Consider the following 72,089-nt stretch of genomic DNA (forward strand, 5'->3'; position numbering starts at 1 on the left):
ATCTGATCACCCACCCACACCAATAGTTCGCCCGCAGATCCGACGTCAGATCACCTACCAAGTGCAGTGTTTATATCTGTTCTCTACCCTAAACACCCACTAATTACCCATCAATTACCCCCTGTCACTGCTACCTATCAGATTAGACCCCTATCTGCCCCTAGGGCACTCAATCACCCGCCCACACCCTCAGAATGCCCTCAGGCCCCAGCCCTGATCACCTCGCCAGTGCATTGCTTGCATCTATTTCCCCCTCTAATCACACCTTGAGACACCCATCAATCACCTCCTGTCACCCCCTAGCACACTTACCCATCAGATCAGGCCCTAATTTGCCCCGTGTGGGCTCCTGATCACTCGCCAAACCCTCAGATCCCCCTCAGACCCCCTTCCGATCACCTCCCCAGTGCATTGATTGCATCTATTTTCCCCTCTAACCACCCCCTGAGACACCCATCAATCACCTCCTGTCACCCCCCTAGCACTCCTATCCATCAGATCAGGCCCAATACAACCTGTCATCTAAAAGGCCACCCTGCATATGACCGGTTCCACAAAATTCGCCCCCTCATAGACCACCTGTCATCAAAATTTGCAGATGCTTATACCCCTGAACAGTCATTTTGAGACATTTGGTTTCCAGACTACTCACGGTTTTGGGCCCGTAAAATGCCAGGGCGGTATAGGAACCCCACAAGCTGACCCCATTTTAGAAAAAAGACACCCCAATGTATTCTGTTAGGTGTATGACGAGTTCATAGAAGATTTTATTTTTTGTCACAAGTTAGCGGAAATTGATTTTTTTTTTTTTCACAAAGTGTCATTTTTCACTAACTTGTGACAAAAAATAAAATCTTCTATGAACTCGCCATACACCTAACAGAATACCTTGGGGTGTCTTCTTTCTAAAATGGGGTCACTTGTGGGGTTCCTATACTGCCCTGGCATTTTAGGGGCCCTAAACCGTGAGCAGTAGTCTAGAAAACAAATGCCTCAAAATGACTTGTGATTAGGACGTTGGGCCCCTTAGCGCACCTAGGCTGCAAAAAAGTGTCACACATGTGGTATCGCCGTACTCAGGAAAAGTAGTATAATGTGTTTTGGGGTGTATTTTTACACATACCCATGCTGGGTGGGAGAAATCTCTCTGTAAATGGACAATTGTGTGTGAAAAAAATCAAACAATTGTCATTTACAGAGATATTTCTCCCACCCAGCATGGGTATGTGTAAAAATACACCCCAAAACACATTATTCTACTTCTCCAGAGTACGGCGGTACCACATATGTGGCACTTTTTTACACCCTAAGTACGCTAAGGGGCCCAAAGTACAATGAGTACCTTTAGGATTTCACAGGTCATTTTGCGACATTTGGTTTCAAGACTACTCCTCACGGTTTAGGGCCCCTAAAATGCCAGGGCAGTATAGGAACCCCACAAATGACCCCATTCTAGAAAGAAGACACCCAAACGTATTCCGTTAGGAGTATGGTGAGTTCATAGAAGATTTTATTTTTTGTCACAAGTTAGCGGAAAATGACACTTTGTGAAAAAAAAACAATTAAAATCAATTTCCGCTAACTTGTGACAAAAAAATAGTAACATCTATGAACTCACCATACTCCTAACGGAATACCTTGGGGTGTCTTCTTTCTAAAATGGGGTCATTAGTGGGGTTTCTATACTGCCCTGGCATTTTAGGGGCCCTAAACCGTGAGGAGTATTCTTGAAACAAAAATGACCTGTGAAATCCTAAAGGTACTCATTGGACTTTGGGCCCCTTAGCGCAGTTTGGCTGCAAAAAAGTGCCACACATGTGGTATCGCCGTACTCGGGAGAAGTAGTACAATGTGTTTTGGGGTGTATTTTTACACATACCCATGCTGGGTGGGAGAAATACCTCTGTAAATGACAATCTTTTGATTTTTTTTACACACAATTGTCCATTTACAGAGTTATTTCTCCCACCCAGCATGGGTATGTGTAAAAATACACCCCAAAACACATTGTACTACTTCTCCCGAGTACGGCGATACCATATGTGTGGCACTTTTTTGCACCCTAACTGCGCTAAGGGGCCCAAAGTCCAATGAGTCCCTTTAGGATTTCACAGGTCATTTTGAGAAATTTTGTTTCAAGACTACTCCTCACGGTTTAGGGCCCCTAAAATGCTAGGACAGTATAGGAACCCCACAAATGACTCCATTTTAGAAAGAAGACACCCCCAGGTATTCTGTTAGTAGTATGGTGAGTTCATAGAAGATTTTATTTTTTGTCACAAGTTAGTGGAAATTGATTTTTATTGTTTTTTTTTCACAAAGTGTCATTTTCCGCTAACTTGTGACAAAAAATAAAATCTTCTATGAACTCACCGTACTACTAACGGAATACCTTGGGGTGTCTTCTTTCTAAAATGGGGTCATTTGTGGGGTTCCTATACTGTCCTGTGTGTAAAAAAAATTAAAAAATTGTCATTTACAGAGATATTTCTCCCACCCAGCATTGGTATGTGTAAAAATACACCCCAAAACACATTATACTACTTCTCCTGAGTACGGCAATACCACATGTGTGGCACTTTTTTGCAGCCTAACTGCGCTAAGGGGCCCAAAGTCCAATGAGCACCTTTAGGCTTTACAGGGGTGCTTACAAATTAGCACCCCCAAAATGCGAGGACAGTAAACACACCCCACAAATGACCCCATTTTGGAAAGTAGACACTTCAAGGTATTCAGAGAGGGGCATGGTGAGTTCGCGGCAGATTTCATTTTTTTTTTGTCGCAAGTTAGAAGAAATGGAAACTTTTTTTTTTTTTTTGTCACAAAGTGTCATTTTCCGCTTACTTGTGACAAAAATTAATATCTTCTATGAACTCACTATGCCTCTCAGTGAATACTTTGGGATGTCTTCTTTCCAAAATGGGGTCATTTGGGGGGTATTTATACTATCCTGGAATTCTAACCCCTCATGAAACATGTCAGGTGGTCAGAAAAGTCACAGATGCTTGAAAATGGGAAAATTCACTTTATGCACCATAATTTGTAAACGCTATAACTTTTACCCAAACCAATAAATATACACTGAATGGTTTTTTTTTTAATCAAAAACATGTTTGTCCACATTTTTCGCGCTGCATGTATACAGAAATTTTACTTTATTTGAAAAATGTCAGCACAGAAAGTTAAAAAAATCATTTTTTGCCAAAATTCATGTCTTTTTTGATGAATATAATAAAAAGTAAAAATCGCAGGAGCAATCAAATAGCACCAAAAGAAAGCTTTATTAGTGACAAGAAAAGGAGCCAAAATTCATTTAGGTGGTAGGTTGTATGAGCGAGCAATAAACCGTGAAAGCTGCAGTGGTCTGAATGGAAAAAAAGTGGCCGGTCCTTAAGGGGGGTGAAGCCCACGGTCCTCAAGTGGTGAAGTTCCTCCGCATGCATGCGATGACCTGGCACCCAAGATCTCTCTTCAGGTCCATACCCCTTCCAGTGAACAAGGTATTGTATGGAATTCCGCACTACCCGAGAGTCCAAAATCTGTTCAATCTCATACTCAGGTTCCCCATCAATGACCACGGGGGGGGGGGGGGGGGGGGGGGAAGGAATCCACATGCACAGCGGGTTTCAGCAGGGACACATGGAAAGACTTAACACCTCTCATACTGGACGGAAGTGAAATGACATAAGTGACGTCGTCATTAATCTTTTTGGACACGGGGTACGGACCTACAAACCTGGGGCCCAATTTGCAGAAGGCTGTTTCTAAGCCAAATGCCGCATAGACACCCACACCATGTCACCTGGTGCAAAATCCCACTCCACAGACAGTCTTTTATCTGCCTGCTTTTTCTGGGTCTGAAAGACCCTTTCTAGGTTCCTTTTGACCACAATCCAGATTTCCCTCAACATTCCCTGCCATTCTTCCAGAGCAGGGAAAGGAGACGACACCACGGGCAGTGGAGAGAATTTTGGTGATCTCCCCGTTACTCCCTGAAATGGGGAGAAACCCGAGGAGGTACACTTCAAATTATTATGTGCAAATTCTGCAAATGGTAGAAATTTCACTCAATTCAACTGAGCGTCTGCCACATAACATCTTAAGAACTGCTCAAGGGACTGGTTAACCCTTTCAGTCTGCCCATTAGTCTGTGGATGGTAGCTGGAGGAAAATGACAGGTTCATACCCAGATGATGACAGAAGGCCCTCCAAAACTTGGATACAAACTGGTCTCCCCTGTCTGACACCACATTCTCCGGAATACCATGCAACCGGAAAATGTGGTGAATGAAGAGTTCTGCCAGTTCTTGTGCAGAGGGGAGTCCGTCCAGGGGAATGAAATGGGCCATCTTACTGAACCTATCGACTACCACCCATATGACCGTCTTCCCATCAGACCTGGGTAGTTCACCCACAAAGTCCATGGACAAGTGAGTGACAAGCAACTCCTGCGTTCTGGCAACCCCTGGGTGACCTGCATTTTTATGAGAATGAAATACATGGAGAACCTTTAATCGGAACTGAAGTGGCACAAACAGAACCCCATCTGGTTTCCCTTCTGGAACCTCCTGCTGATACGGGCCCAAGATAGATGCCCAGTCCTCCCAAGTCCCAGTAGCAGCAAGGACCACTCTCTCGAGGAAGGTGTCTACAGGGGTAGAGGTCTGCACTGTCTCAGACTCAAAACATCTAGCTAAAGCATCTGCCTTAGAGTTTCTACTACCTGATGTGGAGGTAATAGTATGTTCAGCCCCCTCAAGCCACTGTCGCCATTCCTCAAATGCAAGTCTGATGGCCAGTAGTTCTCGACTCCTGCTATCACAACTTCTCTCAGTGGAGGAAAATTTCCGAGAGAAATATGCACAGGGATGCAATCTGCCCCGCAGACCAGAGTGCTGAGACAGCACGGCCCCCACCCCAAACTCTGAAGCACCCACCTCAATAACAAAAGGGAGAGAAACATTCACCTGTCTAAAAATGGGGGTGGAGCAAAGCAATTGTCTCAGTGAATGAAAATGCAGACTGTGCTTCTGATGACCAATTGTAGTTATCTGCCCCCTTTTTGGTGAGCTCAATTAGAGGTGACACCATAGAGGAAAAACCTTTGATCAACTTTCTGTAGCAGTATGCAAAGCCAAGGAATCGCTGGAGTGCCTTCACCCCCAAAGGTCGTGGCCACTCCAGGACCGCAGTAGACTTAGGATACTGCGTAGGTACTTTCTCCATATGAACCTTGGTAGCACATCTTTTGACTTTCTCCATACAATGATGATGGCAATATGAGGACCAGCTTAACAATTGCCTGGAACTCCAGTCAATCTGGGGGGAGTGTTTTTTAAGCCACGGCATACCAAGGATCACATTGGAGATAGTCATCTTGAGTACAAAGAACTGTATTTGTTCCTTTTGCAGGGCCCCCACTTGACATAACAATACAGGAGTCTGAGAAAGAGGTTGATTCCCCTGCAGTGGTGAATCATCCACTGCAGTAAGAACAATTCCATGTCTCAAAGAAATGATAGGAAAACCAAATTTAATTGCAACATCGTAATCCATCAAATTAGCAGCAGAACCCGAGTCTATACAGGCCTGGGTAGACTGGACTTGATCTTCCCAGGTAATAGAACACTGGAGAAGTAAGCGATTGTTCCCTGGAGGTAAGACAGGATCGCCTAGGGTAGTACCCCCAACTACATCTAGGCGATAGAGTTTTCCGTCTTCTTAGGAGAATTTTGTACCATATGCCCCTTCTCTGCACAGTATAGACAGAGTCTCTCAGAACGTCTCCTGTTTTTCTCAACCTCAGAGAGCCTGACTTGTCCGATTTGCATCGGCTCATCCTGAGAAGGAGGAGCAGGAGTAGAAAAAGTAATAGTAGGCAGCCTCCCTGGGACTCTACCCCGAGTCTGCCTTTGATACCGGACTCGCCGATCAATTTTAATTGCTAAAGAGATCGCCTCATCCATAGACTTAGGTTCTGGATGACTTAGCATCAAATCAGCAACAGCATCGGATAATCCTGATAAAAAACAGAGCATACTGCCCCCATCTGGCTGACACTGCCCACCTTCTAAACTCAGCTGCGTAAGTTTCCACAGTGTTATGCCCCTGTCTGAGGGTTTTGAGTTTCCTCTCTGATGTCATTGCTAAATCAGGATCATCATATATGACTGCAATAGCTTTAAAAAATTCCTGAACAGATGCTAGTGCCTCATGACCATCAGGGAGACTGTAGGCCCAAGACTGCGAGTCACCAGATAATAAAGTTTTTATAAAGATGACTCTCTGACGCTCAGTACCTGACGATATCGGGCGTAACTCAAAATAAGATAAGCAACGATGCTTAAAATTCCGGAAATCAGAACGGTGCCCTGAAAACACTTGTGCATTAGGGTCTTTAACCACTTGCCGACCGCACACTCATAACGTGCGTCGGCAAAGTGGCAGCTGCAGGACCAGCGACGCAGTACTGCGTCGCCAGCTGCAGCCTAATTAATCAGGAAGCAGCCGCTCGTACGAGCGGCTGCTTCCTGTCAAATCACGGCGGGGGGCTCCGTGAATAGCCTGCGGGCCGCCGATGGCGGCTCGCAGGCTAGATGTAAACACAAGCGGAAATAATCCGCTTTGTTTACATTTGTACGGCGCTGCTGCGCAGCAGCGCCGTAAGGCAGATCGGCGATCCCCGGCCAATCAGCGGCCGGGGATCGCCGCCATGTGACAGGAGACAGCCTGTCACTGGCTGCACAGGACGGATAGCGTCCTGTGCAGCCCGGCTTACCAAAGGGGGCCAGGTAGGAGAGGGAGGGGGAGCATTTTGCCGCGGAGGGGGGCTTTGAGGTGCCCCCCCCGCCAGCCACTCGCAGGCAGCAGAGATCAGACCCCCCCAGCACATCATCCCCATAGGGGGGAAAAAAGGGGGGCAATCTGATCTCCCTGCCTGCACCCTGATCTGTGCTGGGGGCTGCAGAGCCCACCCAGCACAGATCAATCAAACTAGCGCTGGTCCTTAAGGGGGGGTAAAGGGTGGGTCCTCAAGTGGTTAAGACGGTTAACTGTCTCAGACAGTTGTTCAATTTGCGTCTGTTGTGTGTTAACCGTTCTGATGAGATCGTTAACGGTCGTGGTCAGAAGTTCGACCCGATTGCACAGTGTCTCCATAGACATTTTTGGTCTGCTGTTCTGTAACGATCAGTGTAGCAACACAGACGTCTGGATTATTGGTGATACTGCAGATCACCACATAATCAGGTATAGTGTCTGGATCATTGGTGATACTGCAGATCACGCAATAACCAGACACTATACCTGATTATGTGGTGATCTGCAGAATCACCAATAATACAAGTATAGCCAACAGGTAACAGAAGTGTATAGTGCTTGGTGCAACTGGATAACTGATCGGTTTAACTAGACCTCACTAGAGAAGCTGGTGGGTACTATCAGTAGAACCTCACCAGTGACAAGGGCTCACTGGTGAGTGGAGTGGTCGGACAGGCTAGAGAATAGAGATAATTCAGGCAGAGTCAGCAACAGAATCAGATGGGCAGAAGTACAGAATCGATAAGCAAGAGCAAAGTCAGAAGTGAGCCAGAGTCGTACACAGAATATCAAGTAATAACAATAATATAACAATCCTTGTGTGAAATCCCCGGTTTTCTCCCGGATCAAAGCACACTGGATACTGACTAAGGTCTTAACGCTAACACTAAGTATTCACGAAAGCAGACAGTTTGCAAGTGAACACCGAGGGCTTAAGAAGCAGAGGAGACCCTACAGCCGCTCCCACTCCCATCAACCAATCAGAAGTGCCGTGAGTATCCCCTGACGTCAGCCGATCCCCTGACGTCAGCCGACCGGCAGGTCAGCTGACGCGCCTCCTCCCAGCATAAAGGTCCTGTCTATGCGCGCGCGCGTGATACAGCAAACCTATGAGCCACTGACAAGCCCGTCCTCGGTGTGCTACATGCCGGAGGAACGGACGAACTGCCCGACAAGGCAACCGAAGCAGCTGCGGGGGCACTCTGACTGCCTGCAGCTGCATCTTCAGAGAACATTACACACGACTGAGGGCTGAAGTGGTTAAAGAATGCAAATAACCTGGCTGTCCTGTTGATCCTCTGCCTCTTATACTTTTAGCTGTAGACCCTGAACAAGCATGCAGCAGATCAGCTTTTCTTACAATTGTCAAATCTAACTAGATTAGCTGTATTTTTGTTTTAGGTGCAATTCAGACACTACTGCAGCCTAATTGACCAGCAGGGCTGCCAGGCAACTGGAATTGCTTGAAAGGAAATAAATATGGCAGCCTCCATTTACCTCTCAGTTCAGTTGTCTTTTATAGGACACATGCAAGCTCTATGAAAATAAACCTGGGGCTTCCTCTAGCCCCGGCCAGCCGTCCCGTGCCCTCGCCCAAGCTCCGCTCACTAATGGTGGCCTGGGGTCCCCTCTGGCGCAGGATGTCTACTGCGCCTGCACGAACAGTCACACTGACATCATGCGGACTGTACTGTGCAGACGCAGTACAGTCCGTTCCTTGGATCCCAATCTCTCCTGCCGCCGCTCGTCGGGACCCTCCTTAGCATCGGGGCCACGCTCCTCTTCTGGCATGCATGGTTGTACTTACACAGGCGTAGTACGGCCACACTTGTGCAGAAGAGAAGTGAGGCCCCAATACTCATTCCAACAAGCCCTTGTCAGTAAACTTAAAGTGAACCTAAACTGAGAAGGATATGGATTTTTCCTGTTAAATAATACTAGTTGCCTGACTCTCCTACTAATCCTGTGTCTCTAATACTTTAGCCACAGCCTCCCAACAAGCATGCAGATCAGGTGCTCTGACTGAAGTCAGAAGACAGGATTGGCTGCATGCTTGTTTCAGGTGTGTGATTCAGCCACTACTGTAGCCAAATAACTCAGCAGGACTGCCAAGCAACTGGTGTTGTTTAAAAGGAACAATCCATATCCCTCTCAGTTTAGGCGCACTTTACGGAAGGGGGGGGGGGGCAACAGGAGACCCGAGGAAGGTGTGGGAAGGCTCTATAGGATCCAGACTTCCTTCTTCCCTCTGTCTTTTTGTACCAGAGGTTTGCCTTGGGTAAACTTTATTAACCACTTCTCCCACAAGGTTTTTATCCTGAAGGACCAGAGCAATTTTCACCTGTCAGTGCTCCTACCTTTCATTCGGCTATAACTTTATCACTACTTGGCACAACAAAATGATCTATATCTTGAATTTTTTGCCACCAAGCTTTCTTTGGGTGACATATTATAGTAAGAATTATTTTATTCCAAATGCATTTTAACAGGAATAATTAGAAAAAATGGAAAAAAAAATATTATTTCTCAGTTTTCAGCCATTATAGTTTTAAAATAAAACGTGCGACTGTGAATAAAACCCACGTATTTTATTTGCCCAATTGTCCCAGTTATTACAACATTTAAATTATGTCCCTAGTACAATGTATGGTGACAATATTTTATTTGGAAATAAAGGTGCATTTTTTTCAGTTTTGTATATATATATATTTTTTTTAATCTGGTTTTTAATCCAATTTTATTCACACTGGGTCGCCTATTTACCCAAATTGTGCTATACATACCCCCAACATACCTTGTCACTTTTACCAAGGAGAGCGACCACACTCATGTCCAGGTGGACCACCCCGAGTGGAGTCGGGTTTGTTGTCTCCATCTGTTTCCTGTGGTCGGTTGCCCCTCTGCAACCAGCCTTTGTGAGTAGTACAATTACCTTATCTGTTGATATCACATTTATGAAAACATTGCGCTATTGGGCTCCTGTTTTTTGTCTCCTGTGTCTTTTTCTCTAGGGTGCTGAGACACCCCTACTACTCTACGATCAAGATGCCTGTAAGGCAAAGATCATGGCTTCAACGAGAAGCCAATGAGCCTTGCTGTAACAGCACTGTCTCTGTGCTCGTTCATTTCTAACCACCTGCTATTTCCAGCTCAAAAATATATTCCGTATCCGTCCCTTCCTCACACAAGAGGCCACCAAGATGCTTGTACATGCCTTAATCATCTCCCGCCTAGACTACTGCAACACCCTGCTCTGTGGGCTACCACAAAAAAGGCTAGCACCTCTCCAATCCCTTCTAAATTCAGCGGCCCGCCTCATTCACCTCTCCACACGCTCTTCCGATGCAGCCCCACTATGCCGTGCTCTCCACTGGTTACCTATTACCCAGAGGATCCAGTTCAAACTCCTGACTCTAACATACAAAGCCCTCCATGAGTTGTGCCCTCCATACATCTCATCACTAATCTCAAGATATTGTCCCTCCCGCAACCTCCGCTCCTCCCAAGAAATTCTCCTGGCCTCTAAGCTGATCACCTCCTCTCATGCTCGTATCCAAGACTTTACACGAGCATCATCTCTTATCTGGAACTCTCTTCCACAGCCTGTACGTCCTGCTCCAAACCTGGACATCTTCAAACGCACTCTTAAAACACACCTTTTCAGACAAGCTTAGAACATTCTATAGCCCTTATTTACTTATTTGACACAATGTAATCAGAGGCAAAGGGTCACTGCCTCATCCATCTGTCACCTAATGTGTCCCCCACTACCCACTAGATTGTAAGCTCACGAAGGGCAGGGTCCTCCTACTAATGTTTACTGTTTTTGTCACAATATTTGTGCTGCTTGGAACTCTGTTTTACAATTTGTTGGTATATCTATGTTCTCCTTGTCGTCTTATTGTGCTTTGTAAAGCGCTGCGGAATATGTTGGCGCTATAGAAATAAAAAATAATAATAATAATAATTTCTAAGCATAGAGACAGTGAGTGTGAGGACATCTAGTGGTAAAAAAATAAAAAGTAAAAATACATGTTTTATTTACACTACATTTTACACATTGTAAATTAAATAAAAATTAAGTACCTCCTCCCCCCCCCCAATAGTTACCAAAGTAAACCCCTTGTAAAAAATATATATATATATAGTTACATTAGGTAATATGTATATAGTGGCTTAACTCAATGACAGATTTTTGTATAGACAAAGATCTCGTCATTGAGGTAAGCCACCTCATTTTTTTTTCATTTTTTTTAATCCAATTTTATCCACACTGGGGTGCCTCTTTACCCATATTGAGCACTTTGGTTTAGGGAAGACTTCTTCCCTTTCAGTTGCGGCTCTGCAGGTTCCGACTGGTACCCGCAGTGGGGGTTGTGCGCTCGTGGACGGTAGTGGCAGTGGGGAGGACTTTTAAAACCTTCTGTGGTCGATTAAGAGGGACCAATAGGACGTTTTCAAACATAGGGCGGGCAGTAGTGGTTAAAGTTCAATGAAAGCAAGTGAAAATATTCTTCAGACTGTATGTCAAAAAGTGTGGTTGAAATAATACATTCCAAGTACCGGTATATATAATACATGACTTGACTAACAAAAGTTACATACAAGCATTCTTCCAGGGCACAAGCTCTAAGCAGGGGATTGCCTGTGCTAGAGCTTCACTTTAAACATTACCAACAGTCACCAAAATGGGATAGTACAGCATTCAAGTTACTCTTGCTCACATCTAAAGGCCCATACTCACGGGGGACGGCCGTCGCCGCAACCGCGTGGCACGCGCGTGTTGCGGCGACAGTTCCCCCGTGTGTATGATGCGCGCGCCCCGAACCGTCGCCCGTCGGAGCTGTCGCCAGGCGATTGACATGTTCAATCGCCGGCTACAGCCGTCGCCGCAACCTCGCCGGAACTGTCGCTAGCCCCGCATGTGTATGTGGGCTAGCGACAGCTACCCACACACACCACACGGAGCTTCCGGCGGGGGGGAGGAAACTCGGCGACAGCTTCCGCCGCATCGCTAATCCCTCTGCTGCCGTGTGGATGCAGAGGGATTTGGCGACGAACTGTCGCCGAACTGCCGCCGAACTGTCGCGCACACGCTCCCGTGTGCGGCGACAGCTACAATTGTACCCCCGTGGGTACTTAGCTTAACAGCCGGTTACAAGCTGTCCTCATTGACGTGCATCTGCGGACCAAAATACAGACGTGATTTCTTCGCATGTGGCCAGGCTTGAAACCAATAGCCTGTTAGACAGTGTTCATAATGTGCTGAAATGTAATACACTCATACAGGAATTTGTAAATCACATTTCAGGATAATGAAAACATCTGATAGGTTGTTGGTTTTCAGGTTGGCCTCATGCGATGCCGTGTCCTATTTCTGTGTTAAGCCCATATGGTAATTTCAGTATTTCCTATCACAGAAACACATTACTGGTTTTCAAGCTGGTTACATGCACAGCAACAGTCAATATATAGTTTCTATTGTATCTTGACATACACAAGTCACTTGAGTGTTATCACTCCTCTTGTGTGACCTTGTGTCCCAACAACCGTCTGTAAACTATTTCAGCTTTTCTGGCATGGAAACAAAAAAGTATTGTGAATACGACTTTGTAGACAGTAATGGACACTTGGAGAAAGCTGTTCAGGACATCATAAATCTCAACAGAACTGAAACTGAGAATTTCGAGCAACAGAAATAGTTATGTAGATGTACAATTTACAGTGTATGGGAGGAGCCTATATGGATATTGATGTCTGAGCATCAGTACAAGTTGTACAAAATCCTAACTAATGAAACCAGGAGGTAAGAAGAGCTCCAAAGTAAATGACTTAAATGAGTGGCGTTTGTAAAAAAAAAAAAAAAAAGCTTAGGGTCCGTTTCCATTACACGCGGTGTGATGCGGCTACATAGATGTGTTGCACTGCGGCCGAACTAAAACCAATGCACAGCAATAGAACAGTTTCCATTGCGTGCTGATTATGCAGAGCAATCAGAGAATCTGCAGCATGCTGCAGATTCTCACACAGCCGCATCCAGTTTCCTCCTATTCACTTCCGCCTCAGGCGATGCGTGACACGAGTGGGAGTGGAAGTAATACATAGCTGCATCACATACCTTCAGCTCCCATTAGCTAGTGGAAATTGGCCCTTACCTGAAGGCCGTAAACCATTAAAATTAATAATTCAATGTTATTTATTAGCACTGGAAACAATGCATTTCATGGGTCGCTGCCCACTTCTCTGTAAACAAAGTAATCAATCTGTAGGAGCGCCTGGCTGTAGAAGACAGCAGGTAGTAGGGGTGATGCACCAAGTATATAATTCAGCCCCTCATAGTCTTAAAAGTTCCTCCATTGTGCTGCTGTCCGCTCCAGGAAAGTCCCCTGCATCCGTAGCTGGCAGCGTTCTGTGCATGTGCAGTTACAAGACTTGACAAACTTCACAGAATGCTCCTGGGAACTCAATCAAGCAGGTGTGCTGCTGGGTCAGCACTTGCACCATAGAAATTGTACAACCACCACTTAAGGTATCTTTCCAGTGGTGCACCTCTTACCTCCCCTGTTAATCCCACACCCCAAGTGCACTTGGGGGGGTGGGGGGTAGTCAAGTGTGACGGAACTGCTTGCTTGACCTTGACCTAGGCCACTCCGTCAAGTCAACGCTTCCAGAACCTCAGGAACCAACACAGCTGCAGGTTGGTACTGCATTGGGCAGAACCAATGTCATTAAACAAGACACCCATGCTAACATAGAAATATTATATATATATATATATATATATATATATATATATATATATATATATATATATATATATATATATATATATATTTATTTATTTATAATATCATATTCTAGGCAGTGGCCATCTTGCCAAGCTAATGCTGACATATCCTCCCTGACTTGTTTTCCCCCCTCCCTTCTCTTCTCTTGCTCATTGTGTATTCATTAGCTGCCCTCCTGGACCGATAATCTTTTGAAGGCACACGGTCTCTCAAGCTGGTATACATCTCCAGCCAGGTCAGCCCCCTTAGATTAGGACCAGGTGTTAAACTCGTTACCTTGTAACCCTGTGTGCGTGTCATTGCAACAGACACACACACCAAGGGTTAAATATGCATTAACTTTTTGTGGGGAGTGCTGCTATAAGGGGAATCTGCAGGTGCCGCCAGGGGGAGCCCATGAGCAGGAAAGAGGAGAGAGAAGCTGGGCATGTGCAGGGTGGAAGTAACAGGTTTTGGCAGTTGAAGGCTAGGGAGGGGGAGGAGTCAAGTAGCCATGGAGACTGAGCTGATGAGGCAGCAAGAAATAAGCTCGATTTGTGAGGAGATAGAGGAAAGACACAAGAAGAGACCAGCTATTGGTGAAACAGTCTGAGCAAGGCAGAGCCACAGACAAGTGGGAGCTAGTCTACTTTGGGGGACCCACCGCAAATCCCCATAGACAATTTCAGCTGGGCTGCAATACGGAACAAATGTCTTCCGTTTGCTTGTTTAAACCTCCACAAGCCTTATATCCTCTGGTAGCTAAGCATGCCCTCTAACGAATTTTGCGGGTTTCGGCCCAAAAAAAGTTGTAACTGACTGTACAGGAGCCGCCGAACGGCCGCAATTTCGGGTCCGTCAGCCATCTTGGTTATGCTCTGCAGGTCATTTCTTTCTCCTCATTGGAGGGATTGTTCGGTGGGGGCGTGCCAGCTTCTGTCAGCAGCTAACAAACTCTCCAATGAGGAGGAAGAAAGGACCTGCACAGCAGAATGAAGATGGCCCACGGAACTGAGATTGAGGCCGTTCTGCAGCTCCTACACAGCCAATTCCAACTTTTTTTTTTGACTGAAAACCTCATAATTCGTTAGAGGATATGCTTACCTATCCATGGGTATAAGGCTTGTGGGGGTTTAAACAAGGTGAAAGCGGACATTTGTTCCGTTTCTGCAGCCCAGCTGAAAGTGTCTATGGGGATTTGCGGTGGGTCTCCTTAAGTAGACTAGCTCCGTGAGCACTACTGAAAGCTAAAATAAGGAAGAGAGAGCTGCAGACATTACATAGAGGAGAGAGATCACTCACAACTACAGGCCAGTAAAGAGCAACAATACTGGAGAGATAAGCCAGAAGAGAAACAGTAAGCAATAAGAATGTATAAAAACAAAACCTAGAATGTGCGCTCCTCAACCGGTTAATAGACAATACAAATTAGTTCTCTCACTCCTTGTCCTGGATCGCTTCCTGAATAAAGTGTGTGTGTCACTTTCTAAAACAAAAAATTAACATAAACAGGGCGCTCAACAGGATATATGTATAGCCTTCTAAAACTTTTCATAAAGTGCAATCCATACAGTCCAGATCATACAAATAGCAATGGTCTAATAATGTCCCTTTATAGGCAATTTAAAGTCCTCACTGATCTTCATATAAACTTCTCAACGGCATTCCGCACTCTCCTGGAATATATTATTAAAATGCTCGCTCACCAGAACAGAAAGCTGCCCTTCTCAGGATCAGCCAACAGCGCTTCTGGCCCAGCCAGTATCTCCTCGATGGGAAATGTAGTTCAGGTGGGTTGCTAATATCGGATGCGAAGATGAGGAGCTTGGGTAATGTAGGCAAATTATACCCAATCACAGAGTTTCCTTTGCATTACACGGACAATGTGGGTGCTATCAGCCAATGGAGGCGATTTAAAAGGCGGCGAATGAACTATGCAGAAACCCCCGTGATAATGTTGATCATGTGATGCGGAGAAAGGAGGATATAGCGTCCCCTCACTCCTATTGGCCCTAGCCCCTGATGAGTCATAGGACGAAACTAGTTGGGCGTGGCCTGAGGAGCGAGGGACGCTGAATGAGCTCATAAGGAATTCTGATATGCGCATTTTAACCTGCTAAATGTGAGTGCACTACTTTTTAAATATTTTAATAAAAGAAGGTTTTGCACTATGTCTGGCTCTGTCTGAGTCCTAGGAGAACTACCATTAATGAAACAAGGCTGAATCCATCTATAGAGCGATTACTGCTAGTCTGTGCTGGGTCAGCCATGCTGTTTGGTGAGAGGCTTTATTGACCATTAGGTGGTGGAGCACTGGGTGCTGACTAATAACTGGGAGCACGGGTGCAGTAGAAATCACCTTAGATATACAGTATTACACTATTGGAGTGTCTTGTTTTGTCTCTTATGATCAGAACAACTGGGGAGAGGAAGATACACTGCAATATCGAGGAGATACTGGCTGGGCCAGAAGCGCTGTTGGCTGATCCTGAGAAGGGCAGCTTTCTGTTCTGGTGAGCAAGCATTTTAATAATATATTCCAGGAGAGTGCGGAGTGCCGTTGAGAAGTTTATAAGAAGATCAGCGAGGACTTTAAATTGCCTATAAAGGGACATTATTAGACCATTGCTATTTGTATGATCTGGACTGTATGGATTGCACTTTATGAAAAGTTATAGAAGGCTTTACATATATCCTGGTGAGCGCCCTGTTTATGTTAAGCAATAAGAATGAAAGACAAGGATATTAAAATGTACCTGTAACAGAGAGAAATAACAGAAACCAGCAGAGACATAACAGTGACACGGGCATGGCCGGATTTCTGGCAAGGCGACATAGGCCATGGCCTAGTGCACCAGATAAACAAGGGGCGGCCTGCAGACAGTGGGCATTATTTGCAGGGCATTATTTGCAAGTGTCCAAACAAATGAAAGGGGTCAGGATAACTGCACTATTAGTACCAGCTGGCATCTGCCTGTGCAGTGCTACAGGCAGCTGCAGTCCGTTAATTAAATGTTTGTGAAGAGTGTGTGACTAGCAAAAAGCCAGACCTTGTCCAATGACATAGCAGCAGCTGCAGGCAGTTACAGAAGGCCGGGTCTCACGCACTTGGCGTGGGGGATGAAAGGACCAGGGGCAGCACTAGCAAATAGTACAGAATACAGAAGGCAGCCTCTCACAGTACCCTTAATTATTGATTGGCCAGCACTGTTACCCTGAAAACAGCAGTGGGTACAGGACTCACTTTTACGTGTTGCTGAACCCACCCAATGTCCAATTGTGAGCCACTTTTGACTATGTGTGTGTGGTGGACGGCTCCCACCACGCCCATCACCTGTAGATCGCTTGACTGACCAGTTCCCCCGTGTGACGTGATTGATTCACTTCACGTTGCCATGGAGACCTCGGCACTAGCCACAATAGTGGACACCAGCGGCCCAAAATTTTTCGGGTGTGTGTGGAGAGAGGTGGTAGGATACGGTTTCGGTTGGGGCGGCTGGTAATAGTCGGCCTTGGGCGGTAAGAAGTAAAAATCCGGCCCTGGACACGGGGACAGCAAAGCATACAAGAGTAAGACAGAGAAACAAGTGACAGGATTAAAGAAAAGGAGGGAAGACTGCAGTGCAGTGTCTGAAGAGATTGTGTGATAACAGCTGGCAGACAAAATACAGAGGAGAGAGCGGTGCTTCTTATATGTTATGTGATCATTCACAATCAATTTCACATATTCTGTCCTATCCTGGATGTTGCTAGGTAACCGCCAGACATTTCTCTGCGTTTCCTTTTGTCCTGTGCAAGAATTCAGGTCCACTTTAAAAGGACAGTGGTGACGAAGTGTCAGATAGATAGCGGAGCGCGGTGTGAGGAAAATTCTGGCAAGTTAATGCAAATAAACTGTATCACATATAGGTTTCCTGAACTAGCCCTGATCCTAGCAGGCGGATGTATACAGAGGCCTACCTATACGCATCTGCTAAGAAGAAGTTTATGAATGTGTTGTCACTAAAGTGCTTTTTAAGAAATATTTGTATTAAATTATATGGATAAAAGAGTTAATTGGTGTCTGGAGGATTTCTTTGCGGTTCAAGCATTTTAGAGGTGTTACAACCTCACCTTCCAAGTGCCTGTGACATCACAGGGCTAAGTAAGTCTGAGACAGCCTGGAGCCAGTGTGAGGACACAGACTTCTACATTAGACTATTATAGACTTTCTTTCCAACCCATGCATGCTTTTCCAACGCATGAGCTGGCCAGTGCATCAGAGGAATGCTGTATACTTTGGGAACCCCCAATCCATTTGGTCACGGCTCACGTGACATCAAGTTAGAGTCCAAAGGACTAACTATACATTATTCAGGGAAGCAATCCAATGGTTGACAGAAGACAGACAAGTGAAGACAGGAATTCCTCACCTGCTTGATAGGGCAGTTGCTGGTTTTACAACATACCTTTGTGAGTAATATTGCTCATAATATTCACTTTTTGTTTTGATATACTACAGCATTAAGCTCCTGTGTTCTTGTGTTTTTATTTCTGGACGGCTATAACCAGATGCCCATCACCGTCTTGATGAAACTGTTCAGACACATTTATCCAACACTTGGACTTTGCCTGGTTTAATATTGGAGGCCATTTAAACTTATATAATACTACACCATATAAGATCTACACCTTGCGGTGTTCTAGACTATATAAGCCATCAATGAACATAACCTGTGCAAACACTTTTTCTACCGAGCATGTGCCAACCTTCACATCCACCCAATCCAGAAGCAGTTGTCTCTGGCCGGGATGGAGGCCAGAAGAAAATCTATTCAACTTTAGTCAAATGTTTCTAGAGCAGGCATGGGCAAACTTGGCCCTCCAGCTGTTAAAGGAACTACAAGTCCCACAATGCATTGCAGGAGTCTGACAGCCACAGTCATGACTCAAAGGCAAATGTATTGTTGTTCCATAACAGCTGGAGAGCCGAGTTTGCCCATGCCTGGTCTAGAGGGACCATATGCTGGAATGGTGACTTATAATAGCATCTAATGTACTTCTAGACACCTAGAAATCAGAGGGGTAGGGGAGTTGGCTCTACTTATCTGGGGCTTCTTCCAGTTCCCATAGTCTTGAAGGTCCTGCAATGTCCTCCCAGTCCTCTCCATTGATCTGCTGGTAGCCTCAGTAAAAGTATGCAACCTGGCTAGGTTGTGCACTATGGAGCAGGCACTGAGCTGCCAGCACACCTGCTTGACCACATTCCCAGGAGCATTCTGTGCAGTTTGTCAAGACTCGTAACTGCACATGCACAGAATGGTCCCAGCTATGAGCGCAGAAACCCCCCCCCCATCTGTTGCTTCAAGCGTGTCGCCTGTGCCATCTCCATTACCCTTTGCTTCACTGTATTTGTCTGCATGTACAGTGTACTACCTCAGTGAATGTATGGAGGCAGTCATGGTTAAGGCTACAGTGGGGCACTGCCCTGTGCCCCCAGTAATCAATGTGCCCCTCTAAGTGTGTCTCTACTCTAACACTATTAATTGCTTCCAGCAGTGAACAGGATAGGGTGTGTAAAGAAAAAAATCCAAATGCCATGTCAGCCTGAGTCTATATAGGCATTAAAGAGAACCTGAAATGAAAATTAAAAGTCAAAAACAAAGTCCCAGCTGCTTACCGGTAGCCGTGTTTCGGCGAGTCCTCCAGGACGGCTGCTGCGGAGACATACAATGTCTCAGCAGCAGCCGTCCTGGAGGACGATGGGAGAAACATGTCATACGTACTTCCTGTGTAGTCTACTTATCAATCTCTCTTCTCCGGTGTCTTGTTTGTCCACTGATCAATGGAATTCTCAGTCCTCCATTTTGAAAATGGCCATTACTTAAAGGGATACTGTAGGGGGGGGGGGCTGCGGGAAAATGAGTTTAACTTACCCATGGTTTCTAATGGTCCCCCACAGACATCCTGTCCCCGCACAGCCACTCACTGATGCTCCGACCCCACCTCTGGGTCACTTCTGGAATTTCAGACTTTAAAGTCGGAAAACCACTGCACCTGCGTTGCCGTGTCCTCGCTCCTGCTAATGTCACCAGGAGCATACTGCTCAGTCACAGACCATACTGGGCCTGTGCAGTATGCTCCTGGTGACATCAGCGGGAGCGAGGACACGGCAACGCAGGTGCAGTCTTTTTCAGACTTTAAAGTCTGAAATTCCAGAAGTGAACTGGAGGCGGGGCCGGAGCATCGATGAGTGGCTGCGCGGGCACAGGATGTCTGCAGGGGACCATTAGAAGCCCCAGGTAAGTTCAAATCATTTCCCCCCCCCCCCCCACAGTGTCCCTTTAACAGCTTCCTGGTCAGCACACTGTTAAAAACTGTAAAATTCCCCACTTGAGCCATAGGAAAACATGGACATTACCTTGCACAGTTGTAACTGACAGCTGCTGATATATAACTGACAACAGCATATTTCAGTTCTGACAAGATATTGTCAGAGCTGGATGGGTTCACTGTAAAAAGAAAATTGAGCCTCTGAGTGTAACTGATGGGGAGGTTAGTATGCAATATTCATTTGCAGCTACATCATGTGTTTATTTTAAATAATTTTACTCAGTTCAGGTTCCCTTGAAGTAAACCAAGGGTCTTATTCATTTACCATAATTTTCTCACTACCCTCAAAATCCCTTGTGATTAAAGGGACCGAGGTCAGATAGAGGCTGCCTTTTTTTTTAAATACCAGATGCCTGGCAATCCTCCTGATCCTGTAATATAGCCATAGACCCAGAACAAGGATATGTAGATTTGGTGCTCTGACTCAAGCTTTAGTGGATTAGCCATGCTTGTTCCAGGGTTTTGACTAAATGTATGCCAGAACAGGAGTGCCAGGCAACTAGGTCTACAAAGAAATATGGCAGCCTCCATATCACACTAACCTCAGGTTCCCTATCTAGATTAGCAAACAAATCCTGATTGTATGGTCTAACATTGACAGTCAACAGGAATAGTCTGAAGAAGGTTTAGGCAATAAACTTAAAGGGGAACTTCAGCCTAAACAAACACTGTTATTAAGTTACATTAGTTATGTTAATTAGAATAGATAGGTAATATATTTTACCCACCCTGTTTTAAAAGAACAGGCAAATGTTTGTGATTCATGGGGCTGCCATCTTTGTCATGGGGCAGCCATCTTTTTGGTTGAAAGGAGGTGACAGGGAGCATGAGACAGTTCCAACTGTCCTGTGTCCTGATAACCCCTCCCAGCTGCACACACTAGGCTTCAAATGTCAAATTCAAAATGTAAGAAAAAATAATAATTTTGCACCAAAACAGCAGAACGAGAACATCAGAAATCCCATCATGCTTTGCACAGCATAAGGGGAAAACTGCCCGGGCAGTTTTCTTCTGTGCAGCTAAAAATGAGGCTTGTATAAGAGAAACGAAGTTCTGATGCTGTGAAACTGTTAAAGAAACACCAGGCCTTTTCAGTGCTGCTGAGTCGATTTTTAGTCTGGAGGTTCACTTTAAGCTTGAATGTATACATCCTTTCTGGAAAATAAACACAGCTCCATCAATGCTTAGCTACTGAGATACAAAATTACACAGTGTTGGCTCTCCCTCCCCTTGCATGTAGAGTCACTCAAGCTAGAATGATTTGTCCATGATCTATCCACACAAGAGCAGCTTGCTAGCAAGTATTAGAGCATGCCAGCCAAGTACATCTGTAAGCAACTTTTCTTCAATAATCGTACCATCATTTATACACTCTGCTTAAAAGCCTCCAAGTTCTGTGTGAGGTTTACATTTGGTTCCCACCATTGCTTAACCAGTTAGCCTTAATTTTAATGTTGGGGGGGGGGGGGGGGGGGGGGGGGGAATTAAAGAAAAAAAATAATCTAAAGCTCGCCATACAAACCTTGATTTTGGTCACCCAAATGGGCCGCACTAGCTGGCCCTCCCCAAATTTGAAAGTTGAGCTGCCACTGGAGGCAGTTACTGGTTATAAACTATACCCCTACTTGCTGTAGGGGTATTTTTATATATTTTATAAATATTATATAATTTATAAATTGCTTTTCTCAGTTATGGTATGCGATTTATTAATTCAAAGTTTTGATGCATCTAGACCTCATTAGGATCCAGAGACTTCCCCTTTCAAGGAAGTACTTTCAGAAGCACTTTTCATTACAGGTACATTTTAAGAGCTGGGAGTTCATGCTCACTCATGGGGAGGTTAAACTTTATCTAATGTAGCATTAAAAATTGACTGCAAGAAAGAAATGTTGCATTTACCTCTTAAGGACAACTGAAGTGATAAGTATATGGAAGCTGCCACATTTCCTTTTAAACAATACCAGTTGCCTGGCAGCCTTGCTGGTTGATTTGACAGCAGTAGAGTGAAAAACACCAGAATGGATGCAGCTAATCGTCAGATCTTAGAATGTCACACCTAATCTGCTGCATGCTTGTTCAGGATATATTGTCAAATATAAGAGGCAGAGGATCAGCAGGAATGCCAGGCAACTGGTATTGCTTAAAAAAGGGAAATATGGCAGCTTCCATATACCTCTTGCTTCAGTTGTCCTTTAAAGGGAACCTGGAGGTTAGAGTAATATGGGTGCTGCCATATTCATTTCCTTCTAAACAATGCCAGTTGCCTGGCAGTTCTGTTAACTGTCTGGCGTATGTATTGTCTGACGCAGGCTTTACTGGATTAGCCATATGCTTGTTCCAGGGTTTTAACTCAGTACCTGATCGGCATATCCTTGTTCAGGGTCTATAGCTAAAAGTATTAGACAGGATCAGGACTGCCAGGCAACTGGTAGTTTAAAAAGGAAATAAATATGGCAGCCTCCATACCACTCTGACATAGGGTTGAATGTCCCTACATACAAAACCCATACCAACCCTTTGAAATAGAGTATACAAACATACATCCAAATGCAGTCTTCAGTACAAGAGACAACTTAGCCACAGTCTTGCCTTTATTAAGTGCTTAGGGATGGAAGACAGAACATGACAAAAATGGAATCATGAAAGAACTCTAGAAACCAGCTAGTGTGTCACATGAAAGGAAGTCAGCAGATACTGTTAGACATGTTCACAATGAGGTAGGAGGAGTGGTGGCGGCAAGTTTCAGAGCCCAGTGAACACAGTCAATATTAAACAGAATGCTTGGTGAGTTAGCGGTTCTACTAGCAGCACAGGGCTACTGCTTCCATTAATTTGCAAAGGTAGACTTCACTGCATTAACAATGCACTTGGCACTGATGCCAAAGGTTTCCAACAGCTCTACAGGTTTTCCACTGCGAGGTACGCCTTTGACTGCCAGGCTCTGTACGATGAATCCAGGCTCTCCTGCAACCGCTGATGCCACAGCATCCCAATGCCCCCTAAAAACAAAACAAAGTCACCAATTTAGTCATGAACAGTCATTTGACACACCGGTGTAGCTAAATCAATGCAATGATTAGAGGCACAAATTAAGTTAAAAAAAAAAAAAAAAATCAGATCCAGTATGGGCTTTGACCTAGGACTGCTTTGCAGCATCACTTATGATCTCCAGTACAGGGAATGTCAGTCCTGTCCAAACTTGTGCACTGCCCAGCAAAGCACGTGGCCACACCTTTTACAGAAATGCATGGTATCCGCATTGACCACCACATTCAGTTACAGTAAATGGGATTGCACTCAGCACTAGGGATAAATGAGATGAACAAACTTGCATAAAAATTTACAGAAGTCTGCAAATCTGTCCAATTATACGCAGCTTGAAAATGGATCAATTTAAACCCAGGTTTAAAATGATTTGTCCAAATTCAAGCTGCATATATCATAAGTTTGCATAAACGTGGAAATATTTGCATCTCATTGATCACCCCCTACTGCTGCTCAGTGTGTGACTGGGGACAGTTGTCTATACACAGATGTCCTTGTGGCTAGCACTAGTGTGGTCACTCCGACAGGTATTTATCCTTAAAGTTGTGAAAGGTTTACTGCAGTCTTTCCTACATTTGTCCCTTCCCCAGTCGGTACCTGGCCTTAGTTTAACCTATTTTAGTTCCTGGACGTAGAAACTACGTCCAGGAACCATACGCGCTCCTGGCCGCGGTTCGTTAGCCAGGCAATCAGTGAATCGGGCTATGGTGCCTGATCACCGACTCCTCTCCCCCGCTGAAAAAGCGACAGCTTCTCTCGGACGCTGCGCTTTTTCTGGCTGTAGCGTCTCCCATGCGTCTCTAAGCGAATGTTACGCTTAGAGTGACGGCATGTAAACAAACTCATGGCCGCCATCTTGTGGCCAAAAAGTAAAAAAAATATAAAACTCAAACACATTTACATTATAAATCTATTGTTACATCCCACCCTCCCAAAACTACCCAAATAAAAATGTTTAACAAAAAAAACAAAAAAAAAAACAAAAAGTAAATATTTACCTAAGGGTCTAAACTTTAAATAAATGTAAAGATGAAATATTTCTATATTTTTTTACATTTTAAACTTTTAAATAGTGATGGATGCAAAACGGAAGAAATGCACCTTTATTTCCAAATAAAATATTGTCGCCATACATTGTGATAGGGACATAATTTTAACGGTGTAATAACCGGGACATATGGGCAAATACAATATATGGAGGCATGTATTTTAAAACTATAATGGCTGAAAACTGAGAAATAATGTTTCCATTTGTCTTATTCTTCCTGTTAAAATGCATTTACAGTAAAGTGGCTCTTAGCAAAATGTACCCCCCAAAGAAAGCCTAATTAGTGGTGGAAAAAACAAGATAGAGATCAGTTCATTGTGATTAGTGATAAAGTTATAGGCTAATGAATGGGAGGTGAACAATTTCTCAAGTGAAAACGACGGAACGCGAATGGGTTAAGCAGAATTCTACAGAGCTATGCTGGGCTACATCTAAATGGAATGCTTGTTATACACTCTGGAATTGTGGGATTTGCACAACTTCCTCTTATACCCATAGAAAAGGGTAGGGAAAATGAAATTCAAATTGTGCAGTAAAGTGTTACAATTGGTCAGCTTTTTACTGCCTTCCATTTTCTTGAAGCTGAAGTCAAAAACTGCAAAAGGACCATTACATCTTAACCACTTGAGGACCCACCCTTTACCCCCCCTTAAGGACCAGCGCTGTTTGTTTGGATCTGTGCTGGGTGGGCTCTGCAGCCCCCAGCACAGATCCGCGGCCACACAGAGCGATCAGATCGCCCCCCTTTTTTCCCCCCTATGGGGATGATGTGCAGGGGGGGTCTGATCGCTCCTACTTGCAGGCATTTTGCGGGGGGGGCACCTCAAAGCCCCCCTCCGCGGCGACATTCTCCCCCCTCCCTCTCTTACCTTCTCCCCCGGGAGATCTGGGCTGCACAGGACGCTATCCGTCCTGTGCAGCCAGTGACAGGACGTCCCCTGTCACATGGCGGCGATCCCCGGCCGCTGATTGGCCGGGGATCGCCGATCTGCCTTACGGCGCTGCTGCGCAGCAGCGCCGTACAAATGTAAACAAAGCGGATTATTTCCGCTTGTGTTTACATTTAGCTTGCGAGCCGCCATCGGCGGCCCGCAGGCTATTCACGGAGCCCCCCGCCGTGATTTGACAGGAAGCAGCCGCTCGCACGAGCGGCTGCTTCCTGATTAATCAGCCTGCAGCTGGCGACGCAGTACTGCGTCGCTGGTCCTGCAGCTGCCACTTTGCCGACGCACGGTATAAGCGTGCGGTCGGCAAGTGGTTAATATTAATAAAAAGCTCCCTGAAGGGACAAGCAGTTGTCTTCACAAAAGGACGTTTTATATGAAGGAAAAAAAAAAAAAAAAAAAAAAAAAAAAAAAAAAACTGGGGCTTCTAACTCTCCCCCACAAACATCCTGTACTCGCACAGCCACTCACCGATGCTCTGGTCCCCGCTGCCAGTTTGCTTCTGGAATTTCCGACTATTAAGTCTCAAAACCACTGTACCAGCATCCTTGGGAGCATCAGCGGCCATACAGGTGCAGTGGTTTTGCAACTATAGTCGCAAATTCCAGAAGTGACCTGGAGGGGACTGGGGCATCGGTGAGTGGCTGTGCAAGTACAGGATGTCTGGGGGACTGTTAGAAGCCCCAGGTAACTTCAACTCTTGTTCCCCTACAGTACTCCTTCAAAGTGAAAAAAAGGTTCATATTAGAATGTATGCAAAATTCTCATGCGTGATTTTTTTTTAACTGCTGGTTATGAAAGTGGTAATTCTCATGGCATGTGCAAATTTATGTTGCAAGTAGTAAGTTTCTCTTGCGTATGCAAAACAATTTCGAATTTTAGCAGAGGTGTAAATCTCCACTGACTCAGATGAGGGGCAAACTTTTTCCCACATTCATAAAAAAGCATGCGAATGTTAAGTGCGAATCTTGTCTAAGGCCCTTCACAGACTGCTACACGTGTGCTCGTCAGCCAATTCAGCCTCCTGGCCATGAGCGCCTTTCAGTGAGAGAGTTTTATGCAGCCAAATCCAGTATTTGCAGCACCATGGATGTCACATGACAGTGGCGTTACCTGGAAGCAAAAAACACACCACAGGTCAGGTCTGAGCACAGCCATGCTCAGTTGTGACTTCATGGGGTGGAGGGCAGAACACTAAAGGCCCATACACTGCATCTACAATCTTGGCCGAAGGATGACAAAGTCAGCAGTATAGCAGATGTGTCCTGCTGGTATGCGGGACAGTGTCGGTAGGAGGTCACATTGGGTGGGGCAAGCGACACCGAATGTATCAGCCAAGTCAGTCTACATGGCAGATTGCTGGCTACTGAACATACATCAGGTTATATGTAGAGGCAGCGGTTATTGGCCGACCAATCTCATGCAATAATTAGAGCATACAGGGCTCCAGAATCCAATGAATCTGGCATTATAGCGATCTTACCTTCTTTGTAGTGGTCTTCTACTGTAATTATATGGCCACCAGTAGCTCTGCCGCAGGAGACAATGGTAGCTGCATCCAGAGGTTTGATGGTGAATGGATCAACTACTCTGATGTTAATGCCTAAAAAGGGATAACACACATTTATACAACAGAACCACTTTAGCCAGTTCAGGTGAACAAGAACGCAAATCATTTTCTAGTGCACAGTTTACAGCCATGGCTTGATTTTTTTTTCCAGCAAAAAAGTGTCATGAGACGTTTGTAGAGAAGCAGCAAAAGACAGGTAATCTCTAGGCTTTTAAGAGGAACTATAGCAAAAAAACAACCACTTTTTACAATATTAATTTACAGACATAGTCCATGTTTGCCCATTTCCTCAAAATATTTAGTTCTGCCAGGAGATCTGTACGGAATGTTTGAGACTTTTATGCACAGAGGGAGACAACTGTTTCTAACTGCCAAGCAAGTATTTCCCACAATACGAGGTTCAGACAGTAATCTGCCAGTACCATACTGAGTGTGGCAGGAGTTTCACTGCAATCAGCCACTCAGACCCCCACGATGATCTATTTGAGAGAAGATAAAGATTTGTGATGGAGGGGCAGCAGTATCCACTACTGATTGCAAAAATCTGAATACCCTGTACAAATCTTACTTCTGCATGTACCTCAATTTGCCAGGTGCAGTCATTTCAAAGCACACAGCACCACCTGCAGGCTAAGCCTGGCATGGCTAGTATAGAACCTACAGCAACAAAGTCGGTACTAGAAAAGCACTTTGAATTAGGCATTTTAACCATAACATTTCAAGTTTGCAAATCGTACAAGAGCGCTAAAAGTTGCAAGCATCTCACATGCTTCATGTCCCACTCCTCAGACGTAGACCATGGCCAGCGGGTGACAAGGGTACGCTACCTTGTCAGTTGTCTTGACAAGATACGCTGGTGTGTTGAAACGTGTAGTCATCACCCAGCAGATGGCGCTTGCCTGAACTCCAGACCTACCACATACTCCTGCTGTCCCCTGCTGGCCAGAGTAGGCAATCGAAGAGTGGAACATTGGGCACGTGAGATATGCTTGCAATTTGTTTGCGCTCTTGTACATGCATTTCTTTTGCAATCTGAATTAAAGGTATTGCACCACAGAAGCCCTCTTTCTCTGATACAGACTTATGTCAAATCCCAGCAAGAGAGCTGCTCTGGACGCCAACTCTCCTCCTTCCATTGTCTGACACTGACATTGGAAAACGGATTCACTTTGGACAGAATATTCTTGGTTGTAACACCAAGCGCCTATATTTGTTTACCGACTTACTGAAAAGTATTTATAGCCCTGCACGTCACACCTCCCATGCATCCAGCTCAGGTTACCGCTCTGAGCTGCAGATTTCTGGCCCGAGTCTGACTTGAGATTACTGCTAAGGAGGTTAAGCTACATTCAGTGGCTGTTTCATTCCCTTTAACAGCAGGAAGGCAATGAAACCGGGGCACTGCACATTACATCACATACTGTGAAACAGGCAAAAAAGTAAGCTTCACCTTTAATTACATGCACACTGACCATGCACGGCATTCAGTATGTGAGGACACATGCCCTTTTACTGCAGAACACCCACTGCATTGTCACATAGGTGGTGCAGCAAGTAGTATTACACAGCAGCCATATCACCATATCATTACATAGCTAGTGAACACAAACAAGTAAAAAATGTACAGATTTGGCCACAACTTCTGTCCTGGCAGAGTAATGATATTGTACTTCAGATGAATTCCTACATTCATTTTTGAGCAACCAGCAGCACCTTGTGGTAAGCTGCAGAAGCACACCTCTAAGAGTTACTAGTTAAAGTGGATCAGAGAAACTTACTCATTGCATAATTGTGTTCCTTTCATAGTTTATAGGGCATTCCTCAAGCCAAATTCTTTTTTTTAATACTCTGATTCCCTGTAAAACTAAATAAACCTTAAACACAGCTCCTTGTGCCTTGGCACTGTAGCAAGGGCTTATGGGAGCTCAGTCTGGGCAGGAGGAGGTTACTAGCCATTGATTTCAGAGGCAGAGGGGAGGAGGGAGGAGAGGGGACTGTATGTACACAGGCAAGCTGATAGCATCTCCAGCCCTCAGCCTGTGACAATGTGACAAACAGAACATGACTGCCCTCATTGTATCACAGGAATAAATCAAACTTTTGAAGCTGTGTGCAGCTAGATATGCTGTGTAAATTATCTAAACTTTAGATACAAAGTTACTTGTTTTAGTTTTTCATCTCGGTTCCGCTTTAACAGGGTATACAATAAAATGTGGGTTTAAAGTTTAATTTCAGCATAAAAGCCAAGATAAGATTTACATTAGAAAGGGAGTGAGAAAAGTCAATGCCTTAAGTTGAGCTTGTGCACAGTTTAAACATCTTGACATGTGAAAATATCCTACAACTGCACCACCACCAGTCCCATTTGGCAACAGGACCCACTAGAGAAGCAGGTGAATAAAATGCACCTACAAGCCAAAAGCCTGGTGCACAGATCCAGTTTTGGCCAACTAACATTTGTAATATGAAGGTGCCCATATATCTAGCGATGTATGGGAAGATTTGACCAAGAGACGAACCTCATTGAATCTGAGGAGGTGAGCTGCCCATACACCACAGACTGACTCACGATCAATTTCAGCAAGAAATTGCTCAGGAATCAGCCATGAGCGCTGCATCTGCCGCTGTCCCGTAAAGTCAATGTCTCCCCCCCAGTGCTAAGTGTATACATTACCTCTTTGTGGCCTCTGCTGGCTTCTGGGCACATCCTCCTCTCCATACACGCCCCACAAGGTTTCCTAGTAACAGTGTGCGTGTGATGTCAAATGCACCCTTACAATGAAACCACGTGGGATGTGCATTTATGGAGAGGAGAATGCGCCCAGAAGCCAGCAGGGGACAAGCGGAGGGGTAATGTATACACTTTACATGGGAGGGGCACAAGGAGACAGCGTCAGTTTTGTTGCATTCATCAGGAAAGTGCATGCCATTACAGTCATATGCTCGATCAAGCAACATCTTGCAGCATGCACTATTGAGAATGCACCAATTTGTCCCAAAATTGGTTGCATTGCTGGTCAGGCATTCACTGTTTTTCATCCAATTCGATAATGGAATTGGATGGTCGATTCACCTAGTCACTTGATGTATGGCCACCTTGAAAATTTTCCTACATAATTTGTTCAGAATATTCTCACCCTTTGCTACTCATACTACAGGCAGTAGAATTGGGCAGGGATTAGGCCGATCAAAAACGGGATTCCAGTGCTCACCTTTTAACATGCAGAAATAGGTGCCCACATGTGACATTTGACACAAAAAACAAAACAAAAACAAAATTAAAGTTAGCTCCTCGCCCCTGGATGCTCCAAAGGCCTTCCCCATGTCAGAGGCCTTCCCCATGTCAGGAGCCTTCTGCATCACAGCCACAACCCTTTGTGCATGGTTGCACCAGTAATGTTGGCGCATGTGCAGTAGAGCTGTAGTGCATGAAGACATGCATGAGTTGCTCTGTGCAAGCTGCATTTTGTGCATGGAGCTTGTACAGGGAGAGCATGGCCACAAGCACAATATTCAAAATTAATGTTTTTGAAGTTGCAGCAGAGGAACACAAGGAGATTGGGGAAGGCTTGATGTATAGCTTTATGTAACCTTGAAGTAAAGAAAAAAAAAAAATTCTAACCTTGTTTGGCAAGTTCATCAGCAGCTGCCAGTGCCTCATGTAAAGTGACCCCAGCTCCAATTACCGTCACCCTGTCTGTGTCACTCTGCCGTACAACCTTTCAGGAGACAAGCAAAGCACTGATGAGATGTTCTCATTGGATCTCAGGGATTACAAATTATTGGACCAAACGTTACCTTAGCATGTCCAATTTCAAACTTTTCCTCTGGAGAGTAAATGATTGCAGTGTCTGGTCTGCTGGTCCTAATGAAACAAATGCCCTAAGATAAAAGAAAAAAATTGAAGGTAAATATTCTTTTGCAACATACTGCAGGCAGCATACAATAGGAACAAGGCAAAGCAAACCAGGAAAGATGCAGCACTTGCGTTTCAGCAGCTCAGAAATAAACTTACAGATGGCTGCATTGGTTTAATGCTCTTTACAATGCTGTATTTTCAGAGTAGCCATGAAAACCTGTCAGTTCCCGACTTACTGGAGTATTGGCAGCCAGAAAAACTGCATGTTCTGTGGATACGCCATCACTGGGGTAGAAGACTGTACAAGATGGAATGGTGCGGAACATGGCAAGATCTTCCAAAGCCATCTGAGACGGACCATCCTCACCTGAAGGGAAACGACACTTGTCAATTCCGCATGGCAACATGAACAGCATGAGTGTCACAATGCTGCAATATGCTGTTGCTAATAAAGAGAATAAACCAACTGATTTATACAGGCCCTTCAGATTATGCACCTTTGAACTGTGCATGGGATACCCATACCCAGCATAACTGGCATACACCATTTCACAAAAAAACCCTCCAGATCCCATAGGGCCTTCCTGATCTTCTGTCACCAGTAGGGCAGTAGGTATGGTCAATGAGATGCAAATTTCAAGTTGATGCAGTTCTATGCAAATGTATGCAACTTGAACATAAAGGACAATGACGCACAGCTGATGAAAAAAGATGCTCCCCGCTGATGCCCCCACTTCAGAGAAGCTGGCACAGGCAATGACAGCTCTTGTCAGTTGCCATGGAGACCAGCTTCTCTTATGCACAGGATTCCAGTGTCTTGATTCAGCACATGCAAGTGCTGTGTAGCCTGGAGGCGTGTGTCTCTGAAGGGGGGCATTTTTACATCAGAGGCGTAGGTCATTGTCCTGAGACGTATGGCAGATCAGAGGAGCTGTAACAGCACTAATGTGCAGTTATGGCCCATACTCACGAGGGACTTTTGTCGCCTCAACACGCGGCGCACGCGTGTTGCGGCGACAGGTCGCCCGTGAGTATGGGCCGTCGCACGCGCGCGCACCCCGAACTGTCGCCCGCCGCTCATGTCGCCATGCGATTGAAAGTTTGAATCGCATGGCGACAGTCGCCGCCGCACCTCCCCCGCAACTGTCGCTAGTCCGCGTGAGTACGCGGACTAGCGACAGCAACCTCCATTGTATCAAATGGAGCTTCCGGCGGGGGGGGAGGAGGAACGTCGGCGACAGCTTCCGCCTCGCCGCTGGTCCCTCTTCCGCGTGTGTACGCGGAGGGACCTGGCGAGAAGCTGTCGCCGGCCTGTCGCCCACACGCTCACGTGTGCTGGCGACAGGCAACATTTGCAGCCCGTGAGTACGGGCCATTAGACGTTGAGTGAAACCTCTCCCGAATCAAAAAGGAAAGGGGGGGGGGGTTTACAACTACAGATGAAACGTCTGATAAGGCAGCCTCCTCCTGCAGAATGGAATGTGCTGGTTTAGTGTCACTTAGCTTTCTCTGGCAATGGGACTCCAGCACTTTAGGGTAAAGCAATATTGAAATAGAGTTTTATTCAGCCACAATACAAGTCTTACACATTGGCTAAATTATGCTTATATTATTTAATAAAAAATATGTGCAATTGTAGCATAGTGCCCCTTTAACCAATCAAATCCTGCTGAGGTGAAATTGAATTTACAAGCTGCATAAGTCTGCATACAAAATTTGCATACCCCTACATCAAGTTGATATTAGCATCTCATTCACTATCCCTAGTCACCATGTTCCACCACTGTCTCGAGGTTATGTAGGCTTGGACAGTGGTGGAATGAGTCAATTGAGAGGGCTGGGAATGCTGTGTGGGATAGTAACCTCCCCATAAAGGAGTTTCTAACTTACAGCTGTGCAGAAGTACCTTAATCAACAAATTCAGATCCTTACAAATCTGCCAAGTTGAGGATTTTTTTGATCAGCTGGGATATGTGCAGGTTCAGGATGGTGAATTTTTGGAGACCAAGCTACTGAGGGTGCATGTGGGGGTAGAGAACATGTGGTCACTGAGTCTGCAGGGTAGAGAGTGGAGGAAGGCTGATTAGGGCAAGGTTTTTTTTTTTTGAAGGTGAGGAAGAGAATCAAATCTGCTCGACTGTTAGGGCAGAGCTTACACCTTCAGCGTAGGAACACACTAGGCAGTGTGTGAAAGCTAGCATTTTGTTGCATGTGCGTTTTCAGTACATAGGTGTTTTGCTTTTTCGTAATGTGTGAGTTTTAATGCGTTTGCAGGTATAAAATCTCATGCGCTTTGTATGCATTTTTGATGCTAATCACTAGTAGGTCAACAGTTTTTAAAGTGAGGACTAAAGCAATACCTCTGCATCACCATTGACATTCTTTGTGAGTTTTAGAACATGCCGCAAGTTCTGCATTTTTAAAAATGCACATTGTGGAACGCAAACCTATGCCTTTTTCCATGTGTCCCAATGGCGTGAGTTAACCCCAACACTAGTGTTTCTGCTTAGTGTGTTCTTTCAATCCTCTCCCTAATCCACAGAGTACTGGCAAATGCTGCAGCAGAGGTGGTGGAAGAAGTATGGTGTTACAAAACAGGATGCAGAGATTAGGTAGGATGAAGGAGCAAACCAAAAGAGGGCAGTAGCCAGCAAGAAGGAGGCAGACTGTAGGCAAGATCCTCCCTGCACTAATTACATAGGATGCACAGCCCATGCCTGTATGGCTTCAGGCCTCCCCACAGTGGCAATTGTTATGCCACCAGCTAACACTGCACAACGTGGATTGCCTTCTAAACTACGTTACCCTATGTAATTTAACAGCACTTTTGATAGACCAGCCATAGAAGTTTAGAGAAAACAAAAAAAAACAAACTTACCAATAGAAACTCCACAGTGGGAGCCACACAAGTTAACATTCGATTGAGAAATGGCCCCCATGCGAATTTGGTCAAACGCTCTGGAGAGAAAGGCAGCAAACGTGCTGGCAAAGGCCACGGTGCGATTTCTAGTGGCACAGCCTATTGCCACACTCACCTGAAAAACAAGAGAACAAACAATTTACACTTCTTGTGTACAAAAAAAAACAAACAAAAAAAAAACCATCAGTTCCCAGACTCCAGTGACCTGAATATTTGCTGACCAGTATGGCACCATTGCAGAAGCCACAATACATACACACGAGACACAGATGTCTCAAGAGACAAAACCAAACCAAAAACAATGCGACAGTTCATCGCCAGGTCCCTCTGTGCAGCAGCCGTACATACGGAACAGAGATGCAGCGGAAGCTGTTGCCGAAGGTTTGTCCCCCCCCCCCGAAGCTCCGTTCATGGAGTATGGGATGCTGTCGCTAATCCACATACACGAGGTACGCGTAGCAGACTAGCGACAGTTGCGGTGATTGTCCACGTCAATCGCCTGGCGACGGTTCATGGCGCGCGTCTCATGCACACGGGGGACCTGTCGCTGCAACATGCGCGTGCCATGTGTTTGTGGCGACAGTTGTGCCCCGTGTGTATGAGCCTGAGCCTTTAGAAACCCATTTAAAGCATTGGAGTTCTGTTAAATTGAACCTGTGAGCACTAATCTGCCTAGTGACCAACCTCTTGTAGAGCTCCCTCTACAGCTAGCACAGCAGTGTTCATTAAGAGTGGGCAAACTCCCAGATTCTATTCAGCATTTGGTCCAATTCACACTAGAACGAATGCACAACAGGGCAGTGAAGCACATCTACTCAGGATGTGCTGTGGCCAATCACATGTCCTCACTGTTCACATTATCTCCTGTTTCGCATCTGATTCATTTGCATCACCCACAATTGCAAGGAAATAGACCGTATAAACTGATATAGCAGAAGCATGGGATTTCCCATTGGCTTGCAAGAGACCAATGGGAACAGTCCCATCCACCAAGATTATTCTTATTGGTCTACCAGTAACCTTATGAACACCTTCCCTGGGTAGAGAGGATTCCCATTGATCTGTAGCAATCCAGTGGTGTGCCCCTGCTTCTGCTGGGCTCTGATCTTGTACTACTAGGCCTACCTAACCAACCCCCCCCCAAAAAAAAAACCACCACATGATAATCTTGTATGGATTTGCCTTGTATAGCCTTGTCTTATGTTGTATAACCTAATGTCGGTTATCCTTTGCATCTATGTATGCATTTATTGTCCAGCTCTGCATAATATGTTGGCGCTTTATAATTACAACTGCTATTCCCTTGCAGTGACTTCCATTTGAATGAAAAGTTCTGATCAGGTATGTACATTTGGCCTGCAGGTTCCCATGTCGTCCCATCTTAGCTCCTCACCCCCTTCCCATTACACTCTTCCAACCCTCAGTCGTTGCCCAGTACCCTCTAGTATCTGCACTCCAGTCTGTATAGGAGCTCATTGTGTTGGGCATGTGCAAGGTCTGCATGCCCAGTAAAACTAAATGCTTATGCATAGAACAAAGTGCATGAGCAGTTTCCTACTACACATGCACTTACCCATGCAGGCCTAGTACAGATTAGCATGTAGGTGGCAAAAGCATGGCCAAAAGGACCAAGCTGGGGCATCTGAGGTCTGTTCTCCAATTAACACTTTTAGGTACACAAGATATTTCTAGCAGATTGTTTAGTCTGGTGTAGCCACAGCAATGGCAGTTGTGCAATACTTAAGCCTTACCATGTTCTGCTCAGCAATGAAGCACTCTATGAAGCGGTCAGGGTGTTCGTTCTTGAAGATATCAGAGAAAGTGGAATTCTTTGTGTCACCATCCAGGGCAACTACCCGGCTGTTTGCACTACCCAGTTTGGCAAGAGCTAGGCCATAGGCTCTACGTGTTGCAATCTACAACAGAGCAAAAGAAAGTTAAATGCTGCATTATGGCATCACTGACATATCAAGGAATCAGACTGGAAAAGGTGCGCCAAATATGTCCTACAAAGGCCAGGATAGATCAGACTGGCAGGGGGTGGGCAGGCTTGTACAAGAATTTCTGATCAGAGTCTACATGCATGTGTCAGAGAAGCTAATAGCTGCTCTGCAGGGGACTTTGGAAAGTCGGGGGAGGGGGGAATAATAAACACCCAATCTGAGGGGACATTGCAGTAGCAAAGATGTACAGATAGAGCACTAGCTTGCAGGCTAGCATCATGCGTTGTCATCTAGTTGGGCCAAAAGAGCAACACAAGTTATGCCACATGGCATTTTAGGGAGCGTGGGAAGACCATTCTCTTGGCTGAATCGATACACCAGGGAGTGTCAGGGAGCATCAGGAGCCACTATACACACACCAAATTGGACATGGTTAGTCAAGTTTCATCTAGCGCGTGTACAAGATATAGCCTTCCCATAGGTTTACAAGGCAGGAATAGAATATGTACTTCAGCATTTACCTGCAAATTACCTTTACCACATATGGGTGAGTTGCACTTGATTTTGGGTGATATGTCCAGTCATGCTTTTGGGATCTTAGCGATGTGTCCCAAACCTTGACTAGGACATACCCCTCATTTGACATTTAACTGTTGCCTATTCTTACATCGCTCAGCCATAGGAGTCTTGTAGCAGGTCAGAGATCAGAAAAAGGGCAAAACTGGGACAATTGCCACTGCAATGCTTTGTGCATTGAAAAGCTGTGCTCATCGTGCACTATATTAAAGCTTGCCTTTGCATTAGTCTCACTTGGTGTTAAAATGAAATCGAAACAAAGACCTCTGAACTTCAGAGGGGAATACATTTTCTGTGAGCACAGTAACAAGCTGGAAAGGGAGAGCTGCTCTAACTTGGGAGCAGTTACTAGCTCTAGGCTTGTTTGAGGACTGAGACAGGATAGGCAGGCAACTGCTATTTAAAATTTTACCCTCCACATCCTCACTTCAGGTTCCCTTTAAGAAGTTTAATCATTTCCAAACCTAAAAAAAAAAAAAAAAAAAAAAAAAAAAAAAAAAAAAGTACTAAAAGCTAGCTTAAACTCACCTTGTCGCCAACCTTGTAACTGGGTGGAGTTGGCATAGTGATGTCAGAGATGCTGACCTCAGGAGCATCTCTGATTGGAGCTAGAATAGTTGCCTTCTTGTTGGTCTGGATCTGATTCTGGATATCAGTAATGATGGCCTCCACCTTGTCTTTAGGCATAGGCTTCCCATGCCAGTTGTCTTCATTTTCAACACCTTAAAAAAAAAAAAAATATTTAAAATGCAGTCGGTTAAAGTATTCAGGAGAGATGCCAAAAGCAACACATCTTACCGGAAATGCCTTTTCCTTTGTACGTTTTAGCAATGATTGCAGTAGGCTTGTCTTTCACATTGGCTGCCTGCCACAGAGCATAGCACAACTCTGCCACATCGTGACCATCCACAATATAGGTGTTCCAGCTGTGAACAAGAAAACTCTGCATCAGTATGGCTCAAAAGCAAGTTAAAGACTGCCACCATGTGGCAAGTTACTGGTAGAACACCGATAGAAAATCTTAAATCTGGACATGCACTATTGCACAGGAAAGAATGAAAACAGAAATGCACTCTGTGTACTTAGAGTGCTTAGCCTGTCTAAATCCTCATCTGTGACTAATCAAGTTGTAATTTGATCCTTTAGCGGTGTCAGCTGACTGTCATGCCAGAGAACTCCTTTGTAAAACTGGATGTTAATATAGGTCTGCTTCCATGAAAGCAGGAAAGGCACTGCATATTTTTGCAGGATTTGTATCAGCTGGAAAAACAAAAAAAAAAATCTTTAAAGCTTATGCTCTTGCTTATCTTTTAGAGCTGGGACGACGCTTTAAACATTGCATTCATGATTAGAGAGGTCAAGGAGAGACTAGCAATTCTCTAGTGTAGTTCAATGAAAAAACTCCCTTTATTTTATACAGACCAATTCCAAGCTGAATCCATCTGCATCAAAGTGAAATGAGCATCTCAGGTAGCCAGTTTATATAGACCTATGTAGTTCATAATATTCTGATCATTTTACAACTTTCTGCTGCACACTCCGATTTTCAATGATAAGTCCTATAAAAACAATGCCACACATAGCATACGACCGCTTTGAAAATGTTGACACTTTCCTGTTGTGCAGGTTCAATTGTGCTTGAACTCCTGCCTCCACAAACCAACATAAGCAGTTTACCAGATGGTAGCCACCTCAGTTTCCAGGTGGGGCTTGCTTAAATTCCAGTGGCTCAACAGCTAGTGTAAAATCTTACTTTACTTTAATCCTCACTAGAAAGACCTAAAACCATCTAAAAATCAGAAGTGCAAATGGCCACACTTTATGCGCAGTTACATAATGGCAGGCTAATCAGAAAATACAAAGTGCTTTTTCAAGCCCTTTGCAATTTCCCTATACCTTCCATTTAGGCAAATCGCCCTGAGAATGGTACAGGCAGCACATTGTTGAGCGGATCAGAATCAAACTGCTCATATGTGAACACTCATAGGGAATCACTGCACAAGCGCTTGGGAGGAGGGGGGGGGGGGGGGGGGGGGGGGAAAAAAAAAAAACTGGTAAAACTGCAAACCCAGAGGATGTCTAGTGTTTTAAGGACATTAAAATACAAGTTACAGTTAATAGCTGGTGCAGTTGACTACACTGAATATTCTAATCATAGCTAGGATTAAAGTGAACCCAAACTAAAGTGTAAAACAAAGGCTCACTTACTCGAGTCTTCTACCAGCCCCCTGCAGAAGTCCTGTGCCACTACTCACCCATCCTCCAGTCCCCCGCAGCAGCTAAGTTTCGGATTCCCAACTGGCCAGTCAATCGCCACTGCTCCTCGTGGACATGGCTGCACATGTCCGCGTTCATGCTCCTGCTTTGAGGGTCCTGCACAGGCACATTATGGGATTTCTGCATACTGCACATGCGCAAGACGCTCCCAGCGACAGAAGCATGGAGGACTTGCAGGCGCTGTGGCCATCAACTGGCAAGTCAGGTCAAAATGAAACTTAGCTGCTGCAGGGGGACTGGAGGAGCAGCTCAGCACGCTGCAAGCACAGTACATCTGCAGGAGGCTGGTTGAAGCCCCAAGTGAAGCTTTTACACTTTGGTTCAGGTTTCCTGCATTTCAGTTACCAACTACTTGCTTAATCTTGCTCTACTTAGGAACATTTACATCCGGCATCTTATGACTTATACACACGCCTGACTTAAGTTGGTTGAGGTGCACGATAACCTCAGACATCAGGCATGTTTACGGTACCCTATGACCCATGAAAAGTCTGCCGGAGCTACCCAACCCCATTGTTTGAGCTACTCAGCCGCATGACCTCACATAAGCACTGCTAGTCATCCCCTCGTAGCAACAGCACGTTTATGACAGCTGACATGCATGTGCGCAGCAGGGCTCAGCAATATTGCCTAAGGGGATCAGATACTGATCCAACAGTTGTGAATGTGTACAAGCACTTAGAGCCACAACATCCCACCATGGAGCTCACAGCAAATATTTTGGTGAGCAATAGCATGGATGAGTGATATGGATATGAGTGATATGGCAAGCTACACCTTAAAAAGTAGTCCACTTCCACAGATGCAAGACATTGCCACATCAGCAGTAACAAAAAGTTACCCAAAGGCTTCGCATCTCTTCTTGTAGATCTCCGTCTGGTGCTGTAGAGGGGCAGCCTCACTCTGTCCCAGGCGGTTGACATCAAAAATGGCCACAAGGTTGTCCAGATGGTAATGTGATGCAAAGGCCATGGCTTCCCATACAGCTCCTTCAGATGACTCCCCATCCCCCAGCAAGCAGTACACACGATAGCTACAAAGATAAAGAAAGCAGAGATGGATGAAGCTAGAAAAGGATCCTGATCCATGAAGCTTAGGTGTAGTAAAGGTAAAAACTAAAAATTCTGAGCCTATTGTATACAGATGTGGTGGGGTGGTTGTGTGTGAATATTTATACCTACTTCAGAGAATAATCAGGCTTATGGTATGTACATCCATCCAACTGGCCAATTTTATCACTTCAGTGTGGCATGACAGCTTACCTGCACAATCTGTTCATAGTATTCAAATTCTGTTTGCCCCATACTACATGGAAGTGGTAAAATTGGCCAAACAAGATTGCATGTGTCAGCACTGATAGATCTGTAATTATAGAGATCAGTGGTAGCCTGATTGCAGTTAGCATGTCAGCCTAGAAATAACCAGATGTACAAATAGGCCTTTAGAAGAGTGTACATACCTTGCCTTATCAAAGTACTTCCCTGTATAAGCCATGCCACAGGAAGCACCCAGGCCTTGTCCCAAGGAACCAGTTGCAACATCAACAAAGGGCAGTTTCTGTAATGGAAGACAGATAAAAAAAAAAAAAAAAAAAAAAAAAAAAAAATGGGGAAAGTAAATAAAATGTGACTCCATAAACTAAAACTGTACAATACCCCCTTTATGCTGCTGTTAAGCAGGTACCACAAGTGTGGACTAGTTTACCTAAAAAAAAAGGTGATTCAAAACTCCCATGAAAGTATTCCCCCCCCCCCCCCCCCCATTTACTACCCAATTTTGGCATTTGAACTGAGCAACTACCAGCCAGGTTGAGATTTTGAATATATTTAACTGAAAATCCCCCCCCCCCCCCCCCCCCCCCCCCCTCCATGAGATGACTGATGGGTACAAAGAGAGTCAGATTTTTTTATTTTTTTTTTTAACCACGTACAGTGACCGAGGGAAAATCTTATAGTGCATTTTACTCTGGGACACATTTATGTATACATTTTAGACACTTGTAATTTTGGCACTATTAAAAATTCCTAATTTGCTTTAAAGTGGATCCAAGGTGAACTTTTACTCATTGCATAATTGTGTTCCTTTCCTATTGTTTATAAGGCATTCCTCAAGCCAAATACGTTTGTTTTAATACTCTAATTCCCTATAAACTAAACAAACCACGCCCACAGGTTTTCAGAGAGCCTTGGCAGCAGCAAGGGCTCATGGGAGGTCAGTCTTGGCAGGAGGAGGGGGGGGGGGGGAATGGAGGTGTTACTAGCTATTGATTTCAGGAGACAGGGGAGAGAGAGGGGAATTAGGTTTTTTTCACAGGCTGATACAGATAAGCCTGCCTATGTGTAATGTTTACAAACATGGCTGCTGTCATTGTATCACAGGAAGAAATATTCTAATAAAGCTGTTAGCTAGATTTGCTGTGTAAACTAACTAAACATTAGATATAATCAAGTTACTTGTTCTAGTTAGTTTTTCATCTCGGATCCGCTTTAAGCATGTCTTAAAGAATTTATCCTGACCAAAACCTCCTATTCCTACACAGGTAACTAGCAATTAAACAAGACAAAAACATTGCACTTTTCTCCAGGTGGACTCATCGCTTGAGTTGCAGCCACTAGGGTGTGCTCAGTAGGCAGTAGCAGTGTTAGTCAAGTCCAAGGTCTCCTTACTGAAAAGGTGCTGGCTTGCTGAATAGGAAGAGCAAAGATTCAAACCCAGTTCTGTGCAGAAGCTAAGCCCTTAACCACTACACCTCCAGCAACATCACCCAGCCTGCTGTCTAGATTGTATAGCCTCATGGAGGTGGGAAGGGGGGTGGGGGGGGGGGGGGGAATGTAGCACGCCACTCAACCTTTACCCTGTAGCTTAGACGAACTGCATGGCCTTCAAACCTTGTCTTTGTTCATGGCCACAGGGTTAATGACATGAAGCGCAAAAGTGTCCAGAAGCCAGAGTGGTACATGGGGAGGAGCAATGTGGTGTGCTGTAGGCCTGAACAATTTTAGGAATAAATTGAATGGAGCGATTTCGATTCACGATTTTCTTTAAATCAAGCTTTGTTCCCCCTCTGCCTGTTTGCTCCCCTCTGTCCCCCTGCCTCTCCTTGTGCACCCCCTTTGCCTCTTCATGCCTCCTCTGGATCGCTCTTGCCCCCTTGTGTCTGTGCCCGCTTTGTTTCTCTGTGTCTCTATGTGCCCACTCTGTCTGAGTCCTCTGTCCCCCAAGCTGCATCAGTTCTGGACATAGCTTCCAGCACAAGTCCAGCGATGCCTGTCTATCCACTTGGCCTCCTGCAGGCTCTAATGCATGGAATACTTCCAGTATGTCATGTGACATACAGGAACCCGGAGCACAAGAGCCGGTAGACGGCGATAGACGGACAGTGTCGGACTCGTGTGGAAGACATGTCCAACGCTGCAGGCCACATGTGCATTGCAATAAGGACTTTAGGGATATGGGGAGTGCATGGCCTGACACAAGGGGAAGAAAAACCCACCCAAGAGAACTCAATTTCTATTGAAGTCAGATAAAATTTGAATTGCCATGTCTAAGAGACTGGTGCCTTCAGGAAGTAGAAGAGACATGAAGGCGGTGAACAGTGAATCAGAATCCGCCCGGCAACAGAGGATGCACTGACCTAGCACATTACACCAGACTGGAAGAACTAAAGTTTCTAAGTCTCCTAGTCACATTCCTTACTGTCTCTCCCTAACAAAGGGCATTTCATCACCAGCACTTTATGTCTCCCACTACAGCAGTTTAAGTACTCCTCCAGTCATTTGAGGAGTTATGAGGTAAGAAGACAGCCTTTGCTGTCAAAGGGAACAGAGGGGATCCCAGATTCTGGCATGCAATATGAATTTGAAGTCACCACCTAATACCCTTCCTAGTCTACATAAGAAAATACAGTGTGTGTGTGTGTGTGTGTGTGTGTGTGTGTGTGTGTGTGTGTGTGTGTGTGTGTGTGTGTGTGTGTGTGTGTGTGTGTGTGTGTGTGTGTGTGTGTGTGTGTGTGTGTGTGTGTGTGTGTGTGTGTGTGTGTGTGTGTGTGTGTGTGTGTGTGTGTGGTGTGTGTGGTGTGTGTGTGTGTGGTGTGTGTGTGTGGTGTGTGTGGTGTGTGTGGTGTGTGTGTGTGTGTGTGTGTGTGTGTGTGTGTGTGTGTCTGCTTGGTAAGAATGCCATCACCCCCCCCCCCCCCCTTCCCACACAACTGCAACTAGGGAGGGGCTGAGACAGCCAGAAGCTGTGCAGAGTGGCCACTCAGCACTGCTACATACCTGAACACTGCTATATGGCAGCCACAAATGCCACATTTTGAGGCAACTTTTGAACAGTTTTACAAAATCTGTATTAACATGCCAGTATTCCTATGCAATCCATTCAACCCCCTACCTCTGTTTAAGAAACTAAGGATAGTTTCACTTCAGCATACTGTGGTACATTTTTTTGCAGTAGTAAAGATCAGACTGAAGCTTGATTCCAAAAAGATTCCTCATGAGTGTTTTCAAACCAGATCATACAGACATTGTCCATCAGAGATCTTTATGTAGTCAGCATTAGACCAATACAATTAATGGCATGTTACAAACCTGAAACAATTTCTAGTTTAATGCATCAAAGTATGTGATGCTTCTGAAACCTGTATTAGAATAAATGCCAACGATAGTCAATGGGCTACCCCTAAGCAGTATTTTTTGCATTATACATGCAATTGTGTCCAATTCACACATAGCTGTGCATGCGAAATACAAAAAGCCTCAAGTTTTACACAAAGCAAAGGAGGAGGATTTGTCCCAATATTTTAGCCACATGTGAAAATTGTCTAACATTTTTCACTCTGTATGAACATGCAAATGGTCATGTAAAATGCAATGCAAGCATGTAGTGGAAACTAAGCCAAGCACAATTCTTGTAGCGCCGTTACAGTGACTTACAAGGTTACAAGCAGATGTATAGTACTTCCTAAACATATATGTCTACAGCTATATATAGAAACAAAGAACATAGCTACCGGTAGACTGGAGACTCCTTTTATCCTGCAAGGACTCTATGCTGCCCCCTAGTGGGGTACAGCTGTACAGAATGCAGAAGCCTAGTTACCGGAGTAGGATGGCCCTCTAGGTCACTGTCTATCTTCCGCAGATTGAGAAGATCGGATTCCTTGATAAAACCAGCTTCAGCCCAGGCAGCATACAAGACAGGAGCGGCGTGACCCTGGAAGAGAAAGCACAAGAATAACTCACAAGATACAGGTTAAACATCCAAATCAGCTTCTACTGTGTTTATGTAGCACAACTAAGCACATGGGTTCGACTTCTAGCCCAGAAAGCAGAGCAACCACATGCTAAATCATGATAAAAATGGTTTTACAAATGTGCTTGTGTAACCTGAAGGAGTTTACAATTGACTGAGTAGCTCTTGGGCTCAAGAGTATGCTACTGCTGAGTAGTACATAGGCTCAAAGCTGTCCAGGATCACAGCCTGAAGCTCTGAAAAGTATGTACATCAGAAAACAGGGAAGGGGGGTGTGAATTTACTCAAATGTAATTTGCTCATGAGATAACGAGAGCTCCTAGACAGACAGGATGAGCTTGGTCACTGACTTCCCATAAAAGTAGTTAAGAGTCCAGCCACAGACCCAGTAACAATAGCTAGTTAGCCTGCATCCCTGTACAATACAAAATTTGAACTATGGTAAATACTGCTACACAAGTCAAATGGACTTCCTAAATAGATTGAATGCTCATTGCTGCAACAGCTGAAAAAACCTCAAGCTACTTTAAGTGTTGTACAAAGCAGGGCAGCACGCTTACATTGATTCAAGGGCCGGGTCAACATACTTCAGACTGCTGGGGGGCCGGAGTATACATAAAATGTAGAAGTCTTTGCGGGTCAGACAGTACAGCATACCCAGGTGACAACCTGCAGTCCAATTGGACAGCAGTGTCACCTGATGTGGAATTTGATTGGAAACCAGCGAATTACTGCTTTCTGGCTTCCTTGTACATGGGTGGTGCCAGCACTGCTATTCTATAAGTGGAACACCGATATTTAAAAAGGTAGCTAACCGCAACTAAAATTGTGTGTGGGGCCGGTAAAAAAAAAAAAAGCTTTAGGGGGCCACATTCGGCCCGTGGGCCTTAGTTGAGGACCACTGGCTTAGAGAGACTAAAAAACGTTTTTTATTAAAGATGTTTAAATACTTTATCCCTAACTAAACCGCCGCAGTACGCCATCTAAATCCCCCCCAAACTAACCCCTACCTCTCCCCTGCATAATAAACGACTTTCTTGGTCGTGGATTTTGCTGCGTAAGGCAGGGCTATAAGCTGCAGCCCTGCCTCACACGTGTTTGTCAGCGGCGGATCTCCGCCTCTCCGAAGGAAGACTGAGAGGGGCAGGGGAGAGGCGGACATCTGCCGCTGACAGATGCTTGTGAGACAGGGCTGCAGCTCATAGCCCTGCCTCACATGGAAGTGCTGCCCTGATTGCCCCCCGGGGAGTTTGGGGGACTTAGATAGCGTACTGCAGCGGTTTAGTTAGGGATAAAGTATTAAACATCTTTATGAAATAAACGTTTTGAGACTTCAGAGTCTCTTTAAGAGGTCAGCACTAATTAAAAAAAAAAAAAAGTGTATTTGAATATGGAGCATTTTCATATTTTGCCAGTGGGGCCAGATGCACTTGCGCAGATCTTGAGGCTCTACATAAACCCCTTTTCAAACAATGGATCAGTAGAACACTACTGCCATATAGATAAACTGGCGATGTAAGGGAGACTGTCAGTTGGTCATTTGTCACCCACTGCGGGAAGCAGCCCAGCATCAGACTGTTGATACGCTTTGTATGCACAGTTTCACAATGCTTTAAACCCCACCTAGCTTTACAGGCGATTGCATGATTTTTACTGACAGCTGCAGTGCTAAAGTACCACCGATTATGCAAACGTCACATTCTGATCCCAATTTTTCCTGTTTCAGCCTCATCCTGCAGGGCTTATAGGAAGTGACATGACTCGACAATTAACAGGTAAATTAAAATGAGTAGGGAGCTCCTTCTACACAAGAATAAAAGTCAATCTGTAGGGTTGGGGGTCCGTGAGCAGTTCTTGCCACATATTCACAACTTGGTGAAATGCAACAATCATGAGCAGGATTACATGCACACTCATCTTTCCTTGGCTTGTCCGGCCTGCGACCTCACCTTAGAAAGAACAAAGCGGTCGTTGTTGAAGTTGCCGGGGTCAGCTGCATCATATCTCATGGTGTTGGAGAACAGCACAGACACGATTTCAGCAGCACTGCAGCAGGATGTGGGATGCCTGTCACAAGGAGAACATGTTACACATTAAGCTGGAACACTGGAGACATAAGGCAGGACCCCTCGCATGATCCTAGGGGGATCATGTGCTGAAATACAATGCACCTACACAAAAAATAAAAAAATATTTATATAACCAAAAAAAAAAAAAAAAAAAAAAAACAAACACCATTCCAACTTAAAGTGGACCCAAACTTTTTTTTTTTTAAATTCAAAATATTTAGTTGCACCACTGACACATACAAAGATAAATAAACACTCCTTTAAGCCTATTAGCATTTCACCCTTCTCTTTTCATAACTAGGGTTATACAGGTGGCAGCCATTACTTCTGAGCTTAGTAGGAGGTTTTAGATCATGGGTGTGTTTGTCATCAGCTACCCTCCCTCACAGGGGCGTCTATGTGAAATCTCACAAGCTGATATCACCTCCCCTTTGACATCAGTAGCAGCCTGTGTTTATCTCCACCATTCTGCTGGATTCTGTCCCGGCAATATGAAAGGAATGGAGGTGGTTCCTCCAATAATTGTAAAATATTTTATATTTGTCATCATGCAGCTGAAAAAATGCTGCCATTATAATTTAGAAAAGGATTTCTGAAATCTTTAATTTGGGTCCACTTTAAAGCAGACCTGAACTCAGAACTACTTTTCTGCTCTAATGCTCTAAAAGACAAACAGCATGATCTTTAAGAAAAAAAAAAAAATTGTTACAGCTGATCCAAATCCTGCAATTAATCCTTGCTGTGTACTTCCTGATTTGTGGAGACATGTTAACATCCTGTGCTTTCAAAAGTCTCATCTGCCATTGGCAGTCATGTGACAAGGAGAGATCAAATTACAACTTGTGATTAGACACAGATGAGTGGGAATTAAACAGGCTTAACTCTAAACAGATACAGGATGCATTTCTCTACGTTTTCCTTCTGTCCTGTGCAAGAGTTCAGGTCCACTTTAAACAAAAAGTTTTAAAGAGCATCAGTAAGTGTATTAAGAAATCAACCAATGAAAGTTTTATTTCTTGATCTACTGTATATCAATTACACCCCCCCCCCACCACACACACAGGATCAGATTAGGTATATTTTTCCTTTTACAGCACCTCTAATTTCCATCGCTCCCTATATTTATACGGTGCACTAACCCTTTGGCCGGAAGCCTGGGCCCTGCATATGTACTGGGACAGCTGTATCACCACTTGCCAGCACTTTACCATCTAGTTACAGTAGAATGCCTGGGCTGGCACTGTACCCAAACTGAAAGTATGGGAACCACAGTCTAGCGCGAAAAGATTGCAGCTGCCAGTCAAGCTGATCTTCTGCCTTAAAAAAAAAAAAAAAAAAAAAAAGAGAAACTTCAGTGGGTGGGGTTAATTTTCCTATCCTCATGGGACCCTCCAGTCAGCAGCAGCAACCCCCCTCCCCCCTCAATGCTGGCCGTGTTCTGTGGAGTAGCGATATTCCCATACTACACATAGCCAGGACACTGCTTGCTGTGCATGGGGACACGAGGCGGCATGTAGCAAGCCAGCTTTGAGGGGGTGACAGGACGACAGCAGGGGCTGCAAGAAGCCTCAGACAAGTTAAAATATTAAGATTTCCTTTTAAGAGACTCCGTAACAAAAATTGCATCCTGTTTTTTATCATCCTACAAGTTCCAAAAGCTATTCTAATGTGTTCTGGCTTACTGCAGTACTTTCTACTATCACAGTCTCTGTAATAAATCAATGTATCTTTCCCCTGTCAGACTTGTCAGCCTGTGTCTGGAAGGCTGCCAAGTTCTTCAGTGTTGTGGTTCTGCTATGAACTCCCCCTTCCAGGCCCCTCTATGCACACTGCCTGTGTATTATTTAGATTAGGGCAGCTTCTCTCTTCTCTTTTACAAGCTGGATAAATCGTCCTCTGAGCTGGCTGGGCTTTCACATACTGAGGAATTCCAGACAAAGGCAAAGCTGTTTGCAGGAAGAAACGAGCAGCCTGACACTTCAGTGCATGGACGCTGCAGGGGGAAAGAAACACACAAATGATCTCTTGAGATTCAAAAGGAAGGGTGTATACAGCCTGCTTGCGTATGGATGTATTTTCTATGTGTGGACATACTGTACATCAACCTACTTCCTGTTTTGGTGGCCATTTTGTTTATAAACAAACTTTTTAAAACAGTTTTTAACCACTTTTAATGCGGCGAGGAGCGGCAAAATTGAGACAGAGGGTAATAGGAGATGCCCCCTAACGCACTGGTATGTTTACTTTTGTGCGATTTAACAATGCAGATTCTCTTTAATGAGGCACTGTAGTGACAGAATGCAGTAAATTGCCATAAAAGTAGATCATCCTAAACAGTTTTCCTGGAATCAACATTAAACACTACACATACACATACACATACACATACACATACACATACACATATACTGAAATGCTGCTTAGCATAGACTGTTTAGCCATGTGGAATTCTCCTCTGAGAGCATTCAGGAAGATTAGGCATTATTTTCACTGGCTTTGGAATTCTCAGAAACAAGCATCCTGCAGAGATGCACCTGAGCGCATGTCTTTTTTCAATCTACCATAAATAGCCAAACAAAAATAGAAAAAAAAAAAAACTTGACCAATGGTAATCTCCAGTGTCTAGAACATTTAAAGGGAGATTAGATATAATGAATTCACAAATCGTGGCGCCATAGGCTATTAGTATTAAAATACCTTTTTGTAATAAATGCATTATGTTCTGATATATTGCTGCCATTGCATTTTGTGATTCTCATTCCAGTAAATGACATCTCAATGCAATCGCCCAAAACAATGCTACATACAGCACGTTTTAGATCAGCAGAAATCCTAATCACGCAGCAGTGTCAGTGAACTCATAGGGATTGCATGTGCTAACACTTTGCCAATCAGCAAAGCGCAAAACGTCCCAAGTGTGAATGGGGCCTGAGGTATATAGACAATGGGCTTCATTAAAGAGAACCCGAGGTGGGTTTGAAGAATATTATCTGCATACAGAGGCTGGATCTGCCTATACAGCCCAGCCTCTGTTGCTATCCCAAACCCCCCTAAGGTCCCCCTGCACTCTGCAATCCCTCATAAATCACAGCCACGCTGCTGACAAACAGCTTGTCAGAGCTGGCTGTGTTTATCTCTATAGTGTCAGTCTGCTGCTCTCCCCGCCTCCTGCAGAACTCCAGTCCCCGCCTGCATCCCTTCCCTCCCTGCTGATTGGAGGAAAGGGACGGGGCAGGGACTGGAGCTATGCAGGAGGCGGGGAGCAGCTGAGACTGACACTACAGATGTAAACACAGCCTCACAGCACGGCTGTGATTTATGAGGGATTGCAGAGTGCAGGGGGACCTTAGTGGGGTTTGGAATAGCAACAGAGGCTGGGCTGTATAGGCAGATCCAGCCTTTGTATGCAGATAACATTCTTTAAACACACCTCGGGTCCTCTTTAACAAAAAGGCTGGTCGCGGTCGGTAGCCCGTTAGACAATGAAATACCGCATGCAGTATTTTAAATTTTTATTTTTTCCCCCTGCACATGGGAGTCTTCAATAAGCCATTTGCTTGGTAAAAAGCTCTGGTGTATGCAGCTCATCCCCTCCTGGCCACTGGGGAACACATTTACTGACCAGGATCCAAGTGTGCAGGAGAGAGAGCATACTGCATAAGGCTGAGCTGCAGCATGTTGGGCCCAGGGCTGCAGGGAAATAAGCTGTCTGAACTGCTGGTGGAGCAACTGGGATAAAGCTGGTGGCAGAGCAGAAGGATGAATGCAGCCTCTGGGCTTTCAAGTCACGCTTATCAGGCTGCTGATTAAACTCTGGTGTCCCGCCCAGCAGTACATCTGCACCAATAAAGTAGGATAGGGCAGGGTCCAATTGATTGTCTCAGTACTGTACCTGACTAGTCTCATTTAGCGTTTCCATGCAGTATCTATCTAGCAGCCCTATTCAATTTATTGGGGCCACCCACTCACCACTACTTTTATTCCTGTGAACAGATCCATATAGCTTGTAAGGAGATCCCTGGGAACTGATAGTGCAGAGCAAGTGCAGTGTTCTCCCCAGAATTATTTTCCAGCCGGGTGGCATGAAATAGTAGCCGGGTGGCATGAAAAAGCAGCCGGGTGGGGAGAGATGAAAATGCAGGGCAACTCTGCTTACAGCATAGGAGGTGGTGAGGAGGTGAGCCAATGACAGCTGGGTGGTCACCAAATCTAGCCGGGTGGAGCACCCAGCTAAAAGAGCCTGGGGAGAACACTGAAGTGTACTACAACAGCACAGAGACTAGGTAAACTGCCCAGCCAATCAAGGTTTTAGTCAAAACTACAAAGGTTTCAGTTGGAGCCTGGCTGATATTCAGGGACACATCTCATCCTAAATCAGGTCATCCACACGGTTAATGTTTTAACTGCATTTCACAAAGAGCAAAGTATATTTCTCCAGCCTCTCTCAGGACTGAGGAGGTTGCAGGGACACAGCCAGCCCTTCCACACAATAGGCAGGCCATGCAGGCTCACACCTCCACTATCGTGCACGTCCTTGTAATAGGATCATCTTTCAGCAGCCTATTATGTTCTATGCTAGAACAGATAAAGCTTATGCATTTGCAGGGGTGGAGCCAAGGCTGCTCCTGCCTATAAGGTTAAATATTCCTAAAAAGTTTCCAACCCCAACTTCTATTTATTCCCATCATACACCATGTGCAACTCATACACCAGAACCTTATATTCAAGAACATTAAAGTTTTACCTCATGTAAGTTGATATACAAATGATTAGGCCTGCAGCCCACTACAGTGCAGCAGAGGATTATGAAAATCAAAAAATAGGGGATCCCACAGTAGCCACTGCAATTTCCTAAATCACATTTATGGTGCCTTCAGCAATTTAAAAAGTACAAGATCACTGGAAAGAATAGCTTTTCAAAATGTTAAAATAGCTTTTGCAGCAAGTACTACTACTCAAAACCACTTGCTATATATGCATAAAGCTTTGCACCAATGAGAATCACATAGCAGTAGTTAATTTACAATTTACTAGCACCAAAATGCAAAGATACCAGAAGCTGCTCCCAGAAAATACTGCAAAAAGTTGCTACAACAGCACTTAAACCATTTCCCTTGCGATTCACAATTTTTAAATGGGCCCCAGCCCTAGCATGCCTGATGTATTAGAGCTCTGCAACACAAAGAACACAGATCAAGAGCTGCAACAGTTAATTCCAGGTGCAAGCCTTTGAGGGCCTAAGGAGCCAGGACATTCAATACCTGCCAATCACTTCAAATTTATAATTAGGAGTTGACTGCAAAATGCCCCATCTCTAATACTGTCAACACCTGTATAGATTAGTTAAATATTTTTTTTTAAACTTTTCTGACAATTGTAGTTAATTCGTCTAACCACTGCAGTGATGAAAAAAGTTACATGTATATGCAGGGGGAGTGAGAGAGACGAGGCTTGTGAGTGGATGGAAAGCAGAGGGAAAAAATGCTGGTTTTACTGCTAACCACTTCCTAGTTCAAAGCCCGAGGCCTTAACTTGAAACGTATGAATTACTCAAGCCCAGAAAATGAACGCTTTCCTATGCGAGTAACACGTGGTTACAGGGGAGAGCAGGCTCACAACTGAGTGATGAGAGGGAATATAACCAGGTTAACCCATGCAGTGCCAGGCAGGTAGTGTAATAAAAGCAACAGTGTAGTATTCAGTATCTGGAGCACAAATGAGGACGGATGGATGCCAGAGATTAGATTAACTGCATCGGGGTCAGTTTAGACAAGGGCAGCTGGCAGACCTAGGGTGGGGTAGGGGGATTTAATTCTCCTCGAGGTGGGCGTGCCATCAGCGTCCTGTTTCTCAGCAGAACAAGCGCTGGTATGTTTCAGAAGAGACATGTAGCAAAATAGCAGAAGATGCTACAGTGTGATGTGCCCAGGCTCTGATCACCACGTGGGGAGCGCAGGGGGCAAATCATCGCAATAAAGGGCAGAGATGCAGATCAGCATCACCCCTCTCCCCATGACCTACCCAGAGTTGGAGGCACATGTTGCTTTGATGGAATGAATCCTGAGGCGGTTGGCCAGGTCCTTCAGGGCCTGCAGATCCTTGTCCTCGGGCTTCTGATAGGTGTCCATGCTGCGGATGAGAGTGATGCTGCTGATACCCCTCTAACCTGTGCAGACTGCAGAGCTGATCAGTCCACTGGGCTGTCCTTATAGGAGGCGCCCTCCCGCCCACTGAGGGAAATGAGCGCAGCCATAGGAGAGGAGGAGAGCTGTCTAGATTGGGGGAGTGCCTGAGCCCCTGTCACCCCATCACTGTGCATAGCAGCGCCAGACCCTCTCTGCAATCATCCTTATTGGCTCACTTTTACTAGACAGATAGATGGAATAGATTAAAAGTGCATGAAGCATGCTTGTCCTGTCCAGTCTGAGCTCTGAGGACTGTGTAAGGCTGAAGTGCTGCCAGCCTGGCTTGTATGCAATGGATAACCTCTGGTCTATTTCTGAAACTACAGAGTAAGGTCTTCCTTATCAGAGATGTGATAAGGTGGCCAAGCCATTTGGAGGCTGATCGACCAAGACACAAATCTCTTGCTGATCAGAGAGAGGTCTGATGTGATGGTCGCTGATACAAACGATTTGAGCATGAAATCTTTTGGAATCGGCCATGTGACGCTGCCCCCCTCCCCCCAAATGTTTTATGTGCCCCCTGGTGCCAGTGCATTTATACAAATTTACCTGTCACACTGTCCCCCAAGTGCCACTGTATTTCTGAATTGGTGCCCCAGGTGTCTGCTAGCATTATAGCATGTGGCGCGTGTGTGATGTCACAAATGCACCCCCCCACCCCCTTGTGCACCCTGGAAGTATGGCGGAGACAGCAGCCACTACTCAGCAGGCAGCGTAACAAGTAAAGTATAAATTAATGCCCAGGTTGGGGGTGCACATAAAACATTTGGGAGGCATAGCGGCTGGCTTTATGCCGCGTTGTTTGTTTGCAGTTATTGCCCGCCGTTACCGCCACACACCCAAACGACCAAGTCGGCCTGAGATTTCCCATCATCTCCCATTGATACATTTTACCAATTTCGGCCTGATATGAGTCAATTCATCAATCGGCATGTTGTTGCCAGCACCGATTTTCATCCGATTACATAATAATTATCGAGTTGGATGGTTGATGCGCCCACCAAGTCGATAGATGTATTGCCACCTTAAGAAAAGCAATATTCCTTGCTCTACAATAAACAGAATTAGTACGACCAGAATAGTAACCTAAGGTTCACATACATTACTTGATTTGCAGCATCGATCTCTGGCAGATTCAACCATAATGATATAAAGTGGTAGAGATCGATGCCTAATTATAATTGATTTTTTAAAACGATCTGGCAGGGTGGAAAAATCTGTCCTGAAAGCAGTGTGTGGGGGCAGATGCGTTCGATTTCCAGATGACTGATGGACCCCTAGTCGGTGTCCCCCCATGTGAAATGTTTAGCCCCCAGACCTGTGATGAGTGTTGCAGCAGAGCTCACAATCACTTATCCTCCCCCACACTCCTCCTGTGTCTGCTCTCCATTAGTGATGGACGAACGTTTGCCAGGCAGATGGTTTCCGGCAAACTAAGTTTGTTCGCTGTTCGCATTTACGCAAATGAAATTAAAGTTCCCAAAAATGTGCATTCACATTTAACATCGAAGTCAATGGCCGCTGGCTTTAGTGGTTAATAGCAAACCCTTCCTACATGGTAAAATCACCAAAATTATATGGTATGTTAACCGGTTCCGGACCATGATGGTAGAAATCTACATCCTGCAGGTGTTTCTGACAGGCCTTCCCAGCCGCGCGCACCCACCGCTACCGCCGATCTCGCCGCTCTGCACCTGCCGCAATTCACTCATCCTGCCGTCTATAAGACGGCAGAACTCTGTGAGCAGGTTAGGAGCCACTTTAATTTGGTATCGTTCATAAAGGTGTTGTCAGTAATGAGACTCAGTGCGGAAAAACGCAGCTGCCGGTATTTCAGACTTCTGTGTGGGCATTCATAGAAAAGGATACAGTTGCGATAGGAGTGCAGAGATTTCCCGAACTAGGCTGGCGGTAGGCAGGCGGTAGGCTTGCGGAAACAGGAGAAGCTGCGGAGTTGATACATTTCTCTGTGTTCCGCTCTACTGCAGCTGCCTGGGAGGTCTGTGTCTCCATTAACCTAACATTGTTATCGCCACATCAGAGGGGGCGGTATTCCCCGTCCTCATACCACTTGCGGTAATCTTTATGAATTGACAGTTTGTTACATTTTTTATGATAATCACCGCACAAGGCGGTGATTTATCGCTCTGCTCAGAAATGTCAGCTTCGCATGCGGAAAGAGCCTTTATGAATGGAGACTTTGCTAAGAGGTCGGTAAAGTGAGCTGTTTTCAGCATTTCCGCATGTGGAAATGCTTTATGAATGATAGCCATTGGCTCCTGACCACATGATCACTGTGACCTAATCACATTTGCTTACATTTATAGACAGCGTCAGGAGCCAATGAAAGTGTCTACTGCCCGCTGGCAGCGCTCTGCTGTCAAAGAGACGTCAGAGAGAGGGACCGGCAGTGATGGAAGAGTATTGTGACCGACGTGGTGATTTGTCGGGAGGCGCCATTTTCTGGTACCAGTGGTCTCTGGTCCTTAACCAGCTGAGCGGTCTGGACGAGCTCAGCTCGTCCAACACCGCCAGAGGCTGCCGCTCAGGCCCTGCTGGGCCGATTTTCACCAAATAAAAAGCAGCACACGCAGCCGGCACTTTGCCAGCCGCGTGTGCTGCCTGATCGCCGCTGCAGCGCGGCGATCCGCCGCGTGCAGCAGCGAAAGAGGGTCCCCCCGGCCGCCCGAGCCCAGCGTAGCCGAAACAAACAGTTCCGGCCTGCGCTAAGGGCTGGATCGGAGACAGCTGACGTCAGGACGTCGGCTGACGTCCATGACGTCACTCCGCTCGTCGCCATGGCGACGAGGTAAGCGAAACACGGAAGGCCGCTTATTGCGGCCTTCCGTGTTACTTCTGGCCGCCAGAGGCGATCGGAAGAACGCCTCCGGAGCGCCCTCTAGTGGGCTTTCATGCAGCCAACTTTCAGTTGGCTGCATGAAATAGTTTTTTTTTTATTTAAAAAAAACCCTCCCGCAGCCACCCTGGCGATTTAATCAGAACGCCAGGGTGGTTAAGGGGCCAGAGACTGCTGGCACGCAAGTGGTTAAGGAGAAAAGTGGGAACAAGAGAGAGACAGGTGCCGCAGTGTCGGGGCCCTCTATACTAATTATGGCAAGCCCCGAAACATCTTTAAAATTCCCAATGGAAATCCTCATTTAAAAGACCAATAGGGGGCACTGGAGGGGATGCTCTGGGGCTTGCTATACATAGGCTGTCATTCATAAAGGAGCTGTCAGTAAGGGGAATCAATGCGGGAAAACACCGCTGGCTGTGTTTTAGACTTCTGGGTGGGCATTCATAAAAAAGTATCCATGTGCGGTAGCAGTGCGGAGATTCCCCAAACTAGGCTGGCGGTATGCAGGCGGTAGGCTTGCAGAGACACGGAAGCTGCCGAGTTGATACATTTCTCCGTGTTCCGCTCTGCTGCAGCTGCCTGGGAGGTCTGTGTGTCTCCATTCACTTACATTGGTATCGCCACATCAGAGGGAGCGGTACTTCCCGACCTCACATCGCTTGCGGTGATCTTTATGAATTAACATTTTGCTACATTTGTTCCGATAATCACAGCACAAGGCGGTGATTTATCGCTCTGCTCGGTAGTGTCATTTTTTCATCCGGAAAGAGCCTTTATGAATGCTGACTTTGCCGAGTGTTCGGTAAAGTCAGCTGTTTTAAAGAGGAGCTGTTAGGTATAAGGTCTCAGAGAAAATAAACACATATATCAGTAGCTAAAGATTGGCTGTACTTACATTACATATGCATTTCACTGTCCACGTTTGGATTTCACAGAATTTTTATATAGTATATGCAGAGATAGATGCTCCTGACAGCTCATGGCAGGCTCCATGTTTTTCTGCCAAATGTGTCGTCATGTCCTGCCTGCTTCCTGATCACAGAGGAGCTCCTACAGAATAACACAGTGTGCAGTGAATATTAATGAGCCATGTGGCTAGGAACAATAGCTGACTCCTGCAGTGTACTCTGCCCCCAGATTTATCAGTGCTTCGCGCTGGACTGATTAGAAAGCTGCTGTAAGGTCTCATTAGCAGCCGAGGGGAGGGCCCCAGAATGCTTTGCAGTTTACTATGCGGCTTGCGTCCTTATGGGTCTATAACAGCCTTTAAGATAAGCACACATCAAAGGTAACTGAAATTTTTATCTTCACTAATGGCTTTCTGGCTTCCTTCTAAACTGTTTAACACAGGAGAATAGAGGTTTAAATTAGCTTCTGCAGCCTGACAGTTACTCTTTAAGCATTTACGCATGCGGAAATGCTTTATGACTGATAGCCAAAGTATAGCAAGTTCTGGGCTGGGATTGATGTCTATGGTGCTGTTCGTTGTGGCAGTGATCGTCGTTCATTGGTATCGAGAGATATAGCATTGGACACATTTCCAGGGATACTGTAGTGGGAATAACCAAAGGCAAATATTTATGGTTAAAGGGGAACTTCAGCCTAAACAAACATACTGTCATTAAGTTACATTAGTTATGTTAATTAAAATAGATAGGTAATCTAATCTCCTATCCACCCAGTTTTAAAAGAACAGGCAAATGTTTGTGATTTCATGGGGGCAGCCATCTTTTTCATGGGGGCAGCCATCTTTTTTCATGGGGCAGACATCTTTTTGGTTGAAAGAAGGTGACAGGGAGCATGATACACAGTTCCAACTGTCCTGTGTCCTGATCACCCCTCCCAGCTGCGCAGGCTAGGCTTCAAATCTCAAATTTAAAATAAAAAAAAATAAAAAATTGTGCCAAAGCAGCAGAAGGAGAACAACAACATCAGAAATCCCATCATGCTTTGCACAGCATCAGGGGGAAAATGCCCGGGTAGTTTTCTTCTGTGCAGCCTTGGATAAGAAAAACAAAGTTCTGATGCTGTGAAACTGTTAAAGAACCACCAAGCCTTTTCAGTGCTGCTGAGTAGATTTTTAGTCTGGAGGTTCACTTTAATTAAAGAGAATCTGAAGCCTAATAAAACACTTATTTTTACCTTCTACTTATGTTCAGCAATATCAGCAGTCCTGAAATGCCAGTCTTGTGGCAGAACAATGCCTCTATACCCCCGAAATCCCCGGGGCAAAAATTGGGGAACGCTTCCTGAAAGAGGCAGAGCTTAGCTCTGTAGCTCTGCCTCTACTGTAGTCAATCTCCGCTGATCGCTGCCTCTCCCCGCTTCTCTCAATCTTCTTTCACAGAGAGGGGCGGGGAGAGGTGGAGATCCGCACGGACATTGACTTCAGTAGAGACAGAGCTACAGCGCTAAGCTCTGCCTCCCCAGGCAGCAAAATCCACGACCTGGAAAGTCGTGGATTTTTGCCTCGGGATTTGGGGGTATAGAGGCATTGTTCTGCTGCGGGACTGCGGCGTTTCAGGACGGCTGATATTGATGAACATAGGTAGAAGGTAAAAAGAAGTATTTTGTTAGGCTTCAGAGTTTCTTTAACCACTTTGTCCACTGCTACAGTATATCTATGTTATCTGTGGCACCCTCCAAGCCACCATGACGTAGTTTGCAGCCCTGCTATGCACGATTGGGTGTGCTTCAGAGCGCACCCGTGGCACTTTCAGCTGCATTACTAATTGGTAAAAGGGAGCATGTTCCCTTGTAGCCAATTAGTCCACCCCCTTCCCATGAACGATCTCTGCAGTAGAGATGTAAGCCAACCGTTCGCTAGCAAATCTCTATGGGGAAATACTACTTTCGGGTCGCTATGACCCGGAGTAGTACGGCTGCGCTGGGCCTGCGGTGCGCGTCTTTGATTGCGCGCCTGTTGCTGGACACTCTCTGCGCATGAGCGTGACGTCACTCATGATGTCACGCACATGCGCAGAAAGTGCCCGGCAACAGGCACGCGATCAAGGATGCGCACCGCCGGCCCAGCGCAGCCGTACTACTCCGGGTCATAGCGACCCAGAAGTAGTACAGGGTGAGGGGTTTGCCAGCGAACCATTCGCTGACATCTCTACGCTGCAGTAGTCAACTGCAGCGATCATTCATCTGTCCCGCTCCATGCAGAAATAATTAAAAATTACCTCCAGCAAGCAGCCTCACTCACCTTACCTCATTCCTGCGACTATCCTGACGCCCGAGCCTCCGTTCCCCGGTCTGCATTAAGCCGCGTATTGCCGACTACCCGGGTCCCGGCTTGATGACGCCATCAAGACAGGACCCGGGTAACCGGCATTACGCGGCTGACTGCAGAGCGGGGCTCGGAGGCTCGGACTTCAGGATAGTTGCAGGAATGAGGTAAGGTGAGTGAGGCTGCTTGCTGGAGGTTTTTTTTAATGATTTCTGCATGGAGGGTGCTGCCTGATGGGGGAGGGGGACATCGGCTATCAATAATGGGGGGTGGGGGGCAGGATATGTAAAAGGGGGGTACACATTTATTGGGGGGCATCTGATTAACTAAGGGGAGGGATGATTTAATAATTTGGCACATCTGGGCACCTGGGGGGGCCATAATCAAATACTAGGGGCACATTTGGCTATAATGGGGGGGAGGGGGGGCAGCGCTAGTCCTGGGGGTACATCTGGCTATAATCGGGTAATCCTGATCCCGGGGACACATCTGGCTATAAAGAGGGGCACTATTCCTGGGCGTGCATCTGTCAATCTATTCTGGGGGTGGCAAACACAGGGGACACATCTGGCTATGCTGGGGGGGTTGATATTGGGAACACATCTGGCTAAACTGGGGGGGGGGGGGGGTTTGATACTGTGGACACATCTGGATATCTATACTGGGGCGACTTTAACTGGTGGCACAGATTTTATGTCAATAGCTCTTTTTATTTGTAAACAGAAATTGGTCAAAATTGAGAAATAATGCATTTTTTTCCCCCCACTTAAAATGCATAGAGAGGAACATTTTACTTGGTACCAAATACCCCCCAATGAAAGCTTAGTTTGTCTTGAAAAAAACGATATATAGATCATTTAAGTGGCAAGAGTACAGATGAAGTTATTGCTGATTAAAAATGGACACCACTAAAGCATCAAAACTGCTCTGGTCCATTAGGGGAAAACAAGGTCTGGATGCGAAGTGGTTAAGAACATTAAAGGAGTTTTTCTCTGTGTTTTTTTTTCCATTTTATCAGTACCCCATACTCATTTCAACAGGGCAGGGAACAGGCATCTGGGGTTCCCTTGTTAAAGGAGGTGGGGAAGTGCCGATTGTCCATGGATTGGACAAGAGCTTTGGGGGGGAGGGAGAGGCTCTTCCAAAGCCCCAACTTTCCATGGACCATGTGTATAGTTCAGGCCAGGCCCGGATTTACATCACAGGAGCCCATAGGCACAGATGTCCTGGCACACTAGACTTCACCCTCCATGAACCTACAAACACCTGCCGAACCGCCCCGCAAGTGTGCTGCCTGGCCCAGCTGTCACTTCTCCCATAGTTCCCTTGCCTGTCATAGGTAGCTACAGGTGCCCCTTAGTATTATCCAGAGCTATCCTTAGTACTTAGTATCTAGAGATGCCCCAGTTGAAGAAAGATAAGGTCAGTGGAATGCCAAGAGCAGGATGAGTAACCTCTCATTTACACTCCGCTTGGGACTTTGCATAGGTAAGGCAGGGGTGAGGTACTTGGGGAGGGGAGTGAGCCACCTGTCCATCATCAGCCGCCGGTAGGCACACGCCTACAGTGCCTTATGGTAAATCCGTCCCTGGTTCAGGCTGTGGAGCCCCACACAGTCCGGGCTCTGCATTCTGGCTATCGCAGCCAGCATGGGTGACAAGGGCTAAAAGAGGCTTGGGAGGGGGTGATCCCTCGTAATTTTTTTATATGTAATTATTTCTAGTCCAAACCATAGGTATAGTTGCCAGGCATCTTTATGCAGCAATACTGCAGCTGTACAACAATCCCTGGCCAAAGCATTGCCAATTCCCCTGGGTGGTCACGCACTGCTATTTCTTTTGATATAAGTACATTTACACTACTGATACACTACTGATAGGTTGATATCAAAGTGAGCCAAAATTGAACACTGGAACCAAGTTGCAGGCCAACCTCAATGTCAAGTGGGCACCTCCCTCCCTCATAAAGTTCCTGGTGTGTAACAGCCCCTCTCCTTTCCTTATATAGTTCTCTGGTGTCTAGTGGACCTCCTACCTTCCCTTTATAGTTTCCTGGTATCTAATGCCACCCACCCTCCTATTTACAGTTCCCTACTGTCTAGTGGCCCTCCCCTATACAGTTCTTTGATATCAAGTGGTCTTCCCTCCTTTATACAGTTCCCTGGTGTTTAGTGGTCTTCCCTTCCTCCCGTATACAGTACCCTGGTGTCTAATCCCCCCCCATACAGTACCTGGACCCTCTCCCTCCCTCCCCATACAGTTCCCCAGTATCTAGTGGAGTGGCCCCCTCCTTTACTTATGCAGCCCCCTGGAGTCTAGACCCCCCTATACAGTTCTCTGGTGTCTATTCCCCCTCCTACCCCTAAACAGTTCCTTGATGTCTAGTAGTGGCCCCACCCTCCCTCTCCTATACTGTTCCCTGCTGTCTAGTGCTTTCCACCTCCCTCCCCACATGGCTTCCCTGGTGTTCTAGGGCTTCACCTTCAATATAGCTTTCCTGGTGGTCTAGAGTGGGCCAAACATAATCCAAAGTGGGGAAAACACTTCTGGGCCTAATTTGATGGCACTGCAGGCTATATTTGGCCCATGGGCCAGAGTTTGACATGTATGTTCTACATGTATAACACAAAATAGTGTCCAATGGAAGCTACCGTATAATTCTTTAGATCAGAGGCTCTCAAAATGTTTTTCTGTAAAGGTTATCATGCTTTTGCTTATCTTTTAGAGCAGAGAGGAAGTTCTTAGTTCAGGTCCGCTTTAAAGCTAACCTGGAAGATCCTAAAGGCAAAAATGTAGACACTTACCTCCAGAGAGGGAGCCAAAGGCTTCCTCCGCCCCTCTCCGTTCGAGTGCTGGGACCTCTGAAGCTCCATTGAGCTTGCCCGCACTGTGCAGGTGCAGACGGCTCGCGCCTGTGTAGTAGCTCACACTCACTGCTTGGGTTTGGCGCAAAAAGCCGAGCCCGAGCAGCTATGTGCTAGTGCAAAGGTGTGAGCTGTCTATGTCTGCACAGTGCGGGGCAAGTTACATTGACAAGCTCTTGTGGACGGGCTTGCAGGGGTCTTAGCTGAAACGGCGAGGAGGAGGGCAACAGGGGGAAGTCTCAGGTGGATTGTTTCCACTAGGGGCGATTTGCAGCATTCCCCTGCATGCAAATTCAAATGGGGAAACACAGCCTATTGAAATAAATAGGTAGCTGTCTGATTTGCATGCAGAAAAATAAACTGACGGGTGGTACCAAAAAAATCACATTGCGCATGCAAATCCCTAAATCCATGGGCTAGCGGGATTTGGATGAATTCTCGCATCAGAGCAAGTGCTGTCTTGGAGGCGCATGCTGGCTCAACTGGAAACAAGCCCTTAAAGAGACTCAGAGATGAAGTGTCACTACAGTTTTTTTACTTACTCGGAGCTTCCTCCAGCCCCATAAGTGATGAGTTACCATAGTAACGAAACGCGTTGGGCAGAGCTACGGAGCGGCTCTGTGCGTGTGACGTTACCGGACGCGGCGACTGCCAATACACGCGTCACCTTTAGACTAGCGGCGGTTTAGCAGGGTAAGAGCCGGAGGAGCCTTTACTGGCTGGCAAGCTGATACAGAGCTGTGCGCTTCCCTCCCTCATTTGGACCACCCACATGTGTTATTTGATGTGGATTTTTGTTCATGCTTTTTAATCTTTTTAATAAATGTGGGGAATACATCCCTTGCACTCTTACGCTATGTTGAGGCATTTCTTTTGGAGGTGACGACCATTGGATTACAAGTGCCCAGCTGTGGTAGCCTGAGGTGGCTGGGGGGTGAAAAATACCCCTATCGCGCTGACGGGCCCGTTTGGCCAGCTGATCCGGTGAGTCCTTTCATATTGGGGGGAGTGTTAGGTCATCTAAACTCCCTCCTATGTCTATGAAGTGCAAGCTGTTGTTTATGACCTACAAGAGAGACTGATATATGCTGAGCACTATACCCATTTTGTCACAATGAACCTGTGTGATTGTTTGCTATTGCTGGGGCAGCAATTAGATTGGCAAACAATCCTTCTATCTGTCTGTTCCTGCTGGTCCTGTTCCTGTGGACATGACTATAGCAGCGGTAGCTATTAGTTACGCTCCTACTTGTTTGTCTTGTCCGTGCCAGTGTGGATGTTTGCTATCGCTGGGGCAGCGATTAGATTGGCAAGATTCTGTCTGTCTGTTATCAGTCCTTGTTACTCAGTGTGGTGGACATCAGATGCTCAGTGCTGTGGTCGCACTGAGCAACCATTGTGTCTTGTTTATTGTGGCAGTTATCGGAAGCTCAGAGCTGCCGTCGCTCTGAGCAATCTTGCTCCCTTAATCATAGCTCTTGGTGTGATCTGTGTAATCTCCTCCACAAGAGCATTCCACTCTATTACGTAATATCACCCAGCTGCATAGTCTTGGTTGATCTGGTGGTACTCTAGTTTTCTCGGCCTCAGCTGCTATACCTTGCACATTAAGACCTGGGGGCAACCGAAGTCAGGAGACATATTCAGTGTCCTGTTCAAGTGGGGGCTTGTCTATTGGTGAAGACCGTGGGCCAAGCTCAGAGCTACGGCACTAGATTGGGGTATAGTGGCTGAAGGAAAACAGGAGATCTGCCAGGCATTACAGCAGCACAACAAGATCGGTCAGCTGAGGGTCCCCTGCACTCTCACAGGGCAGAGCTGCTAAAAGGTTAATTTTACAGAGCCACACTAATCCAGCATGCATACAGACTGTTTCAGACTGTTTGGGGTTTGGGGTTCATCAGTGTATAGCATGGATTAATGTGGCTCTATGGGATAGGACCCAGAGTTACAGATTGCCCAGGAAGCTCATGGTGAACCAGAAATCCTAGGAATGTGTAAGACTTTTTGGTCCTTTTTAGCCCCTTACACACTTCTAGGAGTTCTGGTTTACCATGAGCTAGCTGGGCAATCTGTAACTTTGGAAAAGAAACAGCACTACAGCTGGCCACTAACCATACAATCCTTTCCAGTCTTCGGCTAGCTCTACATATATTGATTTGTTCTGTTTGATTCTCGGATGATTTGAATCTGCTGGTCATCTGTTGCCCCATCGATTCCCTTTCAATCATTTCTATGAAGTTTATCGATTAAAAGTCAGATTGTATATGTTGGCAAATTTCTGTGAAAGTGAGGCGTTGGAAGTGCAGTGGCAGACGAATAGCTGCATATAACATTATACTGTATTGGCTCTACAATGCTTGTAGTATGTCTGATGCTCAAAAAACGTATGCTGAAATCTATCAAGACTGAGCATGCTGTGTAGGGTAGAAAACGGCATATTGAGCTAAAATCGACTTGTGTATTGCCTTATCTTTACCACATCTGTGTAGAATAAATGACTACCTAAAGTATTCATTCAAAATATATTTAGCAAGTTTACCGCTCTGCTACATAGATTTGATGACATTGGACAAGATTGTATGGTCAGTGGTCATTTTTTTTAGAGAAGCTAACGAAGCATTGCTCTGACCTGATAAGTGCAGAAGAAGCAAAGGCATAAACTGGCATCATGCAGGAGGAGAGAGGGCGGATCGAAATGTCATGATAAGATGAAAATAATTCATAGCAATACAAATTAGATATTATCTCGGCCACATGTACTTTGTTAAAGCACACCTGAAGAGAAAATAAACTTATGATATCATACATTCAGTGTAATATAGCTAACAAATAGAACATAAGTAGCAAAGAAAAAGAGTCTCACATGGTTTTCCAGTACAGGCAGAGTTAAAAAAAAGTCAGTCGTTATCTATTGCAAAAGAGCTTCTCTGAGCTCTTTAGACAACTGGGTCGAATACAGTCCTGTTTTCTGCAGCACTTAAACAGTAAAGAAACAGTGAGAGGCAGCTTGAGAAGAGGTTTTACTGCAGGAAAGTTCAAAGGGTCATATTTCTGCCTTGTTTTATAGTTTAAAAGACAGACTGTGCTTTTAAAACCGGCATCTGTAATGATGCAATGTTAATTTAAAAAAGCTATATAACTGAAAGTAGAAATATGAGACTCTTTTCTTTTCTTTGCTACTAATGTTCTAATCTTTATATGTACTACAAATACAATTCATTATATCATAAGTATTTTGCGCTTCAAGTTTGCTTCAACCACTTCCCTTCCCCAAGACGAGTATCTACGTCCCTGCAAAATCCCTCTACAGCTCGTAGGGACGTAAATACTCGTACTTTGCTGCCGCGCACCCGCTCCCACTGCTGATCGTCAGAAAGGAGATAAATGAATGGTAACGCAGTTCCTATTCATTAATCTAAGTCCCCGTGTCAATGGCCCCTGGCATCAATGAGATGCCTGCGTCATTGTACCATAGTGATGGGTCGTTCGCGAACGAGCCGTTAGAGCCGGCTCTTTGCTGCGAATGACAAGAGCCGGTTCTCAGTTTTGAAATAGCCGATGCCTCAGCCGCCCCACACAGCTCTGATTTGCTGTGTAATAAAGGGCGCTGAGGCATGCTGGGAGATGTAGTCCTCCTCTTGCAGCTTGTAGGAGTGTATGGGCAGAGCAGTAGCAGGAGGGATTGCCCCAGTCAGAGAAGCAGTCTGGAGTTGTCATGGAGACGGGGGCAGGGCTTTTACTCCGATTCTGAGTGGTGTCTAGTGATATTTAATGAAGAGCCGATTCAGAGCCATAAGAGCCGGCTCTTTAATGGGAGCCGATTCAGAAGAGCCGATTCTCCGAGAAGAGCCAGAATTCCCATCACTATTGTACCAAACTGAACTACACATGCACGCATTACTTCCTGTTTGTGTACTATTAGTACGCGGCAAGAAGAAAATGTGTGAGGACATCTTGTGGCCAAATTGTAAAATTACACCTGCATACATTTATGTCAACAAAAAGACCTACACATAATTTAAAATTAACTCCTTACCTCCCATACTCTCCGATAAATACCCAAATAAAATTTTGCATTAAAAAATGGCAATTAAAAAAAAAATACACAAATAGTTACCTTAGGGGCTGAACTTTTTTATATGTATGTCAAAAGTGTATATTACTGTTATTTTGTAAATTATGGGCTTGTAATTATGGGCTTGATGGACGCAAAACTCGAAAAAATGCACCTTTATTTACAAATAAAATGTTACCATAAATTGTACAGCAATAGTGTGACAGGGTGTCACAGGGTTTCATAGTGCTGTTTGGTGTATATATATTGCACCAAGATTCCTTCAGTTCGTGTATTAAAAAGGCTCCAGGAATGTTCAGGCTTGCTTCTTTCCTGAAGCTTTTGGTAAAAAGAAAAACCAGCTTAAGGATCCTGGAGCCGGACCGGTCAGGGAAGAGCAGGGTGGGTTCCCTGACCACCCGAAGCCAGTCCTGGTTTTCTCTGCCTGTGTGCTGAAAACACAGTTGAATTAATTAGACAAGCAGGCCTGACACAGCAGCTCTGTGTGTCCAGTCTGTGTCTGAAGTCTGTGAGGAAAGAGCTGGGAAAAACTTCTTATCTTGTAAGTTGCCCTGTTTTTTAACTAGCAACTGTAACTGCGTTGTTTTGTTAGTAGACAGTTTGCTAAGTGAGGCAGACAGGAGCTAGATGGCTGATATTAATTTAATGTTTTGTTTATTGTTTTGTGCAAGCTTACAATTAAATTACAGGCAGCAGCCTGATTGCAGCAAACTCACCTGCATGCTGACTTCATCCATGCTGGTTCCTGCCGGCTGTGCAGCAGCTTACACTTGGGATATAATTTAAACGTTGCAATAACCGTGACAGATTGGCAAATGAAATGTGTGGCTTTTATCCACAGTACAACGTTTTATTTTAAAACTATAATGGTCAAAAACTGAGAAATAATATTTTGTTTCCATTTTTTTCTTATTATTCCCATTAAAATGCAGTTAGAATAAAATAATTCTTAGCAAAATGTACCACCGAAAGAAAGCCTGATTGGTGGCAAAAAAAAAAAAACAAGCTATAGATCATTTCAGTGTGATAAATACTGATAAAAGTTATTGGCAGATGAATGGACACAGCACTGAAATGGGAAAATTGCTCTAACCCTGGAAAACCCCTTGGAAGTTAAGTGGTTAAAAGGCTGTCCTATTCTGTGACTAGATATAAAGTTTAAATGTACTTCTGCATGTAGAATAATAAAATCACGTTATGGTGACATCATAGTGTGATGACATTCTTTTAGCTTGTCTCTATTCACGCATTCACATCCAATAGTGCCAAAAGGGATGTGTGTTTCTGCATGCAGTATTGAGTTTCATTCATCCCGTGCCAGACATGTCGCTATGCATAATATGGGAGTGCCCGGAATCGTTGGCACAGCAGGTGTTGGGCATTCCTCCTCTGCTTACAAGGGAGACCTTTGGCTGGCCTCCACTAATGTATTTGATAACACATAGTCTACTGTACTTACAGTAATTTATATTAATAGAGGCAATTACATCACTCAACCAAGCAGAGGCAATGAGCAATTACCTTTAAACGATATATATATATTTTTTATAACTTAATAACACAGTCGACATTAGACCAGAGTTGTTGCACATATGACACTTTATTTGGGAGTAAATATACATGAAATGCACATAGATGATGATCTACATATCATATTATAATTGTAAAGGGGTTATCTGAGGCCACCTTAGTGTTCCAGGGCTTGTGTCGCACTCTACAGGACAAATCCTTGGACAGATAGAATGAATTGCAATATACAGAGGGACTTGAATGATTGTAATCCCTGTCATTTTTTTTCTACATTTTTATATGAATGTGACTGAAAACATCATTTGATTTTCAAACGAGTCTTAAAGGATACCTTAGCTTTAAATGTATTTCTTTTTTAAAGGGCTTATGTGTGTATGGAGAGCTGTTCAGAGTCTTACCGCACCTCCTGTGCTCCTGTCACTCTCTGTTCTTCTCTAAATTATCACGTTCTGTCCCCCTTGGTTGGCGCGGTCTGTGACCTTCTGACCCGGACATACTACACTTTGCATGTGCAGTATGTATGCTAGGGCATTTTTTTATTTTTTATGATTGTCTTCTGGGATTTATAAATAAGTAGTGAACTGTCTATACAAATGGGTCTGATGCAGTTTTAATAACTTTTTAATAACTTTATCTACTTTTTGGTACTCTCAAAGGGTGACTTGACTTGTAGATAAACTGTAGAGTTTGCCTTACTATGTTGGGCCGTTCAGTTATTCAGGGGTTCTTGGTCTTCCTATGTCCAGATTTCTGTACTCCTTTGCTTTGGTTGTATTATGTGTTGATTCTTATGCCGTGCATTCACGGCACGTTTCTGGATGCAATTATGCGCCGGCTCGATGCTGGCGCATAACCACTCGTCCGCGCGTGCGGATTGATTCCCACTCGTCCCCTCCGGTGCTCCTTATCAGCCGCTCGATTCCCCGCTATTGTCCGCCGGCGGGGATCGAGCGGGGAATCTATCCGGCAGGTCATCGGACCTGTCGGATATTATCAATCGAGCCATCAGCAGCTCGATTGATAAGGAAAGAAAGTGCCGTGTATGCCAAGCATAAGGTTGCAGATTAACAGGGATTTGATGTCTGTGAACCATCCACACCTCAAATAGAAAGCAATATAGTGATTCTGTACTCACCTGAAGTGTCAGAGTCTTGACCTCAACCATAGGAGATTTAATTGTGCAGATCAAGGCTTTGCAGTCTACCTACATCTCTAAGATAGGAAGCAATTTTCATAATGTTGAGGAGCACATTTGGACAGAGTAGAAACCTGGTCCAAAAAATAGTGATCGAGGTTTATCTATATCAAACTGAAACAGCGATTACTCAGCAAGTGAGGGCACCTTTGACATAATCTGTCATCAACATAAAATGGTGGTTTGTTTGCCTAGGCATTTTTGGAGTCAGTGCACACCTTCAGCCATACACCAAAACAATTAAAATCTGCATAATTATATCAATTAGTAAAATTATTTGGTACAATTGAATGGTGATAATATCAATTCTTAATGGGGAACTGTTGCGAAAATCTTAAATTTTAAAACACATACAGATAAGAAGTACATTTCTCCCAGAGTAAAATGAGCCATACATTACTTTTATCCTGTTGCTGTCACTTACAGTAGGTAGTAGAAATCTGACTTTACTGATAGGCTTTGGGTTAGTCCATCTCTTCATGGGGGATTCTCATCATGGCCTTTATTCTTTATAAAGACACTCCCTGAAAAAGATTTACACAAAGATGCTGACCAGCCTCCCTGCTCACCATACATTTTTTTGGCAGTTGGACGGAGCAACTGCCATTCACTAAGTGCTTTTAAAAATAAAGAAAACCCTAACAACCCCCCCCCCCCATAAGAAGATGGGCTAGCCCAAAATCTGTCGGTAATGTCAGATTTGTACTACTTACTGTAAGTGACAGCAACATAGGAGAAAAGTGATTTATGGCTCATTTTACTCGTACTTCTTATTTGTATATGTTTACATGTATTTTAAATTTTAAGATTTTTGCGACAGAGCTCCTTTAAGGAGACAACAACTACTACTAGTAGAGCATAGTGTTGCATAACATAAAATGGATTGTTGTAGTTTGACCATGTTCTCTATTTGATGATACACTATGCCAATGCTTGACGTTGGATGGGGGGGGGGGGGGGGAGAGGGGGTGAGGTGGTCATCTCTTTCTGTTCTATGTGACATTCTGGATTGGCAGCATTGATGTTGCACAAATGTTTTTGGACAAAGATGCTAAGAATAATTCATGCAAAAACTCACGTTATCATCAATAGGTGGTTTTTCTGTAATCCAGTAAATACGAAGGAGGCACTCAATTGGCTTCAAACTTGCGTTTTATCAAATCCCAGTAATACACGACATGTTTCGGGGCATATCCCCTTCATCAGGTGTACACCTGATGAAGGGGATATGCCCCGAAACATGTTGTGTATTACTGGGATTTGAAAAAACGCAAGTTTGAAGCCAATTGAGTGCCTCCTTCGTATTTACTACATTGAACCGTGTGTGGAGTGGTGACCCACAGAGGGATTGTGCACCGGCAACATAGACCTGACTAGGCCTATTCCACAGGGACTCGCTGCAGTTTGCTTGTTTTTCTGTAATCCTACTGAAGAAAACAGAAAAGAACCACACTTTGAAAGAAAATATTACACGATAAGTTATTTTCTCACTCCTAAATGATTCTCATGCAATATAATAATGGCCTCTCTTACTTAAACTACCCCGTTACTAAGTTAAGACACTTCACCTATTTAAAGTGCTAAAACCGTCAAGGTGTCCGTACATTGCTCAATTTTTACTCACTTTTCCTGGCAGATTCAACCACTGTGTTTGACTCTGGCAGAGATCGATGCTGCAACATGTCATATTTTCGATTGATTTCCAGACTAAATCCTTAGAGGTTATTGATCCAGAAGGCTGGAAAGATCTTGCTCCAAAGGGGGTGCGTTGGGTGTGTGGTGGTAGGGTAACTGTGTTCAAGTTCCAGACAATCGATGAACCTGACAGACCCCCGGCCGGTCTTCCCCCATCCTCTCGCCATCGCTGCAGGGATGCCTGTACCCAGTGACCCAGTGACTTGACAGCATGGTCATGTACTTGCCACTACGTCACAGGGTACACGTGCCCAGAGGCGATGGAGCAAAGACAAAGGAGGAGGTGAGCTGGCGGACAGGTGAGCATACGCTTCACTGCAACTTTCTGCAAAGCCCCAGGGGAGCATATAGATGGGTTAACCTGGGGGTGTGTGGCAGGTAATAGATCCCTCTCTGATAACATTCGATCAGAGAGGGATCTATCTGATGGTTGAATCTTCTGGCTATCTGCCAATGTATGGGCACCATGGGGAGGGTCTGATGCCACTTCCACTACAATCACTGTCTGACACTTTGTCAGTATTCCACCCCTCCCCCACTGCTGACACAGCCTGATCTCTCTTTTGAAGTCAGTGGAGTGTTGGCTGAATAAACAGAGGAACAGACCTTAAAAGCTGTCAAATTCTTCAATAGACAGAGTGATTGCAATGACAACTGTGTCTCGAGCAGACGCTCAGCCCCCCTTAATTTAACACTTTTTGTAGGTTTAAAGGGACCCAAGCACCTAAACATGGAAATACATAAAATGAACCTCCCCATAAGGAAAGTTCATAATAGAGTGTGCCATTGGGAGAAGCGGGAGTTGTAGTGATCGGCATTATTTACATATGGGGTCTGCTCCTCTATGGGATCCAACATTTTTCCCAGGGAGAGACTACTGCATCAGCATTTTGAAGCTCCCGGCAGTATCGCATGTGATACTGCCTGGAGCCTAAATCTACAGCAGCTGCAGTCTCTCTCCGGGGGATGGCGATACCCATAAAGAGCGGGTGTCAGAGAAGCAGACCCACATAAGTAAGTAATCCTCATCCCTCGCTTCCCCCAACGGCACACTCTATTATGAACCTCCTTTCTGGTTCATTTTGTATAATTATACCTCAGGTGCTGAGTTGCCTTTAGGTGAACACAGCGTGGTTTTCTTTTGAATTAAAAGGTATTTGCATTTTTTTGCTCTGAAGAATTATCTACCTAATTTTAATTTGCCTCGGTGATGTCCCATTTCTCAGACAGTCCTACTTCCTACTTGTCAGGTTGCTGACAGTCAACAGCAGTAGTTGGCCCACTTTCCTCTCCCTCCTGCTTGATTACGTAGATTGCCAATCGCTCTTCTTTCAAGCCAAGAGAATTCAGGTGATATCTTAGATGAGGTACACACTTATTTGAATCACATGTGTTTTGCCAAACTATGGAAAATGCACACCATCGCGTATGCAATTAAAGTCAATAGGCCACTTGAAAAGCAGATTTTTTTTCTCTCGTTTTTTCCAAAGTAAAAATTGGACTGCTTTATTTCACATATTGCGAGCATATCTAACTCCATTGTATTTTTCCGCAAAATGAAAAATCGCAAAAGAAAAGACACATGGAAATTGTGGACGAAAACCAGATCGCAGAGAGGTAGAAAAATAAAAAAAAACGCCTGTGATATGGCAGGGACAAGAGCTCACCCTGCCAGTGGACTTCTGACTGTGGCAAGAATTGTGAATATCTGAGGAATGGGACATGCCAGAGACAAATTAAAGGTATAGAACTAATTATGCTTTAGAGCAGAACATTCAAAAAGCAATTCAGAATTCAGGTATGCTTTTAGTACCTTAACCTGGTTACGGGGTTGCTATAACATATAAGTGGGAGGCCATTGCTATATAACAGAATGGTTATTCAGATGGGGCATCATTCCTTTTACTCTGGACATGCTGCTCTGGAGTAGTTTGATCTTTGTTTGGCTCCAGTGTGGTCTCCTCCGGACTTCTGGGTAGACGATGCCTTTTCAGGAGATCAGCCACGTACGCATCGGCGGTCCTCCTCTCTGCTGCCAGCTTGGGTTTAGTTGACAGAAGATCATACAGGCTGTTCTCTAAACTTTGTCTTCTCATGATATGTTCCTTATTTGCTTCCTCTAGACCGGCCAGAATTTGTTCTCTCTTGGCAGACAGTCTTCTTTTCAAGTCAAATGTCGGCCAGCGATCTTGCTCACCAGAATCATAGACATCATCTAAAATAGCAATAATAAATACTATATAGGAAAACTGTTGTTTTTTTTATCTAAATATCACAGAAACTGTAACTAAGGATTGAACTTCAACCCAATCAGTAGCTGATACCCCTTTTCCCATGAGAAAGCTTTACCTTTTCTCAAATACATCAACGGGAAGGGGGGGGGGGGTGTCTGTATGGTTGATATTGTGGTCCACTCATGGGACCGACCAATTGCCATTGACTAAAGGTGCCCATTCATTACTTGATTTGCGGCATTGATATCTGACCGATTCAATCATAAAAATTGAGTCTGGCAGAGATGAATGCCGTGACATTGTCACACGATTGATCCGACATGCTAGAAAGATCTCCCTTGCAAGTGTGCGAAAGGGTTTGTGGCAATGATGAGGTGTGATATTCTGATGACCGACAGACCCCATGGGCAGACCCCCACCCATATAATGTGTCTTCTCCCCTGGGCCAGGGGTGAGTGAGGAAGCAGCTCACCTATCCATCATGTGCCTCCTCTTCGCACCATTGCCGCCAGCAGGGATTTGCTCACAAGTGCTCACGTTTAGTGAGCTATTCGAATTCGTTATTAAAATGAGGCTTAATTGCCTCAGGTGTGTGTCTTGGAGACGAGGAGTTACTTTCCCAGAATTCCGCCGGCTTCTATGTGTATGACGTCTCGCACGCGGCCTATGGGATGCGTTGCAATACTCACTAGCGTGCACTTCCTCCTTCAAGCTGGAAGGAGGAAGTGCACGCTAACAAGTCTTGCATCGCGTCCAATAGG

At 45.1% G+C, this 72,089-nt stretch overlaps 1 protein-coding gene across 2 annotated transcripts; it reads right to left on the reverse strand.

The window, feature by feature from the left end:
- Window positions 1-22,531: 22,531 nt before the first annotated feature.
- TKTL1 (transketolase like 1) lies at window positions 22,532-51,654 on the reverse strand. Of its 2 annotated transcripts, XM_068248236.1 has the most exons (14): window positions 51,481-51,654; window positions 45,340-45,457; window positions 43,238-43,351; window positions 39,600-39,697; window positions 38,982-39,173; window positions 36,662-36,789; window positions 36,392-36,585; window positions 35,096-35,260; window positions 33,303-33,459; window positions 30,661-30,791; window positions 30,364-30,447; window positions 30,188-30,284; window positions 26,470-26,598; window positions 22,532-22,949 (listed from the first exon to the last, which is right to left on the reverse strand). In XM_068248236.1, exons 1-14 carry the CDS (start codon window positions 51,585-51,587, stop codon window positions 22,786-22,788), a joined length of 1,878 nt encoding a protein of 625 aa, XP_068104337.1. In that variant the 5' UTR covers window positions 51,588-51,654; the 3' UTR covers window positions 22,532-22,785. The 2 variants fall into 2 exon arrangements, with proteins under 2 accessions (XP_068104337.1, XP_068104336.1); XM_068248235.1 differs by lacking the exon at window positions 22,532-22,949 and having other exon boundaries at window positions 26,399-26,598.
- Window positions 51,655-72,089: the final 20,435 nt, after the last annotated feature.

This window comes from Hyperolius riggenbachi, chromosome 8 (genome assembly GCF_040937935.1).
Source record: "Hyperolius riggenbachi isolate aHypRig1 chromosome 8, aHypRig1.pri, whole genome shotgun sequence".
Taxonomy (NCBI): Eukaryota; Metazoa; Chordata; class Amphibia; order Anura; family Hyperoliidae; genus Hyperolius; species Hyperolius riggenbachi.

Coding starts and splice junctions, on each gene's coding strand:
- TKTL1 (XM_068248236.1), bottom strand. CDS start 51,587: ATGGACACCTATCAGAAGCCCGAGGACAAGGATCTGCAGGCCCTGAAG. Junction 45,458..51,480: donor ACATGTGCCTCCAACTCTGG/GTAGGTCATGGG, acceptor TCCTTGTGACAG/GCATCCCACATCCTGCTGCA. Junction 22,950..26,469: donor CTACAAAGAAGGTAAGATCG/CTATAATGCCAG, acceptor TTAGGGGGCATT/GGGATGCTGTGGCATCAGCG.